General features: G+C 40.8%; 1 protein-coding gene and 1 long non-coding RNA gene across 11 annotated transcripts; both read right to left on the reverse strand.

Moving 5' to 3' along the window:
- Positions 1-10,047: 10,047 nt before the first annotated feature.
- On the reverse strand, positions 10,048-14,474 carry LOC137050612 (ecto-ADP-ribosyltransferase 5-like). Of its 5 annotated transcripts, XM_067428776.1 has the most exons (5): positions 14,019-14,474; positions 11,972-12,022; positions 11,387-11,444; positions 11,217-11,301; positions 10,048-11,140 (listed from the first exon to the last, which is right to left on the reverse strand). In XM_067428776.1, exons 4-5 carry the CDS (start codon positions 11,262-11,264, stop codon positions 10,388-10,390), a joined length of 801 nt encoding a protein of 266 aa, XP_067284877.1. In that variant the 5' UTR covers positions 11,265-11,301; positions 11,387-11,444; positions 11,972-12,022; positions 14,019-14,474; the 3' UTR covers positions 10,048-10,387. The 5 variants fall into 5 exon arrangements, with proteins under 5 accessions (XP_067284877.1, XP_067284874.1, XP_067284875.1 ...); XM_067428773.1 differs by lacking the exon at positions 11,387-11,444; XM_067428774.1 differs by lacking the exons at positions 11,387-11,444; positions 11,972-12,022 and having other exon boundaries at positions 14,226-14,474.
- Positions 14,475-29,904: 15,430 nt separating this feature from the next.
- Positions 29,905-34,110, reverse strand: LOC137050668 (uncharacterized). Of its 6 annotated transcripts, none has more exons than XR_010899903.1 (4): positions 31,892-34,110; positions 31,698-31,779; positions 31,474-31,604; positions 29,905-31,246 (listed from the first exon to the last, which is right to left on the reverse strand). It is a non-coding gene; the product is annotated as an uncharacterized lncRNA (long non-coding RNA). The 6 variants fall into 6 exon arrangements; XR_010899905.1 differs by lacking the exon at positions 29,905-31,246 and adding an exon at positions 31,308-31,323; XR_010899907.1 differs by lacking the exon at positions 29,905-31,246 and having other exon boundaries at positions 31,340-31,604; positions 31,892-33,746; positions 33,937-34,110.
- Positions 34,111-60,814: the final 26,704 nt, after the last annotated feature.

Genomic DNA, 60,814 nt, shown 5'->3' on the forward strand with positions numbered 1-60,814 from the left:
ATCCACTGGCACAGGGACCACCTGGCCCTGTGCCTTTCCCAAGCATGCAGGACTGCAATCATGAAGCATCCCATCACAGCCCTGCAGGCCGTGACTGAAAACATTTGAAATAGTTTGACTCTTGGCTGTTTATGATAGTTTGTGGTCTTTGTAACAGTGTTTTACGAAAACACATAATTTGTTGCTAAGAAAGTCAGAAACAAAGATGATTCTGCGATTTTTATCGCGTCAGGGGTTATTCTTTTGCCGTAAGTCAACTTGTGAAGACCCTCTGCTGGAAGGTAGTTATTTTAGTTTTTAAAGTTTTAAATATGGATATTTTTCTCACACAAACGCATCGCTTTGCTTCAGAAGGCCTTTATAACCCACTGGATATATTTTATGATGGATAGATGTACTTTTACAGACTTAAAACATATCAGCCATTCACTGCCATTATAAAGCTTGGAAGAACCAGGACATTTTTAATATGACTCCGATTTGTCTGAAAGAAGAATGTCATCTACACTTAGGGTACACTTAGGGCTAATTTTCATTTTTGGGTGAACTATCCCTTTAAGTTTAGATCTTAGTTAAATTAGGACATTTAAGTAGCTTATAAATATGCATTTGAAAAAAAAAAAAAATAAAAAAATAATAATAATAATAATATATATATATATATATATATATATATATATATATATATATATATATATATATATATATGTTGTACATTGAGACAAACAAATATCAGTCAGTGAAAGTTGCTTTTAGTTAAAAAGAAAAAGGAAAAATCAAACATGGATTTTAGTCTGGGACCATTTTAATTCTTGTCTGTGAAACAGGGGAAAGTTTACCAGTTTATTCTTGGTTTATTGGTATCATACGTTTAAAAACATCTGCTCTAAGAGGTTTAGCATTGAAAGAGACAAAAGAAACAGCAGACAAAATGCATATGTTTAGAACATCTTTATTGAAATTCAAATGTGTTACGATGGAGCAAGTATTTATCTATCTATCTATTTATCTGTTTAGCTGCATGAAACAGTTCAGCTCAACTGATAATGCAGCACCTCTGAAGGGCTGGTGTATTTGTGGTTTCACAAAAACAAGCACAAATTCTTCCTGTTTGTCACTAAACAATTAAAGTCTGTGTAATAAGACAAGATCAAGTAGCCTACATAAGACAAGTATTTTTTTATTGAACTGCTAGCCTGTATTGGTGTATGTTAGCATGTTAAAAAATTAAACAGAATGTTAATGTATATAAAAATATATAAACCTGTGGCTTGTAGTATGAGGGCAGTTGAACAAACTTAGTGTGCATACCCCAGTGTGTCACGTCACAACATAAAAAAACTAAGGTGAAGACTCAGATGCGTAGTGATGGCCAAATGAGGCTTCCTGAACCACTGAGGCTTTCCAGCCCATTGCTTCACCAAAAGGTTCATTTACCTGAAGCCTCATGAAACAGTGTGCTCTCTAGTGACACCTGCTGTGCAAAGCAATGCATCGCACACAAATCTTTTTATCCTGAGCAACCAAATTATCATAGTGTGGGCACACCCTTTTTCTATTGCCTGTGTATTAATAAAGTATTTTACTCTGCTTGTATTAACCTATGTACACACAACTCACACAAACACACAACTTTGTGTTCAACTATTCAGTAGTTCTTTGGGTTAGTGATGACAGTGAATGCCCAGAATGATTGTAAATAAATTATTGTGAGTGCAGTGCTTATGGGACTGGAATTGTGGAACAGGGATGGGAAAAGCTTTCCCTAATACAGTCTAGTCTTATAATAATATTAATAATAATAACAGTAATAATAATAATAATAATAGCAATAATATATATATATATATAATAATAACACTAGGCCTACTACTAATATAGGCTATATATATATATATATATATATATATATATATATATATATATATATATATATATATATATATATATATATAAAATTACGTAGTATAGGTATTACAACTAGATATAGGCTAATTTACTCTAATAATCTACTGAACTGTGTATTATTTACTCTAATAATCTACTAAACTAAGTATAATGTAATATAATATATAATACAAGCTATGATATATAATGATATCGTTACTACATACAACCAACACCTGAACACCAATGCAAATGCCTACTGCAAACCCCACAAGAGCCGCGAGGTTTCGAACCACTTTTATCCGAAAGCGATCCTCAGAATGAAGCAATGACGTATTCAACAGAAAACGAGGCCTCGTTTGTCATCTTCACGTGATTTTCACGGAAACGATACAAGCCTCGAATCGGGGCTTCACCTGGAACGCCCCTTTTTGCTCGACACAAGGTCTGGATAGTGATGGGACATCTGAAGCGAGGACGTATTCAAGAACTACTGAATAGTTGAACACAAAGTTGTGTGTTTGTGTGAGTTGTGTGTACATAGGTTAATACAAGCAGAGTAAAATACTTTATTAATACACAGGCAATAGAAAAAGGGTGTGCACACACTATGATAATTTGGTTGCTCAGGATAAAAAGATTTGTGTGCGATGCATTGCTTTGCACAGCAGGTGTCACTAGAGAGCACACTGTTTCATGAGGCTTCAGGAAAATGAACCTTTTGGTGAACCAATGGGCTGGAAAGCCTCAGTGGTTCAGGAAGCCTCATTTGGCCATCACTAGCTCCGGAGCCTCGCTTCAGATGTCCCATCACTAGGGATGGCTGACGCGAACCTGACGTTTCGACACTGTGTCGAGATCCCAAAGCGCAAATGATTTGAAACGCTGCTCCGAACTGTGATTCGACACACCCATGTCACGTGACTGTGGCTAAACGAAGCACCGAGGTGTTTCATCAGGTGTGCCTGTCAAGACTGCTTTGATTAAAAGGGGAGGGAACAAACCACACAGTCACACATCTGAATGAACCTCATTCCCCACAGTTTAAAAGTGAAGTTAATCCATCCTCACCTCCTGGGTTTTTGTGAGAGATATTTTGTGATATAAGTGAGATTTATAGTGCACTTTGGTTAGTTATATTTAGGCTAGATTTAAACGAGATATATTGACTGATAGGTAGAGACAATGACACAGAGTTAGGATAGATATAGGCTAGTGACACATTCATATAGGCTACATTATAGATATAGAATATAGAAGATATTCATAGCTGATATAAATAGATATGGAGGCTCCACATAAGAGATGCGGTACATCTGGTGTGGGAGCATTTCCATTTGGAAACACCACATAAAGTGAGATGTGTGTATTGTGTATCGTACATGCCCAGAATGCATGATCAAATAACTTAATTTTCAGTAATTTTTCCTTATTTGTATGTACTTGCTAAAAACATATTTGTGCATGCTAGCAACAAGTGTCCCTTATGAGAGGATTTATTCAAAGGCTGTAAAAATGATATGTAAAATAACAAAAAAGAAGTCGACTAAGTCCTTCAACAGCAGAGCAATTCATATCTTGCATAAAATGTTATGTAACAAATGACACATTGTGGCTTTATTTCTTTTAATATTTAATTTTAATCTTACTTTTTCATGATTTTTTAAATAAAAATAGTTATTTACAATGAGGAGCCTAAAGGTTACAAGACCAAGTAGATGTCAGACAGATGTTAAAAACGTTTATTTTTTATTTGTACAAACAGTAGATCACTGTCAAGGTTATGTCAGATAAATACACGCTGGTGACCACTAGATGGCGTCGTGGAGACGGGTGTCGGGTGTTGTTTCGAAGCTTCGGCACATTTGCTTCAACTGTTTCAGTGCTTCACAAAGCCTCGGTCTGCCCATCACTAACCATCACTACAGATGCGCAAAGATGTGATTTATTATGAAAATAAACATAAATACAAAATAAAAACCCACGAGGGGGAAAAACACATAATCAGAACTGTAACATAACTCTAACATACCAACAGAGAAATCACGGGGAACCGGAAGACGCAGACATAACATACAAGGATCCAACACAGACTGACAAACACAAGGAGCTTATAAGGGGAAGAAATCAAGAGGGAACAGGTGGGAGAAATCAACACTAATCAGATAACAAGGGGGAGGGATCAGACAATGACAGGAGCACATGCAAGACATGACAAAACCCACATGTGCACACAAGACAGGACAGGCATGTGACACCAGTGGTGGGAAACTATGCCATACTGATGGAGAACCCGGGAATACTCCAAATAAAAGGACACAGGTATGTTTTACCAATTGAAGGCAAAGGAAATGGGTAGTGACATGGGATATTGTTACAATAATATATTTTATAAAAAAAGCATTAACAACTTTCTTGTTAGACATGTCCAACATTGTTCTCCAAAGCCAGGTTTCATGGGAACAAGGCAGGCCGGCTGCAACTCAGGAGGTAATTTAAACCCACCTCAAATTCACAACTCGGACACCACGCGTACACACATCATAAGGAAAAACACAGAATAAGCGGCTAGCCTCCGCCATTCCACACCAGCTCCTGGAGGGAAAAGGCACAAACATTAACAAGAGATTGCAACCAAAAATGTACACAAATTACACTAAATAATAAAAGAAAACCAAAAGAAGGTTTACAGACACTGTGCACCGTCTCTTTCATGAGTTCACACTCACATATAATTTATAGAGAGTAAATTTAAATGCGTATTTAGCGTGCTGTCCGGGGGGAGAGCTTCGAGCTCGGACTTCGACCCGAACCCAGAGTACCCCCCTGTATGTAAGTAGTGATTTGGAACTAAACAGAGCAAAAAGTGGAGAAGGGGTGATGGAGGGATGCTGATAAACTGTCAACAAAATGGAGGTAAGAAAGCTGTGTATATATACACCTCTTTTGTTAATTAGCTGAGTACTCTCCACCTGTGTCAATTATCTGAACGAGCTCCTCCTGAACCTTGTTAAATAAAAACATCATTTGGCGACATACAGCGAAAGCAGCGGGCAGCACCTAAAAGGCACCAGAAGAACAGGACAATGAGTGAATTTTAGGAAAAATTACACACCTGGTATTACCACACAGTATAATACTGTACACTGCAAACAGAATCAAAATAAAAAGAAAGAAACAAATACATTTATGGACAGTCAAATTTGAGAGTAATGAATAGCCCATGAGCCATGTCTCATTCTGTCTGTGTTGTGTGGTGTTGTTGGAGGCATGGTCTCTGATTATTCATCACCGATCACGCTCACCTGCTGCACCTCATTGTACATTTTTGGGTACATTTTTGGACCGTTCTATGGCCACTCAACTCCAGATTCCTGTTCACCCCCTCAGAACTCCCATCGCTGTGCACGCCCTCAATGGACAAACACTTCCCACCATTACACACACCACGGACACTGTCACACTCACTGTCACGGGCAATCACAAAGAAAGCATATCCCTTTTCATCACTGACACACCCCTCATGCCCGTCATCCTCGGTCATCCCTGGTTGGTTAGGCATAATCCCAGGGTTGACTGGGGATGCAGTTTGGTTTCTGCTTGGAGTAATCAGTGCTATGCCTCTTGTCTAGTGTCTGCTTGTTCGTCTGTGTCTAGTTCTGTGCTCCAGGAGGAGACGGTAAATTTGTCTAACGTGCCCAAGGAGTACCTCGACCTGAAGGAAGTGTTTAGTAAGTCCAGGGCTGCTTCTCTTCCTCCTCATCATTCCTATGACTGTGCAATAGATCTTATGCCAGGTACGTCTCCGCCTAAGGGCAAGTTATACTCACTTTCTATTCCAGAAAGGGAGGCCATGGAGAAATACATTTCTGATTCGCTAGACTCCAAGTTCATCCGCCCCTCTTCTTCTCCAGTGGGGCGGGGTTCTTTTTTGTGGGTAAAAAGGATGGGTCCCTGTGACCTTGCATTGATTACCGAGGGCTGAACAACATCACGGTAAAGAATACCTATCCTTTGCCGTTGATGTCTTCAGCCTTTGAGAGGTTGCAGGGAGCATCAATATTCACAAAACTGGATTTACGTAATGCATATCATTTGGTTCACATAAGAGAGGGAGATGAGTGGAAGACTGCATTTAATCCCCGCAGGGGGCACTTTGAATACCTGGTCATGCCCTTCGGGCTGTCCAACTCCCCGGCAGTCGCTATTGGATCCTCCTGTTCTTTTCTCCTAGCACTCACGACCATAATCAGGAGGGATAAGCCAACAGTGCTCAACAAGGCCATAAACAACAGGATACACAAATCATAAAATGTAATAATGGTTGACCCTAAGCAAAACTGCAGCGGCGTCTACAGCGAGCAGTAAGGATTAGATATATTGAAGTTCAATTCCCCTTGATTTGGGTTGATTAAACACCAGACACAAAGCTGTATGGTTACTCACAACAGGTACCGTAAATCAGTCTATAGGCCAGCATTTAACACGTGCTATTGGCGCTATACTGAGCGATCTTCGCCACAAACTTGCCACAGCGCAGACACCACCAATGCTGCTGTAAACTGTACAGGAACAGGGCGAGGAAAGAGGGGAGGAAGTGCCAGTGGAAAAAGTGAACCCAGAATCAAACAGGTCTGTATGAACCCATCAAAATAAAGGTCCTTAAACACTACAGCCGCTTGCACCTCATTGGTTTACCAATCATACTCAGGCAGGCCAATAAGAGAAGTCACTTCCCCTGCCACATTAGGGTTATGGGATTAGTTTTGAGTTAACCAACCTAAACCAATCCATTTAGGCTTTGATGTTAGGCACGTCCATCAAAACAGAGTGTTCATAACCTATTACTTATTCATTATGATGTTTTTGAATGTAAAAACCACGCAAACGTCATAAGTTGACCTCAGACAACAGTATAAAAAAAAGAGCCATTTAAAGTAAGAAATAAATTAAAGGTTAAATAAATGTTCTCTAATATCTTACAAAGATTTTTTTTTCTCTCTCTATATAGTGTTGATATGGCAAATAGTTTCGTCATCCTGGCATGTTTGGAAAGTTTTAAATCATGGGTGTTACAACTAACCCAGTGTTAGGCTGTGCCCTGTGCTCCCCTAGTGTCAATGTGGGCAAAGCAGCTTCACAGTGTTAACAGGAAAATAATGCAGCAGAATTTGATTCGGCTGTACAGTCTCTCTGGTGAAAATGGTGATGTCGTCCAGGGTTACGTTTCCCAACTTTGTTGATAGCAACAGGTTAACAGGTTAGCAACTATGATTTTGGGAAATGCACCCCTGCTCAGTTCAGTTCTCATATAGTGACAATGAGGGCAGACCAGTAATATGGTAATATTTAGAATATTTAGTGTCCCCAACTAAGCAAGACAAAACCTTGGGAGAAACCAGGCTCAGTTGGGGTGCCAGTGGAGTATAACTTACAACAATCAGTTTATTTTTTTTAAACATGGCAGTTTTTGCAAATTAACTCTTCGCATCTGCCTTTTAATATCCTACAATCATGTGTGTTCCATTCCATGACAGCTGAGCTAAAAAATAAAGATGGTGTCTGAAAGTTGCGGTTGGTTGTCAGTTTGTGTGTAAATGTTTGTTTTTGACCAATGTTTTCCACTTTTGATGTCATCTCTAGCAAGAAATTACTACTGTAGTAATAAAATGTTTGCTTAGCTTTCAGCAAAGCCTTATTGCTGTAAATCATATGTTGTTTCCTAGTTTTCCCATATTGTCTGACAAGCTATTTAGACTGTCGTCTCATTAGTCAGCTCGTTAGTCCCATATTTACATTCTCAGTTCTGGCTTAGTCTTTGTCTGTTCTCGTCGATGTTATACACATAATGTGTGTTAAGATTTACCTGAGTTTTTGTTATTAAAGATCCTGTTTCCTATTCATCCTCTTCTCTTAGAGCTTTATTTGGCTTTCCGAGCTCAGTTTTGTTAGGTGCTTTCTTGAAGCAACAAGTCAGCTAAAAGTTTTTGGATGCAGCCATGGTTATTATTTAGGCTGGTTACAACCTGTTTTTAACAAAAAAAAAAAAAAAAAAAAAAAAAAAAAAAAAACAGGTTATGAATTTTGTCTATTGAATCTTGTTGCTTATTTGATGTTTATAATGTTAACCCTTTAAAACCGAACGTGTCGTCGACGACACAGCCAACCAAGCTGTATTGAAGTTACCGTAACTCTTCAACCTTTTGCACTATCATAATAATTTAAATTGCTCCTGAAAGTAGACAGCCTGCGGTTTCCGCCTATATACGGCTTATTACGGTAATGTCATGTTTTCCATCGGCAAATCACCGCGGCTTTCGGGGGGGAGCGGGAAGGGGCGAATAGAACGGAGATACGGAGCGCGGCAGAGTTTTAGAGGATTTTTAGATTCCAAAACACAATTAAAAAAGGACAAAAACATGGCGAAGACGGTGTATACAAGATAGGAGGCTATTGAGTTTATCTTTGACACTTGGAAAGCGGCTGAGAGGGACTCTTCAGACCCAGAGACTGCATATTCAGATGTTGAGGAGGCATTTGTTGCTACCCTTGATCTAGACATGGATTGGTAAGTGAAGCTTGTCTTTTCTATGCTGAAACTGTGAGAAATGTCGGTGAAATAGGCATAGATTCAATGTTTTAGTTCAAAATATCCCTGTTTCATGCATCATAGTGTGTGTGAACACGCGCGTATGCGTTGCATGTGTCGTTCATGTGTTTACATCCACTACATTCATGTGTTTGCGTGTGTTCAAATGTGTTTGCATGCATGTCGTTCATGTGTTCATGTGTTTGCATGCATGGCATTCATGTGTTTGTCTGTGTTCATGTGTTTACATGCATGTGTATGTGTTTACATGTGTGTGATGTGTACATGTGTGTGTTGGCATGTGTGTAAGTAATTATTTTGTATAATTACGTCATTGTTATTTGGTTGCATTTATAAGTGTTTATTTTGTTTTTTTACAATTTTGCTTTAATGTATTATTTTATAATGGAAAATACATTTATACATATATTGTGAGTTTGTAATACAAGCTTGTTTTGTTTTTCCCCAGTGTGGCTTGTACAAAAGCAAACGGGCCCTCCACAACACCACCTCAGAGGGGCCGTGGGGTAAAGAAAAAGGCTCCTGAGTGAAAACTCTGCAACCCAGTGTCACAAAAAGACTTGTATATATGTATTATAGTTTATTCTTCAAGTTTAAAGTGTTAGATTCTTTCGTTCAGTGGGTTTCTGATTTTTTCTCAATAAAAAGCAGTAAAATGTATTCCCGTTTTTGCAGTTTTTGCCTATTTAAATTCTATTTTCAAACTTACCATATACAGTGAGGGTAAATAACTGTAATTTATTGAAAGCCAGTTGTCTTCTGAAAAAAATAACACCTTGCACTTGAGGATAGCACATTGTGTTATAATTCTACAGTCAAAAAAACAAAATATGTGAAAACGCCCCTTTTTAGCTTTAGGTTCTAAAGGGTTAAATGATAAAATCACAATTTTACGTTGTAAACAGTTTTAGTCATCATTGAATGTGGTGCAGAGTTGCAGACCTGAAGACAAATGAATAGGAAATAAAATCAGCTCATATAGCCTAATATTAAATTTAACCCTTCGAGGTTAAAGGAACTTCGAGGAACATTTTGCGAATTGCCTTTCTCCTTTTTAAAATCATAAGCTTGAGGATAGCAGGTCTTCCAACTCTTACAAATTCAGCTTGGGACTCACTCAACTGACACTTCTCACACCACATGTCCATTTTCTCACACAGCGAAATAAACACTGCAGAGCAAAGAGGACAATACGCCGGCAGACAAGAGAGAGCAGGTGACTTTTAATGAACAATGAAGAGTTTCTCTACGTTTTATGAAGAAATTCAATCAATAAATAAAAACTCAGAAAGAGTGAGAATTATTCCTGCGAGCGGTGGGTGATTGAGTTTTGTTTGAAGAGCAAAACAAAAAGACAAAACTCAATCTTGCATCACAAGAACTGTATTGTGATTGTCAAAACATTTGGCAGCAGAATTTCAATATTTTATTGACAACATGTTTCAATGTTTACATGGTGCAATGACTGGTAGGCCTATTGTGTTTTTAGGAGATCTGTCCATTGACAAAAGTTTCACAATTCGATTTTATTTTGATTCATAAATTTGCGATTTATTTACATATATATCAAGTACAGTACATGTTAATTTAAAAATTTGAACTAATGCTGTACTCAACTAAAACTATACAGAGAATCCTGACAGCTGGTACATTATTATTAACATGCAATTAAAATAGACAATTAACAAGCTTTTGCCTATTCACTTTCCCCTTACACATCATACAGTACATGTAAAAACTGTGAAACTAGATCAAAAGATAACAAAGCAGAAGAATCCATTGTTGATTTACTTAAAACTTGTAAAGATGATTATCATTAGGAACTAATAAAGCCATCAAACATTATAATGGAAGCAACTTTTGACTTGAAGAGACACAATGAGTGAAGATTTAAAGTTTGACCCTGTCCTGTACCAGTTTTGCATCAGCACCACAGTTCAGGTAACTTATTTTCCTAGAACTTTTTAACTTGAACACAGTGTCACACCAGGCACCATTCTGACCTTTTGTCTTGACCTCAGTGACCATAAATGTCTCATATGGAGGAATCAGCACCTCTTGCTGGTCAGGATACTTGGAGTATTTGATCACATTAGCACCTTCACAAGTTTCGATTTCAAAACAAGACTTCGGTCCAAAACCATTTGCTACTGTACGATCAAGAGAGGAGGATGTAAATGAACCGAAACGAACCTCTTTGTTCTCGACATCCTTATCAAACTCTACTGTAGTGCCACGATAAGTTACATAGCATTTGTTTTGTGTTTTCTTCAGAATCTGAGTCGCTTCTGTTAATAGAATGTGAAGTGAATACCATTTGAATGTCTTGTCTTTGTATTTGTGTTTCTCACTACGAACAGCATTATTGAAATTACGATATACAATTGAATTGTTGTTAGTGTACACATAAATGGCAACTGAATGAATCTGTTTTAAATTATCCTGTGGTTCCTTGGCTTTATTTTCACCATCGTGCCAAGTATCGTTAAATTCACGAGAGTTTCTGATTTCCTCATTCAGATATTTAGTCTTCACCAGGTCTGTCATGTTATCTCTGCAGCCGTCATATTGGTCATCAACAGATTTCTCTGCCATATCCAATGGAAATATCCTTACTCCAACAGCAGCAGCAACTCGGTGATCCTGCAGCAACAGGAATCATAATGATCACATCATAAGTATTCATGTCTGTAATTTTCATACTAGAAAACAAGCTTACCTGTCCTAGAGCAGCTAAAATGAGAAGAGCTTCAATTATCAGCAGCATCTTGATTCAGTCAAATCCCTCAGATGATCTAGTAGATCTAGAGAAAAGAGAACCAGAGACACAACTTTGTCTCACAAATACTTAATCAATAACAATATATGCCTCACAGTTAAACTACTGACCATTACTTTACTCCAGAATTTTCCTGTGAATATTCTTGTATTGATATCTCTTTTTTTTCTTTTTCAGGAGCACAATGACGAGAGGAGAAGATCAGAAAATGTCACTCATTCATAGCCAGGTGACAATGATGTTTGAAACTATGAGATGAGGAAGGTGGCTGTTTTATATCACTGATAATGTGCGTGTTGTGGGATATAACAGCTCAAGTATGATCGTGATGTGTGAACTTGTTGAGGTCCTCATAATGCGGCAATGTGAAAGTCTATATGTGGTTTCACACTGGGCAAACTGAGTTCCTGGCTAGACATGCAAACAAAGCTTGATCACTTTGAGCACTTCTAACTCTATGAAAGTTACAGAGGCAGTGCAGATTTTGAAGTAAACAAAATAAATATCAATGAAATTCAAAAGACATTGATGTCAAGAGGAGATCAGAAAGATCTCTGGTGTGACACCATGTTCACTTCAAAATCTATGGAAGTAGAAGTGACCTAAATTGTGCAGTCCATAAACAAAATGGCTTGGACATCTGATCTTGTGATATATGTCTATTAGTGTCAGTGTCATGCTGGTCGTGTCATTACCAGCAGCAAACTGGTTTGACACCATGATGAGCAGATTCTGGTCATGGAAATCTACAAAATTAACAAATTAACAAATAACAAATTATCTATACTGAAATTAATTTTTAATTAAGGGGCAATTATCCATGTAGTTACAGGGTAAGAGTGAATCTACAGGCTGTGAAGTTGGCCAAATTGAAATTCAAATTGATGTAATTCAATGCAAATTCAATTTGAGCCATTTGGCTCTCGTAGTTACAGAGGAAGTACGGGCTGTAAATTAAAGTGGTGTTTTTCCCCTCTTAGATAACTACATGGATAATTAACCCTTAGTTCAAGTTTCAAGTTCAAGTTTCACTTTATTTATCCTTAGAAAGGAAATTTAGTGTGCAGCAGGATATCTAAAAAAAAGAGAAACAGGATAAGAGCACTACCAGATGCCAACAACAGTATAACACAACACGGGACACACATCAACACAACAATGGAGACACTCCTTCACCAGAACCGATGACAGAAACCAATACAATACACGGTCAGTATGTCATAAAAAACAATGACAGGAATATTAAAAATTTACTTACAGTTTAAGTAATTTGTTAATTGTTGATAGATACCCCTTTATCCCCCAAATATTACATATTGTTCCCATTTAATTACACATACTTACTTTATAGTTACACTATAATTACTGAAAGTTACATTGTACATTTGTTTTAAATATGCAGTACTTTCCGGGCTGTAATCCAAAGCATTACCAAAAAGTTTGACCAATTATTATAAAACTACATACAGAATAGTGTGTTCTGTTTTAACAAGAGTTCACTCAACATCGTTTCATTTAGCTGGTGCTATGGTGAAGCATTGAGTTCGAGTTCTCATTGACTACGTTTACATGGACAGCAGTAATCTAATTATTGACCTTATTCTAAATAAGACAATATTCTGATTAAGGTGTTTACATGAGTTGCTTTTAGAGTACTCCGTTCATGTTCCCGTTTTACATGTGATAGAACATAGATCGATTATGGCACGTCATTACGTCCCCATGCCACGCTATGTTCTCCAACATCCAATCATAGCGCGACTTTGGCAGGTGTGTTAATTTTATGGGCTCAGTAAACCCGCTAACTTCACCTGCGGGTGTCGCTGTTGGACAGTGTTACTTTACATTAAGAAGTATAACAAAACATGCGCTTTTATAATGTTTTATATCTACATTTACGTTGATTTATTTTTGTAATATGTATTGCCTCTTTTTTTTTTTTTTTTGAAGAGACACTGCCCCTCTTTCCTCCTTATTGACAGCCTACATTTAGAATAATAGCTTTGATGAATGATGAAAAAGGTTTAAAAATCATGACTCTTTGGATTGTTTTTCCTGCCGTCGAGCCACAGGCGTTCACTGAATGACCCATCTGGTTTGCGATTACAGATACAAACTTATTGTATTTTACTTTTACAATGAGCATAATAATTACAACAAAAATAAAAATAGAGAGAGAGGACGCAGCTAGTGTTCACAATGAACAGTCAAGTAAAACACACACCGCCCATAGCAACGACGTTTATGGCAACGACTTTTCAGACTGAGATCCGTAAAAGATAAACGCGACTTTTCCACTATTTGTTACTGTTTTGTACACGTTGTTATATTAAGTATAATTCCAATTATGTTTTATTGGCCACAATATTATCGATGATTGTTGAAAGGGGCACTTTTGATTCATTTTCAAAAAGGGCAGAGGCTCCAACCCACAAAGTCTCCCCTCTGCACTTCCCTGGTGTGCGTAACGTGTCCTGTCACAAAATGCGGTGAAATCTCCGACATGACATTAATAGTTAGATTAAGGTGTGTACATGTCTCCGATAATGCGACTAAAATAGGCATACTCCACATGTCTTAATCCGATTTATGTTTAGTTAGATTATGACTTTAATCAGATTAAGGTAATTAGAAATCGCTGTCTACATGGTAGCCTCTTAATCAGAGTATTGTCTTAATCAGATTAATATCGGAGTATTGTTGTCCATGTAAACGTAGTCATTATGAGAACTCGAGTCTCACCTTGATGGGCTCGCAGATTGCATTCTTTAAAGCAAGCAATCAGGCTCTTCGTTCCCCTCTGTAACATAATCCACTGAAGGTGAGGTTTTGAACACAAGTGGAGCTTCTTTAATAATCCAAAACACAAAACCAAGACTTGGCAAAAACAAACAAAAGACTTAACTTGACATAAACAAAAGACTTAACTTGACATAAATAAACACTCACCAACGCTGTTGGTTCCACCTTCAGTATCAGACAAAGACTATGGCAACATGAGGTCTTAAATACACAAAAGCTGAGAAATAGATAAGACACACCTGTGAACAATGATTAACCAATAAACCGATGACAACAGAACACGTGGCAGGAACACATGAGGGCATAGTCACATGACAATAGAACACATGACAAAACCAGGAAGTGCATGACAAAACATGACAGTGAACATGAAAAACAATGTCCCCCCGCTATGGGGGGCCCCTGATGCCCTTACATAATCACAACAGTCTTGCTGGGCAGTCTTGCGGGACGGACTTGGGGGAGGGATGGTGGGCCAGGCCCGTGCCAAGGCACCCGATATAGACCCTGACATGGCTGGGACGGGCCTAAAGCATGGGCGGACCTAAACCCTGTGGCGTGGGCAGACCTGGGCCCAGTAGCGTGGTCGGAATTGGGCCATGAGGCGTAGGCGGACCTGGACCCCGAGGAGTAGGTGGACCTGGACCCCGAGGAGTAGGCGGACCTGGACCTCGAGGTGTAGGCGGACCTGGACCACGAGGCGTAGGCGGACCTGGACCCCGAGGCGTAGGCGGACCTGGACCCCGAGGCGTAGGCGGACATGAACACTAACCCAACACCAAAACACCCTGTGACAGATTCCCCCCTCTATGGGGGGCCCCTGATGCCCATACATAATCACAACAGTCTTGCGGGATGGACTTGGGGGAGGGATGGTGGGCCAGGCCCGTGCCAAGGCACCGATATAGACCCTGACATGGCTGGGACGGGCCTGGAAGCGTGGGCGGACCTAAACCCTGTGGCGTGGGCAGACCTGGGCCCCGTGGCGTGGTCGGAACTGGGCCACGAGGCTTAGGCGGACCTGGACCCTGAGGAGTAGGCGGACCTGGACCCCGAGGAATAGGCGAACCTGGACCCCGAGGCGTAGGCGGACCTGGACCCCGAGGCGTAGGCGGCCCTGGACCCCGAGGCGTAGGCGGACCTGGACCCGAGTCGTAGGCGGACCTGGACCCCGAGGCGTAGGCGGACCTGGACCCCGAGGCGTAGACGGACCTGGACCCTGATGCATGGACAGACCTGGACCCTCAGATATGGACAGACCTGGACCCTGTGGGCGGTAAAGGCCGTTCAGGTGGCCATGGCGGTAATGGCAGTTCGAGGAAAAGAGGAATCAGGTGAGGAAGGGAATGCGACGGCTAATAGTAAAAGAGAAACAGCTAAGGGGAATAAAGATTAAATGAGAGGGTGTGTGCATCAATAAGGAAATAACAGTAATGAGTGAGAGAGAAACAGGATCATGACACAAATGGTGGTTTAACCCTTAAAGACCGAGACAGCCGCCCGCGGCTAAAAATAACTATCGTTTTAAAATGTTTAATAACTTTTAAACCGCAAATCCAATCTGCATGCTGTAAACTGAACCATAAAGAGGAGAATCTCCGCTTTCCATAGGTATAATATGTTTCGCGATTGATCATTCAGAGGCTCCGTAGTCAGCATCGATGCGTCATCAAAATATGCAGCATTGACTAAAAATAACTATCATTCTAAAATGTTTAATAACTTTTTAACCTCTAATCCAATCTGTATGCTGTAAACTGCACCATAAAGAGGAGAATCTCCGCTTTCCATAGGTATATTATCCAGGTATATTATCTCGCGATTGATCATTCAGAGGCTCCGTAGTCAGCGTGGATGCGTCATCAAAATATGCAGCATTGATTTGTCCAGGAAACACACGTGGGTTGTTCCCCTGAGCCAAACAGAAATATTTTTTTTTTATTAGTCCCATCCCCTGTGTCCAGATTCGTTGAAACTTTCATCAACTCAACCAATAAACACAGTGTTTGGTCTTTTGAACCACGAATCACGTTTCTCTGAAAAATGAACGTGGGTGTGAATTTGCATGCATCATGAAACCAAACAGAAATAAACGCGTGCAAAGCGCTCTCTGTCAGAGCACAGCCAGTATATTTCTCTATTTGTATGTAGTTTGTGTTTTTACACATTTTCACTATTATATTTTCCTCAATTTGTGTTTGAGAAGATTATGTGCGGAGAGGTTGAAATGTCTGTTTATGAAAATAGCCGCCCACATAGCCTCAGTATATTTTATTTCACGGTTTGTTGTCACAACTTGATGTATTGTTTGCGTTTGTTTTTCATGCTCAAATTATAATATATTTCTCTGAAGAAAAATGTTTGTTTCAGTGTTGTTATAATATAACAATCTTTCTATTTACTTTATTACTTGAACTTTTTAGGACACATCAGTAACGTTAAATAAAATACACCTTTTCACTCAAAAACCTAGAAACGCCTAGAATAATGTTATAATAAATGGCTATAACTTGCTGAGGGATTGTTACATGTAGACAAAATTTAATCTGGAAGTGTAAAACAACCAAGTCTAACTTTCTAAAGGAAAAAATCCAAACTTCAAGAAGTTCTGTTCGAGTTCACAGTAAAAACATCACATTTTTGCTGCCATTTTTCTTGAAATTATATAAATGTAATCCATTCTCAGAATAAATAAATGTAAAATTGGGACATCAAATGAGCTAGATGGAAACTTCAGGTTCTCCTGTTTAAAATGATATATAGCACTTGATGCTAACTGCTATAATGGGGGAGAAAAACAAAGAAAAGTAGAGGCACATCAGGCGCCTCAAAAATGTTCTAGGTCTTTAAGGGTTAATGACAATACATAGGGGAGGACAGAGCTGACCGTCACAATCTTCTCTCCCTGAGTAAGATTAGTGGTCTCCGCAAATGGCTTTAGCACATCGCAAAGCTCCTTCATCAGATTCCACTCCCTAATTGAGACGACCAGCTCACTGTGGCCTGTGTCCTGAACAACACTGCACAGTTCTTGGTTACTGAATGAGAACACTGCCTTGACCTGGCGGAGAGTTGAATTCCACCGTGTATTCACAGTAGCGGGTATCCCTTGCTGCCCAAACTTATATCAAATGCATCTTTAAAGGTGCTGGATGTATGCAGGAGAGAACTCAGTTTGGAGCATTTTGCAAAGGTACAGCTTATGATCCGTGCATCCTTGAGACCATCAGCAGTTAACTGCAGCATATGGGCAAAGCATTGCTGACATCTAGGACTTCCTCTGTTGATCATGTGGTCCACATTCTCCATTTCACCTCTGGAGAGGTCTTCCCACAACTCTGCATCATCCAGATTTTCATCATTAGTTACTTCACCATCTTGCTCTTTTTGAAAACACACTGTAAATGCTCACTTCATATTGGCGGCATTGTCACAAATAACAAAGTCAAGTTTTTGTCTGATGTGATATTCATCACATATGGAATCTAAGGCTTCTTATATCTATTCTCCTGTGTGAGTTCCTTTGAATATGTCGCAGGCAAGCAAGTATAATTTCCGCAGAACTCCCTCAGATGTTGCCAAAACATGGCCAGTGACTCCCAAAAAGCCACGCATTCTCCCGTCTGACCAAATATCCACTGTAGCTGATACATGGTCTGCACTAGCAAGAAGATTTTTAATTTTATCTTTAGTCTCTGCAACAAGGGATTCTATCTTTAAAGTTATTGTCCTACAACAGGCAGGCCTGGTACTTGGAGTCAGCCATAGACATGAAGTATCGGAAATGCTGTAGCCGGCATGCTACATCCTATCACCAGGCCTCTTAGAATGGCATTTGTTATGGCCTTCTATCTTGGAAGATTAGCTGAATAGGCTTCCTGAGGATGAGACTGGAGGAACTGGGAAATTGCAGGCTGTGTGGTATCAGTGCAGGCATTTCTTTCCCTTTCATACTCTGCATTAGCCTGGATCAGGGGCGTTTCTAGGATTTTCATTTTAGGGGGGCTCATCCCCCAGTGAGAGTAGGCCTGTAGAAAAAATGGTAACACTATTTAGTTTAGGGTCCAAATTGCTCTATTAACTAATAGCTTACAAACATGCATACCCAGAAGATATTGGCTGTTTATCGTTACTTATGAAGCAAATATTAACACCTTACTGCATGGCCATACTGTACATACCCAATAATGTAGGCAGATTTATGGATCCCAAATGTTAGAGTATTTTGAGGGCATGCTCCCCTGAGAAATGGCCCTAACGCTAATCCGGGTCCCTGATGTGCCACAAGCCACCCCTGATCAAGCTGGCCTGTAACAGATACCAGTGAGTATCAAGGGGGGTACGTATCAGGCTTTGGTGGATTCAGGTTGCAACCAGACCTCGATACATCAAACCGTATCCATCCTAGGGCATTGGGTAATAGCCGCATGGTTGAGGGTGGGGTGTGTGCACAGGGAAGTGGTGAACTATCCGTTGTTGCCCGTGGCTATTCAATTTCGGGGACAAACGCATAGTGTGGAGGTGGCAGTTAACCCACACCTCCGGCATCAGATAATTTTGGGAACTAATTGGCCTGCATTTAATAAATTATAGGGACACTTGTGTACGAATGCCTCTTGGGTGAAGAGGGGAGGAGGGAAAGTGACGGCGGTGCAGGTGGGGGAGGTGGATTCGGGACCTCCGGGAAACATTCAGGGGGAACAGAGGGGTCTGAGTGGTCCCATGTTTGTGTGTTTGTGTTTACCCGTTGTGTTTGAGAAATAAAGTGTTACTAGTCCCAGTCATCCCGACCCCGCATTCTTCCTTCCCCACAAGAAAGTTAAAAGCCATGAACCTGACTACAGTCATACTTTGCTTAAATGTTCTTACAGGTGCTTAAGAGTATTTTTGCACAGTTTATGTTATGTAATATTTGGTTAATATTCTTGAACACTTTGTAGCACTTTTGTATGTGCAATTTATTAGCAAAACTCAGTCTCGCATAGGGCAACCAAAGAGCTAGAGCCGGCCCTGAGTGACTGTATAAGACAGAGGCCCAGTCCTTTTCTGAACTGTTCCTGGAATCCAGTTAGGACTGAAGTTTCTCGTAAACACATGATCACCTGTACTTAAATGCCTCTCTTTAGCATGCTGGTCATGGTACCATTTGTGCTTCACTGGCTTGTCCTCCACTTGACTTCTGAAGTCAGGGTGAATGAGATCTAGGGTAGACCTCAGTTTCCGTCCGAGATTTTCTCGTAGTCGTCTGTGGTGTAATCCAATAGCTCTTGCTAGCCTGGCTTCAAGGGAATATCCTGTGCTCTTTTCATCAGACCTTTAAACATTTGTACAGCCCTTTCAGACAGTCCATTAGAAGCTGCATGGTATGGTGCCGTGGTTATGTGCTTGATGCCGTTATGTTTCATGAATACTTGAAACTCCTTACTTGTGAAACAACTGCCATTGTCTGACACCACTATTTCTGGCAACCCATGCTGGCTTTGTCTCATGCACTGGATGGTAGTCGCAGATGTAGAGCTATTTAGCAGGTAAGCATCTATCCATTTAGAGTATGCATCCACCAGGATCAGGAACATTTTACCTAACCATTGTCCCGCATAAGCAATACGAATCCTTCTCCAGGGCAGCTTTGGGATTTCCCCAGGGATGTAAAGATGTCCCGCATAAGCAATACGAATCCTTCTCCATGGCAGCTTTGGTATTTCCCAGGGATGTAAAGGTGCACACGGAGGGGGATTCCTGTTCTCTTGTGCTGTTCTCTTGACATCTGACACAAGCTTTTACCAGTCCTTCCACAGCAGCATCCATCTGAGGCCACCACATGTAGCCCCGTGCCAAACCCTTAATTCTGGTTATGCCAGATTTCTTAGAGATTCCTCTTAACTGGCCCCTGTGACTAATATGTCTTCCAGGTAAACTGACGTGTTTTGCAGGATTCAGGTTTTTGCAGGATTCCCTCCATGGTGCATTGGAAAATGGCTGGACTCAATGCATCTCCAAAAGGCCTACAGGAAGTGTACAGTCTCTTGCGTGTGTCACATATTTTCTGGCACTCTCATCCAGCATGATTTGCTGATACACATGGCTCATGTAAAGTTTGGAGAAATGTTGTCCTCCAGCTAATTGAGGAAAAAAAAATTCAACTTTCGGAATAGGATATTGTTCCCCACTGGATGCTCTGTTTACTCTGAGTTTGTAATCTCCACAAATACGGATTGAGCCATCTGGTTTCTTTAGAGGCACTATGGGAGCTGCCTACTCTGTGAATTGCATTACTTCAAGGACCTTCTCCTCCACCAATCTCTAGAGCTCGGCCTCCAACAAGGGCTTAACAGCAAATGGAATACGGCTAAAAGAATCGTGTTGGGTCTCGGGGTTGACATGAATCTTAGCCGTGGTGCCTCTAAGCTGCCCCAACTCTTCTTTAAACACCTCTGTGTGACAGTAGACAGTCTTGCACGCCTGCTAACTTCAGTGCTTGCACTGTCATTACTTAAAATGATTTTATTTAATATTTCCAAAATTATTAAATAAATTAAAAAATTACTCAAAAAATGAAATGCCTAGTCTCAAATAAATGAGGCCTATGATTATTCAGATGCAAATCAAAATATAAAACCAGTCCTAATTGAAAGAGAACATGTTGACAAAAATATTAAATCCAAGATTGGGTGATAGTATGGTATAATGATTGATTTATAAGCTATTTTTTATGGGCCGGTCATTTTTGACCGGGAACACCTGAGGTGTTATAGGGTTTTGAACACCGCATGAGGGTTAAACCATTGTTATGGTTTCTGTAGAGTTTATGAATCTAAAACCCTAACATTGTATGGTGTGCACATAACTAATTCTTTATAAAGTAAACATAATAATCCATCAATACTTAAAATAAATGTTTATTTTCACTCTTGGCCCAAACAGCAGTTAATAAGCTATAACTACAACTGATCTCTACCTTTATAGTTTCACTAAACAGAAATTAACAGATCAAATTGCACATACCTCTGCTTAGCCATGATGAACTGTGGTTGGAAGCTGATGATCAGGTGGGCCCGCCCTAACGCAATTATGATGATTGGCCGATTGATAAGCCTAAATCTGATTGGCTAAAGAATACGACTGATCCACTGCCAAGAGAGTCTCAAAATACACACACACAAATCCAAGGCGATTCACACGTGAATGACGATTTGCACATTCACATTCAAGGACAAACTTGTAAATTTTAAACATTCACAAGTTTCTGTGCACAGTTGTATATCTATGAATTGTGTTTTGCATTTGTGAAATGTATTTTATGAATATATCATTTTATTTTGCGCACGTGAATAGTTTTTTGTGCGGCTACACGTGTGCATCCTGTTTTTTGCGTGAATTATTAATGAGTCTAATCTGTCTCCATAGAAGAACGCTTTTGGTGCCGGTGTCTGATTTGGCAGGATACCGCCATCTAGTGGTAGCATGTTTTCTTCGACAAGCAGTGTGTGTGGATCATGCAAGGCCAAACCGGCGAAATTAAATGCTGCGTCCCAATTCGCCTACTTATACTACGTCCTAAAAGTATGTACTCTTTTTGTGAAGACAAGGTATATACATTTGATTGTGTAGCAGAAAAGTATGCAAGCTTCGGGACATACTACTTCGCCATCTTTAACGGACTCTGTTGCTTAGTTACGTGCATCCCATCACCGTTTATCTGCCGTCTGTAGCTGCTGTTCATAACATTAAGCAAAGATAATCATATGTATCTGATCTGATATAACTGAACTACAAGGTCATGAGGTGCATCATGTGAATGCTTGGCTGAACAGATGCGACTAGATTTAAACTGATGCCCTGAAAATTATCAGGAAGGCTAATCCAGATTTTAGGAGCCAAATATTAGGTTAGGTGAACTTCATTATCCCCAAGGGGCGATGTGTTTCACAGCCAGAAGTAATCTATACAATTAACAAAGACAACACACAAGAACATGACAAATGTATAAACGCTTTCCCTCCTTTGTTGAACTTAAATATCAGGTACTACCAGAAACCCTGAATTTTGTGACCTTAAAGAGTGTGATGTTTTGTAGGGCAATAGAAGACTGTTTATATACACATGAGCTAAACAATTTAGGGCATTATAAGTCAGTAGCAATACTTTATAACTGATACTGAACTCAAAAGGGAACCAGTGTACACAGTAAAATCGCCAGTGTTAAAGGGGTGATGAATTGAGAAATCAACTTTTCCTTGACATTTACATTACATTTAATCATTTAGCAGACGCTTTTATCCAAAGCGACTTACAAAAAAGGGGAGAGCAATAGAAGCAACGAAACAAACAAGGCCAACAACCTGTAAGAGCTGTAAGAAGTCTCAATTAATTAGCACAGTATAATCTACAATAGCCATCTACAACAAAAACTCACGTACACAAAATACAGAACACTGGATATTGATAGCCATGATAACAACCCATTAGGACTAAGGCTGTTGCCCCAACTGTTGTCGTTAATGAAGATTCAGTGGCCCAACTGTTTTTGTATGGCATTCTAGCTAAACGCGCAGCAATAGCCATCTACAACTAAAACTCACGTACGCAAAATACAGTACACCGGATTATGATACCTATGATAACTATGTAACACACCCACCTGAAGGCACAAATCCGGATGAGAGGCGTAGATATGATTCGGGAGTGTGCGCTTTTTGGTCGTTGCTGTGGTGATCAGTAAGTGCTATTCTGTATTGGTCAGGTGCAATTGGAAAAGATGTGTCTTAAGATGTTTTTTAAAAATGGCTACAGACACGGCAGCACAAATTGAGGTCGACAGGTCATTCCACCAGGTGGGAACGGTCCAGGAAAATGTCTGTGAGAGCGATTTCATGCCTCTTTGGGATGGAACCACGAGGTGTGTAAGTCTGAACAAGTGAGTTTAGGTATATTGGTGCAGAGCCAGTGGTTGTTTTGTAGGCAAGAACTAGTGCCTTGAATTTGATGCGAGCAGCCAGTGGCAACCAGTGCAGTCTGATGAAGAGAGGCGTAACATGCGCTCTCTTCGGCTCATTAAAGACCACCCTCGACGCTGCATTCTGGATCAGCTGCAAGGGTTTGATATTGCATGCTGGAAGCCCAGCCAGGAGAACATTACAATAGTCCAGTCTGGAGAGAACAAGAGCTTGAACCAGGAGTTGTGCAGCCTGTTCTGATAGGAAGGGTCTAATGTCTAATGTTCTAATGTTGTATAAAGCAAATCTGCAGGACCGGGCTGTTGCAGTAATGTGGTCAGTGAAGTTTAACTGGTCATCAATCACAACTCCAAGGTTCCTGGCTGTCCTTGATGGAGTTATGGTCGATGAACCAAGCTGAATGGAGAAATTTTGATGAAGGGCTGGGTTAGTTGAGAAAACAAGTAATTCTGTCTTTGCAAGATTGAGTTTAAGGTGATGCTCCTTCATCTAGTCAGAAATGTCTGTCAGACAGGCAGCGATAACAACACTGACTGTAGGATCATCTGGTTGAAATGAGAAGTAGAGTTAAGTGTCATCAGCATAGCAGTGATATGAGAAGCCATGTTTCTGAATGACAGAACCTAATGGTGACATGTAGATGGAGAAGAGAAGTGGTCCAAGCACTGAGCCCTGGGGAACCCCAGTAGCTAGATGATGTGACTTAGACACTACACCTCCCCATGACACCCTGTAGGACCTCCAGAGAGGTAAGACCTGAACCACTGGAGAGCAGTTCCTGAGATCCCAGTCTTCCTAAGTGTTGACAGGAGGATCTGGTGGTTAACTGTGTCAAAAGCAGTAGACAGATCCAGCAGAATGAGCACTGAGGGTTTGGAAGTTGCTTTTGGCAGTCTCAGTGCCTCAGTTACCGAGAGCAAGGCAGTCTCAGTCGAATGGCCGCTTTTGAAGCCGGATTGGTTGTTGTTTAGGAGGTTGTCCTGTTCAAGAAACATAGAGAGTTGATTGAACACAACTCGCTCAAGGGTCTTTGCAATGAAAGGCAGAAGGGATACCGGTCGGTAGTTTTCTAAAAGTGCTGGATTCAGAGAGGGTTTCTTAAGCAGTGGGGTTACCTGAGCCTGCTTAAATACTGTGGGAAAGGTTCCTGTGTGAAGAGAAGTGTTGACAATGTGAGTGAGTGCAGGAGTGATTGAAGAAGAAATGGCCTGAAGGAGGTGAGTGGGTATAGGATCAAGTGGACAGGTAGTAGGGTGATTAGAAAGGATGAGTTTAGAAATATCTGCCTCGGAGAGCGGAGAGAAGGATGGAAGCGTGTCCGTGTTAGTTGTTGAGATGTGCGTGTCAGTTTGTGGTGAGGAGAACTGGTTGCTGATGAGAGATATTTTGTTTGTGAAAAATTATGCAAAGTCATCAGCTGTAAGAGTTGATGAAGGAGGGGGAGGAGGAGGACAAAGGAGAGAGGAGAATGTTTTAAAGAGTTTACGAGAGTCAGAGCAATTGTTGATTTTGTTGTGGTAGTATGTTGTTTTAGCAGTGGAGACATTTGTAGAGAAAGAAGAGAGAAGAGACTGATACAAGGTAAGGTCAGTATAGTTTTTAGATTTCCGCCATTTCCTCTCTGCCGCCCTGAGTCCAGAGCGATGTTCACAGAGAACATCAGACAGCCAGGGGGCGGATGGGGTGGGGCAAGCTGGTCTGGATGAAAGGGGGCAAAAACTGTCTAAGGAGGATGCTAGAGTGGAGCAAAGAGTGTCAGTAGCACTGTTAGCATCCAGTGCTGAGAACTGAGCAGGTGGAGGGAGTGAAGATGAAACCATAGTGGATAGGCGAGAGGGAGAGAGTGAGCGTAGATTACGCCGAAAGGTAATCTGTGTAGGAGTACGTGTTGTATCAGGAGTCAGTATGAGGTTAAGATTGATGAGAAAGTGGTCTGAGGTGTGTAATGGAGTAACTAAAGTGTTGTCCGTGGAGCAGTTGGGTGTGTAGACGAGGTCTAATTGGTTACCTGATCTGTGAGTAGCCGTAGTAGATACTAACTTAAGGTCAAATGAAGTCAGTAGAGTGCTGAAGTCTGTGGCTAGGTGTTTATCAAGATGGATGTTGAAGTCATCAAGCAGAATCAGTGGAGTGCCATCCTCAGGGAAGCTAGAAAGTAACACATCCAACTCCTCCACAAAGTTACCGAGGTGACCTGGAGGACGATAGACCACTACCACATGGATTTTAACAGGGTGAGTAATAGTGATTGAGTGCGATTCAAATGAACTGGCCGGTAGAGATGGTAATGGATCAAATTTCCAATCATTTGAGATAAGCAAACCAGTACCCCCACCCCTCCCAATAGGCCGAGGAGTGTGTGAAAAAGTTAAATTGGTTGAGATGCCTGCAGGAGTGGCAGTGTCCTCTGGTTTGATCCAGATCTCAGTCAGGGCCATGAGGCTGAGCTGAGAATGAGTCCCAATTGATGAAATAAAGTCTGCTTTGTTTACAGCAGACTGGCAATTCCTTGAGCTTTTGATATATAAAAGGTCATAGTAATATAATATTATCCTGTAAGTTACAGAGCTGAAAATGCCCTTGTTAGTCAAAGAAAAGCTTTTATAGACACCAGGCCCAGAAAACGATTGTGTGCTTCATACTGACACAAAACACAGCCTCTACAGAATAATAAGCATGTGAAGTGCAGTAGCCCCGCCCACCAACTCATCAGATCACGCTAGCCAGCAGCAATAAACAAGCTGAAGAAGATAGCAAGACATTGCGCTATTCCTGGTTGTGGAAGAACACAGTCACTGCATCCTTCGGATCCTAATATTAGGAATGTGTGGTTGAACTTTATTTTAATGAAGTTCCAGTCATGTGGGGAAGACAGTGTTCACTTAATTTTACAGCGGGATTGTTTGTAAACAAATCTCACAGTCACAATGCTATTCTTCTATATTGGATCCGACAGGAGGAATGGTGCAACACACTTATGTGAGTAAAACATGATTTTTTATATGTAATAGTAATTGCATTGTTATAGATCATTTTGCTAGATCATTAGCTTTTGCTAATAAATTTACATGTCTAACAGAGCATACCTTTAGCACGCTGGACTCGCAAAGCCCTACGTCCCAGCTAGGGCTGTGTGTTTTTCTGATAGGCTACCAAAACGGAAGCCTGCCGGCAGGCTGATGAATCTCGTAATATTCTTTTCTTATTCTGCTATTCCCTCTCTCTTGACGTGACATTTGAAGGGCCTACTCACGCACGTGTATGTGTGTGCGCGCGGTTCGCGCCTATATTGGTAATAAAGGTAATACTTGAACCGACACTTCTATAATACATAAAAAAAGAATAAAGAAGAGCGAAAAAGCAGATCCAGGATGTTCCTTATTTTTTATTTAATTTACCTTATTTTAACATCCAACAACCCTGTTAACAAACAGAGGACTTTCATAAGCATAAGAAATCCAGGGTTCCCTTTCAGTCGGTTACGTTCGACGTACGTCGGACTAGACTGACAAATTGGGATCACTTCTGGGAGCCCCTATCAGCTTCGAGATATAGAAAATGGGCCAATGAACATTGGCGTGCGTGCTTTGCATATCGCACCCCGCCCCACTGGTATAAAGTGGAAGCGATCGCCACGCACTGTTGTCATTCACTTTGGAGCCGAAACCTGCAGCAGCCTCCACCCGGGCGTAGGCGTGAAGCCGGCCGTGGGAAGGACGCCCAGCCCGCTCAGGCCGCTGCCAAGCAAGGTGGCAAGCGCCGTTGTAAGAGACCCTGAGACGGGCCACCCAGAGATGGAGGATCCTGCTCGAACAGGAAGTGGCAGCAACACCACTTCCTCCCCCCGGAGGAGGGCCGGGTGGCTCCCCTGTGACAATTATATTCTCAGGTGCATCTGTCCCCAAAATTGGTCTGCAGCGATCGACCTGAAGGACACATACTTTCATGTCTCGATTCTGCCGCGACACAGACCAGTTCTACGCTTGAGTGGACGAGCATATCAGTACGAGGTCCCACCCTTCGGGCTTATGGTGCTTGAGCACCTCAGCCAGTTGGGGCTTCGGGTCAACTGGGAGAAGAGCAAACTCTGCCCGACACAGAGGTTCTCTTTTCTCAGTTTGGAGCTGGATTCGGTCGCCCTGACAGCGCAACTCACCGAGGAGCGCGTCCAGTCAGTGTTGAACTGCTTGAGTTCATTCAAACACAGGACGGCGGTCCCACTGAAACAATGTCAGAGCCTCCTGGGGCATATGGCTTCCGTGGTGGCGGTCACGCCACTCGGGGTACTCCATATGAGACCGCTTCAACGCTGGCTACACAACTGAGTCCTGAGGTGGGCATGGCACAGCGGATCCCTCTGTGTCTTAGTTACACCGAGGTGCCACCAAACCTTCAGCCTGTGGTCGGACCCTGTGTTTCTACGGGCGGGGGTGCCCCTAGAACAGGTATCCACGCATCCGATTGTCTCGACGGATGCCTCATCCACCGGCTGGGGTGCCACTTACAAAGAGCTTGCGGTTTCAGGTCTGCGGACAGGGCCTCAACTGCAATGGCACATCAATTGCCTAGAGTTGTCAGCAGTTTGTCTTACCCTGAGCCGCGTCAAGATGCCGCCCCAGGGCTAGCACATTTTGGTCCGTACGGAAAGGACTGCGGTTGTAGCGTACATCAACAAACAGGGTGGTCTATGCACCCGTTGCATGTCACAACTCGCCCACCAACTCCTGTTATGGAGTCTGAAGTATCTGAGGTCACTTCATGCCACTCACATTCCGGGCCGGCTCAATCGTGTGGCCGACGAGCCCTCACGGCAGCCAGTGCTTCCGGGAGTGTGGAGACTCCATCCCCTGGTGGTCCAGCTGATTTGGGATTGCTTCGGGGCCACACAGGTAGACCTGGTTGCCGCCCCGGACACGGCCCATTGCCAGTTGTTTTATTTCCTGACCGAGGGGACCCTCGGCACGGATGTGCTGGCACACAGCTGGCTCCGGGGCCTACGCAAATATGCGTTTCCCCCAGTGAGCCTTCTTGCACAGACACTGTGCAAGGTCAGGGAGGACGAGGAGCAGATCCTGTTGGTGGCGCCATACTGGCCCAACTCGGAACTAGTGCTCCTTGCGACAGCACCTCCTTTGCCCATTCCTTTGAGGAAGGACAACCTGACTCAGAGACAGGGCACCCTCTGGCACCCGTGTCCAGACCTCTGGAAACTCCATGTCTGGTCCCTGGACGGGACGAGGAGGTTCTAGGTGGCCTGCCACGGACTGTGGTAGACACCATCACTTCCACTAGAGCTCCCTCTATGAGGCACCTCTATGCGTTGAAGTGGAACCTGTTCGTTGACTGGTGCTCTTCTCACTGAGAAGACCCCTGAAGATGTTCGGTCGGGCCGTGCTTTCCTTTCTACAAGATGGGTTGGAGACAGTGTGGAACTTGTTTTAGGCTGGGTTCCATATGTAGTGGCCCCCACGGCGGTCCCATATGTGTATTTTCCACGGTACAGCTCTCTATGGCGAGCCCGTGTATTTCCCTTGGCAGAGTCCGCACTGCCGTCTCAGTGCGGTGACTGTCCCCCACCCAACAGGGTCGGGGCCACCCCTGGGACTCCCGTATGTAGCACTGCCTACGGCCAGTCCATGCGTGTAATTTCCACATGGTTTCCCCTTTCGGGGTAGTGTGGCTTACGCAGCGGCCTCCAGGGGCACGCTTTCCCAACGTTATCCAATGGTCCACTGTTTAGGTCTTGTGGGATGGCAGTGTGACTCTCCCTGCAGGAAATTCCCTTCCGCTGAGACGGGGTCCGAGGGAGTCCGGCAGGACGCTGGAAGTGGTAGTAAGTGTGGCGTTTTCCATAGGGATCCCAATTCGTCGGTCTAGTCCGATGTACATCAAACGTGACCGACTGAAAGGGAACGTCTCGGTTACGCATGGTAACCCTCAGTCCCTGAAGGAGGGAACAGAGACGTACGTCCCGTCGCCACAGTTGCTATACCATCACTGCAGTTCGAGCCACGGGTTCAGCTCCTCAGTGAAAAACAACAGTGCGTGGCAAAGCATGCACGCCAATGTTCATTGGCCCGTTTTCTAGCTGATAGGGGCTCCCAGATATGATCCCAATTTCTCGGTCTAGTCCGACGTACGTCTCCGTTCCCCCCTTGGGGAGTTCCCATAGGTAACCGAGACATTCTCTACAAAGGTGAGTGGCAGGTCACTCATTGCGATCATTTGTGCTATATTGGCTGTAATGTCCTGTGCTTTTGCACTGACACGGGGCATTGTGTTTGTTTGATAAAGACGTACTTGAATCAATCCGGTTGACGCTTTGAAATAATCCCTCCCTCATGTAAACTGAACTGAAAGGGGGATAGACAGGGACGTACTGGGACTGAAATTCAGCCCGGGACTTTAAGACGGAGAGGCCTTTTATGCGAGTGCCCTTGGTGCACGAGCAGGATTTTTTGCAGTTATTTTCATTCTAATAGTGTATTTTTATGGTATAAAGACAATCAAATTTCGCTGAAGACCTTCAAGAAACACCTCCCTCCTCGGGTTGTATAAGATAGTCACCATTGCACTAGACAAAACAACTAGGTCAGCAAAACCTAATCTCAAACACATAAGTCACACAGTATTAGGGATGGGTATCGTTAAGATTTTAATGGTATTACTACTCTTACCGATACTGCTTATCGGTCCGGTACTTTAACGGTATTCTTATCGGTACTTTTTGAGATATATATATATATATATATATATATATATATATATATATATATATATATATATATATGTGTGTAGGCTATGTATATACATACACACACACACACACACACAATTAACCCTTTGACACGTACGATCAAACCCGTATGATCATTCTGTGCTGGTCCCTGGTGCGTACGATCATACCGGTGCGATTAGAACGCTCAGTGATCAACTGCCGAATTCAAAATTTAAAATCTGTTTTAGCGCGCTGACTGGCGCTGAGCCAAAGACTGAGTGAATGAAAGACTGACTTAGCTCGGTGTCTTTTAATGTTTATTTTAGGTTTCATACACTTCAACTTATATTACACAACCACAAAAATATCAGCAAACACTAAATATAGTTTGTAACTGCATACTAATATATATAACAGCAAGATATCAGTGTTATAAATGGCCCGTGATAACATTACCGATCAAATAACAATCATTTTCTACCCTTTGACGTGAACGATCAGTCTAGGCTGTTCCCTTACGTAATGTCACATATATCAAGAGAAGTGGGTGATCTTGTGCCCCCCTGGCACTGTTGTAAACACATAATCGCGGCACAAATGTCCATAACGTTAGCCCGCTATAACATTACATATCAACTAACACAATCATTTACTACCATTTCATGTGTATGATCAGTCTAGGGCTGTTCCCTCATGTAATGTTGCATAATCAGGAGAAGTGGGTGATCTTGTGTCGCAAATCCAGCTGACTGCCTCCCTGGTACTGTTGTAAACACATGACGGCGCCACACCCACAGCTAGTGATAAATTACAGAACATCTATTCTAACATATATATTTTTAATAAGTACATAAACCATAAGGAGTTAACTTGCATCCATTTAAATTTAGTTAACAAGTTTGAAAATATTTTAATGAAAAATAATAAAATAAAACCTTTCCTGTAGCTCAAACAGTAGAGCACAGTGCTAGCAACGCCAAGGTCATGGGTTCGATTCCCAGGGAAAGCAAAAACTGAAAAAATGTAAAATGTGTACCTTAAAATGCAATGTAAGTCGCTTTGGATAAAAGCGTCTGCCAAATGCATAAATGTAAATGTAAAACATGCATTGCAAGCATTTTTTCCCGCTGACAAATTATGTCACTGTTACCTCACGCTCGAGTTGGTACCCACTGCAGACACAATTTTAATACAATTTACCAGTTTTTAACTACTTCAGAGAAAATGGCAGACAATTTTTTCAAAAGAAGACAACTGACAAGTGAGGAAATAGAGGAGTTTTTTTTTATTCTGATGAGGAGAATTTTGACAGTGAGGCAGAGAGTGACAGTGATGAAGACCTTCCCCCGAACCTTGAAGCTCAGGATTACTGGAGCACAGACCCCATGCTCTTGACACCATTTTTCGGGTCTTTGTTTTCACAGGACCGATTCCTTCTGCTCCTCTGCCGTCTTCACTGTTCAAACAATGCAACAGCAGTTTTAAATGACCCTCTGAAAAAAATCAGAAATATTTTTACTGCTCTCACCTCCTCCTTTCATCGCATTTTTGTGCCGTCAGTTCATTCCATCTAAATGGCACAGATTTGGGGTCAAGTTTTTTGTTTTGTGTGATGTGCCCACTGGTTATGTGCAGGACATGATCATTTACTCCAGATCTACCAGTGCCATAAGGACTTGGGATTTCTGGGTCTGTTGTAATGACACTACTAGGACCTTACCTCAGAAAGGGTCATGTCCTTTATGTGGATAACTGGTACAGTAGTCCCACACTTTTCCAGAACCTCTTGTCTCTTGGCACTGGAGCTTGTGGGACTGTGTGTGCAAACCGCAAAGGGATGCCAACATTCACCTGTAGAATGACAAAGGGTAATGTGGAATTCAAGGAAAATGGATCACAGTTGGCAGTCAAATAGCATGATAAGAGAGATGTCCATGTCCTTACCATTGTCCACCCAACTGGTATGGCAGCCACAGGGAAGCTGGATCACATCACTGGGCAAGCCAAGATGAAGCCAGTCTGTGTGCTGGAGTACAACAAAAAGATGGGAGCAGTTGACAAAGCGGACATGATGACTGGTTTTCTTGAATGCACCAGAAAGTCTACCAAGTGGTACAAAAATATCTTCTTTCACCTACTTGACACAGTTTTACTGAACAGCCACATTGTCTACCGGCAAATTACTGGTAAGATATTTCTATAAATCAAAGAATATAAACAAGACAAAAAAATTGATCACATTTTCAATTAATGTAAACAAAAGTGTTATAAAGGGTATGCATGGATGTCACTTTCCTGAGTGAGTGGCAAAAGAGCTGCTGCGTGACTGGATTTAATAGGGGAACCGGTGTAAACAACGAGTAAACAAGTTTCAGTTTAAACTAAAGCTTAGACTTGATATAGTGGTGCTTAAAACTTACCAAAGATCCAGTGATCCATGGATATTGACAAGAACATTTCCTGGCATTTTTACATGCCTGATTTTGACACCAGTAAAATACATAAATCAAATTTGCCTGTGAATGCTTTAAATAAATACAATATACTAAGGGTGTAATGGTAAACAAAACTGACGGTTTGGTATGCACCTCGGTTCTGAAGTCACGGTTCGGTACAGCAGGGGAGAGAAAACTAAATATAAAATCTTTTTTTTTTTTAAACAGTGGTTTACTGAACAGATTGTGTCAGTCCATAAATTAATTTAATTATAACTAAAATATTTTAATTCAATTATAACTAAATAAAGCATTAATTCAATTATAACAGGGTTTTTTTAAATCTCTCTTCTAATAGTTTTTATTATTTGCTAATAAGTTATACCACACTCATATAGGCATACATTATGCATGTTACTGGCCATTGTTTAAATCTGCTAGCAATTCAAAATACATCTTTATGGCTGTACAAGATATTATTCAGCACCCTGATGAACATCGCAATGCCGGGTTGGCCTACGTTGTCGTCACGTTCTCTCCATCTGGATGAAGATAAGGAGCAGAGACTGCACAGCGGGTTGTGTTGACAGTGTTTAGTGATTTGGAGAAGAGAAAACTTCAGAATAATGTCACAGAGTTCATTCATGAAGTTGTGTGAACAACGCACAGCATCCGTATATGTCCACGCACATGCACTTTGGTCAGAGAGGCAATATTGCGATTAAGGTATAAGATATAAGGTGTTTGATATAAAGTGTTCCAGCTGACGGTGAGGTCACATGCATACCCTCTATAAACAAATGTACAATAATAAACAGATCACACTGTCACATACTATTCTATTCTATCCTCTTCCTTTCGCCCTATCCATTTGTTCTACTGTGAGTAGGAAAGGAAATCACCTCCCTGCAATTCAAGACGAACCTGATGAGAGGGCTGCTGGAGAACAGTATATTTATTGTTTTGTTTATAATACTATTTTGATTGTTGTTCATTGCAATTATATTTATAATTTGTTTTGTAATTTTATTAGAAAGTGTATATATGTATAATAGTCTAAACAAAAAAACATTTAGCTTAAATTGAGGAGATTTAATAAAACATGAATGAAATGTGTACATTTTGCAATTTCTTTTTAAGAAATGACATACGTTTGAAGTATGCTAAACTAATACAACACATTCTAACTAGCAAAGCAGAGAAAAGGTCATCATGTATGCATTTGACATCATGTAACTTAAACTATATGCAAGCTAATAGTCAGTGAGGCGTGACCATATAGCTTTTCTCTGCTTTGCTAGTGAAATATGAAACTCAGTAACAATATAAACACTAAAACAAATAATATATTCATGTTACGTATCAAGTCAACTGAACCCTAATAACTTTACCGAATGCACGGAGCATATTTGCAAGGTGCAAAACGACAAACATGACATTTGAACGTCCACATTTTTGAGTACTGTTCGTTTTACAAGAGAATTTTTTAAATATCTTTATTCATATTTATTGCATGTTTGTAAATAATTATATGTGCTCCAAAATAGGAGGAAAAAAACTAAAATATACTCACCATTTGACACGCGGATGTTGTGAGGGAGATGCAAAATGCCGTGTGCAAGCGAAATTCAAAGCAGTGGGGAAAAAATAGCAACATAAACATGTCAACCATAGTGTGTACACGCTAACAAATAATGTGAAAGGTTTTGAATTAAAAAAATAAAGCAAAACATTCATAGAGCGCTCACCTGCACGCGGTCATCCACCACAAGCGCCATTGTGACTGCGTCACTGCAAAAACTCACGTGTCAAGGTTGATGTGTGTTACCATGGAAATTAGAACGCATGTCATTGCATAATAACGGTCGCAATAAAAAAACTCACGCCAGGCTGCCAGTCTTATTTTTAAGAACGTACGTGCGAAAGGGTTAACAAAGATACACATTATTTAGGCCTACACAATGCTTTCATTTCAGCAAGAATTCTAGTAATCAAATGTAAAATAACAATGCATAGTTTATCATAAATACCCCAAAAAAATGCTTATTAAAGCTGGTTATTCATTCAAGAGCTGTGAGTGATTTTCTCTTTGCATTTGGTTGTTTAATTCGCAGTAATTCGTCATCATGTTTATTTACACTGCTGCCTCTTTAAGACAGATGTGCAGATCTATAGGCGACTGATAATAGGCAGATGCACTACACTTTCTCCCGACTATATCCATAATAACTATGTCCATTTTAGACACAAACTGTGCTCCAAGCCGGTCATTTTGACATAGATGTTTGTGTTTATTTGATCGTTTAGACGCGAGTGTGAAACCGAAAGTGTAATTTGCTCGTCTCGTTGCGGCTGTTTCGGAGCGTGCGCCGACTTGGGAACAATCTTTTGCGGACATTTTTGTGCTTTTAATCGTTCTTTTTATTATTAAACGCGTCCCAAACCTAACCAAGTAAACTCATTTGAGCGAATCGGATGTCAGGAAATACGAGGATCAGTCCATGTTGGGAGGGGCCGCTCGTATCCCTCCTCAAGATTGGAAGTATTGGTTTGGCCCGGTCTGAAACACACACACACACACACACACACGGACACGGACACACACACTGACACACAGCTGCGGTCCGCCGATTTTATGATGTAAAAACCACACAAACGTCATTAGCTGACCTAACAGTATAAAATAAAATAAAAAAGCCAGTTCATGACACCTTTAAATCAACTCTGCTCAGAGCACAGAGCACTCTAATAGTTAATGAGATAATTAAATGATTAATAAAGTGATGTTTGATTGATTAATGGTGACACCTGATGATAATGAGCAGAATCACTGAAGGAAAGAAGTAGAACAACACCAGAAAAAAAGAGAAACACAAGAACTACAACTGACTTCAGCCACAGACTTAGATAAAATCAACTGAAGATAAAATAAGAAATTAAATCTCTGAAGATCTCAGCAGCGGAGAATTAAACAAATTCACAAACAGCATTACCAGCTTCACTTATTACTGAACAGATAGAAACTATTGACTATCCAGAAACTAAGCATTTCTGTTATATGTCTACAGAAGTTCTTATTGAGAATTAACAGAGGTTTAGATGTTGATGATGTATTGGAAATGTGTGGTCACCATTATGGTGATCAGTGTTTCCTTTAGTTGGGCAGTTTGACTCTTGGCTGTTTATGTTAGTTTGTGGTTTTTGTAACAGTGTTTACTAAAGCACATAATTTATTGCAAAGAAAGTCAGAAACAAAGATGATCAGGTGATTTTGTTGCATCAGGAGTTAGAATAGCCTTATCGAAATTCAAATGTGTTACGATGGAGTAAGTGTGAAGTGTGATGTCTATGTATCCAGCTCATGTTTAACTGCATGAAAACGTTCAGCTTATATGGTAATGCAACTCCTCTGAAGTGCATCATCAGAGGTGTTTGTGGTTTCACAAACACAAGCACAAATTCTTCCTGTCTGTCAGTATAGTCTGTCAGTAAACAAATAAAGTCAATGAGACAAGAACAAGTACATAAAAAAAGTTTTTTTTTGTGAACTACTTGCCTGAATTGGTGTATGTTAGCATGCTAAAAATATTAAACAAAATGTTAATGTATTAGATGAAAGTATGAACCTGGGGCTCGTAGTGTGATGGTAGGTGAACAAACTTAGGGTTAGTTGGATTAGTTTTGCATTGGCCAACCCAAACCAATCCAGTCAGGCTTTGATTTTAGGCATGAAGCTAAACCATTATTATGGTGCCTAAAACCCAGGGTTGGCACAAACTAAACTGAAATACACCTGGCTAGCCACTGGCTTCATGATATAGGCCGGGGTGTGATTGCTTGTTCTGAATAAGCATGTTTCTGCTGCAACTTAGTACAATACAATCATGTGACGCAACAAGAATATGTGTGACTAGGATGTGATGTGTGAAATACATTTGGGAGACATAAAATCACTGTTAAGTAGCTTAATATGATCAAACTTTGGTCCATTAATGAAATTAACTGCTGATTATGTTTTCTGACATATTATTGTTTTAAACAAAAAAATAAAATAAACAATTGTAACACTTTACAATAAGGTTGTATTAGATAATATTAGTTAATGCATTAATTAACATGAACTAACGTCTGTTCAGCATTAGTTAGGGTTAGCATTATCTTTGTTAACGTAAAAAAATAAAAAATAAAAATAAAACAGTTTTACAAATACTAAATATCACTTCAATAGTGCATAGATTAAATAAATATATTGTTCTGTTTTTGGCAAATTCTATGTGAGTTTTGTTGTTTTCAGGAGTTAAGGAGCAACAATGAAAAAATAAGACTAGAAAAGACTTCAACAACTCTTCAAACATACATACGAGGAGGTTAAAGCTTCCTTTTAAATCTCCAATAATGTGTGTGTTGTCTGAGGTATAACAGCAGAAATGTGATCTTGTTCAGCTCAACTAAACTGTTGAGCACATCGTGATGCAACACTTGTGAAAGTCTGTGTGTGGTTTCACACTGGACAAACGGAGTTCCTGTCTAAAAAGACTTACAAAGACTTAAAAAGACTCTAAAAAAGTTACAAATGCAATCTCAGCAAACACAATATGTTCTCACAAACATTTAGCTAACGTTCCCATTTAGTTATGGAAATGGTTGTTATGGGAACATTCCATTTTGATCATTTTGCAAATAAAATGAGAACGTTTGTGCTTTTGAATGTTCTCTGAATGTTCTGAAACAAGTAACATTTATAAAATGTTAGACATATGTCCAAATTAAATGTTTCAAAAATAAAATGTTCATACATGATCATGAAAAAAAAAATCTAAGTGTCCTAAGGTCATAAGTCAAGAGATGTCCAAAGTCGTTCCAGGGGGACCACTATCCTGCAGTAAAAGTAGCCCATTAATGAGCAATATTAAACCTTATATAGATGACAGAATTCAGTTATTCAGAATTTATAACAATACATCACAATGTACACAATTCACAAAAGTGTGCATATTTTTAGTGTGCATATTTTGCCATTATGACTTCTTGATTTTGTGATTCTCAATTTAATCAGCCAGCATAACGGAACTTTTATTTATATGTTATTTATTTATTTTTTTACACTATTTAGACTCATTTTAACTTATAACCCAACCCCTATCCCTACCCATTTGTGTATTATATGATATAAAACACAGGACAAAACAGGCAGATAAGATCACAAGGCAGAGTTTATTCAAAAAGTACAAATATTACAATTGTTATGAGGCCAAACGATTGATTTGTGTTTAGAAAATCCCCAAAAGCGATCAGCGTCTCCTTCCGCAGATGATCATGCACACAATCAAAAGTTGCCGCCCTAAGAAACGTTACATCAGCTTTGATAGTGAAGTTGCATTGGCTCTCATGTGTCTCATGACCAACCGCATCAATACTTCAGCTTTCATTGTAAAACATCATTGGCTCTTGTGTGTCTCCTGACCGACTGCATCATGCTTAAGAGTTGTGTGAAAACAATGGTATAATTTTACCCTAAGGACCAATTGTGTACGTTTAAAGGTACAGTTATATGTTTTGTTCCTCAAGGAACAAAATTGTACATCCACTGTACCTTTTGTTCGGAGAGTGTAAGTGTGAATCTGTAGCTGTAAATTAAAGAAGTGTTTGTTCCCCTCTTGTTTCATGTAGTTACTAAGCAAGTATGAATCTGCGGGCTGTAAATTAAGGTAGTGCTTGTTCCCCTCAAAGATTCCCACCTGGTCTCAATGGTCAAACGTACCTGTGGCTTATTGAAATCTGCATATTTGTGATATTTTTACCATTTTAAAGGGCATTTTTAACCCTAATATTACTTTATATTCTTATAATTGATCTATATGTTCAATTAAAATAATACACTAGGCTATAGGGCTGTTACCAATCAAATTAAACAATTTACACTGAAAAATTACACACTGTAAAAAATTTCAAGTGCTTTCAACTAATTATTATTTAGTAACTAGTTCCACAGATATTTTACGTTCACTCAATTTCGTTCTTGAAATTGTTACCTGAATTAATATTTTTTAATTGGCTCAAACTTGACTTAAATGTACGTTTGCTCAATTATTTTTAAAGTTAATTGAATTAATAATTTTTAGTTGGCTCAAACTTGACTTCAACTTTAAAATGTACGTTTACTCAACCTGTTTTTATAATTAATTCAACTAAAACGTTTAATTAGGGGTTTCATTTTTAAATGGTTTTAATTGTTACTAGAAATTGCAGTGGTGGAACTAGTTACAGCATGTTATAGTGAGGATAAAAAAAAATTAAAGCACATTGTATCATCTGCATTTATAACATTTGGCATACAAAAAAATACATTTTCATAAGAATTAATTTCAAATTTCTTTAAATAATAAAAAAAGACCAAAGCCCTTGTCACTTTTCTATAATGTCTTTAATGCACCTTCAGTTTTGAAACTACACACACAGTCAAAGTAGATACAGTGGAGCATTCTTGCTACTTGTCAGTGTTTCAGCTGGAAAAGGGATAGTTCACCAAAAATGAAAATTCTTTCCTCATTTACTCGCCCTCATGTTGTTTAAATCCTGTATAATGTTCTTTGTTCTGCTGAACACAAAATAAGATATTTGGAAGAATGTTTGTAACAAAGCAGATGGAGCAACCATTTACTACCATAGTATCCCCCCCCCCCCCCCCCCCCACACACACACACACACTATGGTAGTGAATGGTTGCTCCATCTGCTTGGTTACAAACATCTTCCAAATATCTTATTTTGTGTTCAGCAGAACAAAGAAACTCATACAGGTTTGGAACAACATGAGGGTAAATGACAGAATTTTCATTTTTGGTTAACTATCCCTTTAAGAAGAACTGACTGGCTTGGATGAGAAACTTTGCAACGACAAAGCATCAATGGATATCTTGGTCACAACCTGTTGGAGAAAGAAAGAGAAAAATTAATAATAATAATAAAAAATTATATTCTTTATACATTTTATCAATATTAAGAATTTACTTCCATGTGTGACTAAACTAAAGTTTAGAATTCGTCCCACTTGTGAGGACGATGAAATGAGCGTCATTTTATCATAGTATTCATGGTTATGTTGTTCCCTTAACTTTACGGGACAATTTCAAAAGTTGGAACGTGAAAAAAAATCACGTTCAACACAACCACGTAACTCTAAATAGCGTACATTATTTGGCCTACATTAAGTTACACGTTTGACATATTTCAGGAAATTTGCACATATAAAAATCACCACAGCACCTTGGCCTATATCTAATGAGAGAACGTTTGTCTGGCACAAAAATAGCACACAACACGCTGAGATTAAATCTAAAATACATATATTATAGTTTAAAACAAAATTATGTATTATTACTTAAACATGGTTAAAGACCACATTAACGTAACGTTAAATAATTTATTCGATGACGAGTGAACTTGACGTAGACATCCCTTAGGCCTAAATAATCCCTATTTCCCTTGGATATATTTACTTCTAATTTACTTCTTACTTCACGTCTAACGTTAAATATCCACACAAGCCTAATATGTTCGACATATTTGTCTGCAGTTTAATCATTAACACTTACCTGATGCGTGAACTGCAACCTCAAAATTGCTGCTGCTGCCTCTCTGGTGAACCTCGCAAAGTCCTTTGATCTGTATCCTTCCGCGGATCAAAGTACTCCAGAGATGCTTCAGCGAAATCAAACTAGCAATACACTCTAAAAAATGCTGGGTTAAAAATAACCCAAGTTGGGTTGAAAATGCACCGACCCAACAATTGAGTTGTTTTAACCCAATGGTTGAGTTGTTTTAACCCAGTGGTTGAGTTGTTTTAACCCAGTGGTTGGGTTAAATGTTGCTTAAGACAACCCAATTGCTGGGTAAGAACAACTCAACCATTGGGTTAAAACAACCCAATTGTTGGGTCGGTGCATTTTCAACCCAACTTGGGTTGTTTTTAACCCAGCATTTTTTAGAGTGTACAGATCCTTTCGCGTAGTCAAACAAGCTCTTGTACGTATTCATTAAAATTAGGCAGATTAAATGCCACAATTAACTACATATGTTCATTAATTATATATGTATATTAAATATGTAAGTGTTGTAGGATCCATCTTCTCATTATAATGCAGATAGGGCCTACCATCATAAACAAAACATCGAAAATACATCTAATTTCACAAATATTGTTCTGATATAGGCCTAGGCTATTTTATCAAATGTTTCTAACAGCCCATTTCAACAACACAAACAAAAATCTATTTACCATAGTAAAATATTGTGTTGGCCATATAGCCTACTTTTATAAAATGTTGACTGCATTCGCGTTTTTTAGTCCAGTCAACATTTGCAATTCTAAATGTTAACTGAATTTGAAAATATCAATTAATTTAATGTTTTTCAAATATATTTCTGGAGACTTAATATAATCATTCTTCTTAACTAAGCACAAGTAAGAAAATTAGTTAAACATATATTTTTTTGCTCTTCCAACATTTTATTAATTGGAGTTTTTAGAGTTGCAACTGCATTAAATAATGTTATGAGATTTTTATATTTAGATGAATAAGACATTTTAGAAAGTATGTTTAAACATGAAACTAAACCTCCGGTAAGGTGGCAGCAGGTGAGTCTTATGAGTGAGTCATTGAGTCATGCATTCAACCGATTCATTCAAACACTGAATCATTCAGTAATGCACACTGTTGCTGTGAGACACGTTATGGTTCTGCTGTTTGGAACTATGTTCACTGCTGAAATAAAACAAAAACACACCTGCATCTAAAATGTAAGTGACTTAATGTTAATTTTTTTTATGGAACTGTCATATGAAAGTGTCATTTTCAGTCATGATGGTATTCAGGAAAGCACACTTGTTGAGTGATGTTGTTTAATTTTATCATATGTTAGTATAATATTAAGTTTAAGATTAAGTTTAAGATTAAGTATAAAAACAACATTCTGAATGTTTACCGCTGTTTCTCTGTGTGAGCGACGTTCATGTGTTGTGATTTATCCCCAAGAGGCTGCGCGAGCATCGACAGCATGACCTTGTTATCGTCAGTTTAATAGATATGTGATTTTGTCTATATCGCGAATATAAGACGACCCCCCATTTTTCAACCTATTTTTAGGACACAAAACCTCATCTTATATTCGGGTATATACGCTATTGCATATTGTTCCCTTATAACTACACATACTAAGGCCCTGTCCACACGAACACGGGAATTTTCAAAACCGCAGCTTTTTCTACGCGGTTTGGCTGTTCGTCCACACGCAAACGCTGTATCCGGTTACTGAAACCGCACTTTTTTGAAAACTCCGGCCAGGGTGAAGATTTTTATAAACTCCGGTTACAGCGTTGTCGTGTAGATGGTGAAACCGGAGATTTCTGCTTTTTAAGTCGAAGTGCGCGCCGTTCTCTCATATGTTTGACATCAGATTTTCCACATTATCTCCTTTTAATTTACGTGTGTCGAGTCTATGCGGTGGATTCTAACAACGCTTATCACATGTAGCTATAGCCTACAGATACAGTTATTTCATTGTATTGCAGAAAAAAGTCGCCAGAATGCAATAATACAAAATAGTACACAAAAGCAAGTGTGTGAAGCTATTAAAGTCCACTTCGGCCCTGCACCTGTGTACAGTTACCTGTCACTTAGTCCAAAGTAAAGGAACTTGTAGAAGGGTTTCACTTCCCTCAGTCAGTGCAATGTGCATCGGTGCCGTGGATGGGACCCATGTGGAAATCAGGCAGCCAATCATAGCGTAGTTTTGCGTTCTCATGTGGACAGATTTTTTTTAAAACCGTGCTCGTGTGGACGCAATTGTATTTTAAAATGGAGGAGGAAAAACTCCGGTAATAAAAATACCCGTGTACATGTGGACTAGGCCTAACTTTATAGTTACACTATAATTACCGTAAGTTATGCTGTAAATTTGCTTTAACCATGCAGTACTCTCCGGGCTGTAATCTAAAGTGTTACCATAAAGTTTGACCATTTATTATAAAACTGCATACAGAATTTTGTGTTCCGTTTTAACAAGAGTTCACTCAACATTGTATCATTTAGCTGGCGCTATGGTGAAACCACGCTCACCGAGACAGACCACTCTCATTCTTAGAACTTAAGTCTCAGATTACTCTAAATTTGACTGTAGACGCATGCTTTTTCTGTATAGCTGCTTTAAAACAATATGTATTGTGAAAAGTGCTTTACAAATACAAATGAATTGAATTGAAGTGACTAATGATATTATAAAGTCATTATTCATTCCTTGCAGATAACACCTTTCTGCATCTTTAAACTGACCCACACACCCTTTTCCGCTTTAATTCTGACAAAGCTCCACACAGTTCTTACAAAAACCCCAATTTAAGTGTCATTATCAAAGTACACAAAGAAACAAAACCACAAAAGTTTAATTAGCAGACTATCAAAACCTACTTGAAGTGTTGTGTCTTTTCTTCTAAGCATGCAATTATGATAAACTTTTTTGAGCAGTAATATACAAGGATGTAATTATTTCTGCAGCACAAATGAATCACTCTTAGTTCTCTACCCTGTTCCCCGCAGGTTTTTTTTTTAAAGCTGTGCAAAATATCAAGGCATTTTACAATGTTTCTGTTCTCATTCAGTACTATTAATAACACTCACAATTATTATTATCCTAATTATTTAAAACAGGAGGTGTATGCCTGTCTCTTACTGCAACTGCACTGTGAAAAAAAGGCAAATTTTGAACAATTGCAGTACAATCGACTTAGATTTTTAAGTTATTTCAACTTAAATTATACTGACTTTAAAAAATGAGTATAACAAATACAAACAGTTTAACATTTCTTAACTTATTTTGATGAGTTAAAACAATGTAAAAACATGTGTTACGGGTTGTGTAGATGCCAAGACGAAGAGTACAAGACTTCCAAAACTCAAGAGATCTTTATTTACAAACACTGGATTTCCCAAGAACATCAAACACATACTGAGACATAGACTGTCAGGGTGGTAACGTTAAGACCGGACAAGAAAGGACTGAGCATGATGGAACTAAATAGACAGGGCTAACGAGGGGACAGGTGGCATAGATGATTATACGCAGATGACAATACTAAACTAATGAGGGAACAGAAAAGTGGCGGGAAACATAACAAAGGAACATGTGACTGAAACGAAACCAGGAAGAACAGGGGTAAAACACAACAGACAAAGACCAGACGTGACAATATGTTGTCATAACTTATTGAACATATTTTTTTACAGTGTGTACTTGCTCTTCAGGGGCCGTATTCACAAAACATTTTATCTTAGCACTAAACATTCTCTTAAATGGTTCAGTTCTTATCTAAGAGATTACTCTTAAAGCCTATTCACAAAGCTGCCGAGAGCAACTTTTACTAAGGAATAGAGAGAAGTCTTAAGCTAAGGGAAGGGGCAGGGTTGACCTCGTTGCTATGGGCGATGCCATCATGCTTACTAACTATACACAGTGATATGCAATCCCATTGGAAAATCCCAAATTCAGTATATAATGAAATTAAAATATTACTTAAGACTAATACAAATAAAGGATTTTTTGGGAAAATGAAATGTATAAACATGTAAAATATGGGCATGTACAACACTCAATACTTAGTTGGGGCTCCTTTTGCCTGAATTACTGCAGCAATGCGGCGTGGCATGGAGTCGATCAGTCTGTGGCACTGCTCAGGTGTTATGAGAGCCCAGGTTGCTCTGATGGCCTCCAGTTCTTCTGCATTGTTGGGTCTGACATATCGCATCTTCCTTTACACAACACCCCATAGATTTTCTATGGGGTTAAGGTCAGGTAAATTTGCTGGCCAATTATGAACATAGATACCATGGTCCTTAAACCAGGTACTGGTTGCTTTTTTGCACTGTGTACAGGTGCCAAGTCCTGTTGGAAAATAAAATCTGCATCTCCATAAAATTGGTAAGCACCAGGAAGCATGAAGTGTTCTAAAACCTCCTGGTATACAGCTGTGTTGATCTTTGACCTCAGAAAACACAGTGGACACACACCAGCAGATGGCATGGCACCCCAAACCATCACTGACTGTGGAGACTTTACACTGGACCTCAAGCAACGTGGATTGTTTGCCTCTCCTCTCTTCCTCCAGACTCTGGGAACCTGATTTCAAAAAGGAAATGCAAAAATTACTTTCATCTGAGAACATTACTTTAGACCACACAACATTTGTCCAGTCCTTTTTGCCTTTATCCCAGGTGAGATGCTTCTGACGCTGTCTGTTGTTCAAGGGTGGCTTGACACAAGGAATGTGACAGCTGAAACCCATGTTTTGCATACGTCTGTGCGTAGTGGTTCTTGAACCATCAGGCTTGTTTCGACTTCATACAGCGATGTGCAAACCGATCGGCGGCTGACTTGAAGCAGTGCATGCCGGTTAGAAATTTTGTCCGACTTGAGGCAGCACCGACGGCACGTGACTGTGACATATGTCAACAAAGTACAGCGAGAGCGATTCGAGAGCAGCCGGCTGATGCCGGTGCAGATTCTCAAAAGCGGCTGCACGAACTCTGATGACGACACAGCTGCTCTACGATTCCAGCCGGATTCACCGCATGACAGCAATCACGTGTGTTTCGTGTTTATTCTAAAACCTTCTGTTCCACTAATGCTCATGTGGCATTCACAAAGAGCTGGCAGAAAAAGGGTTTTCAAAAGAACAACCCCAAATAAACAATCCCTTAAAAGGTGTAAAAAACTTCGACTACGCCACCCTGGGAATTTCACCCAGAGAATATTACCAACGCACAGGTTCCCTACTAATGACAAGGAAAATGGAGACACAGGTATTCAATACAAAAAAATACAAAGTTTATTACAATTCTTTAAAATAGAATCTCAGGCACAAGAAAAGGGAAAAGTCCCAATCATTCTGATATTTTTAAAAGAACAGAAGCTGCGGCCTCTCCCAAGAAATGCTTAGGCAAAAGGTAACCGTTCCCCCTCACACTCACTGCACACTCACAGCACACAGGCCCCAGTGAAGTGATCAGTCACGGCACATGGTGTAAACACCACCACCACAGAAGAGAAGGGAAGCGTCAATTTCCCCACACAGGAAGGCCGCAGCTCCTAAAGACAAACACTCCACACACACACACAAAAAAGAAATGAATCAATTGCATGAACAGGCAAGTGAGCGTCAATTGTTCATCCACCGCCAGCCCTTAGTAAGGGAGACCTTACTGGCCGAGTTTGTTTTTCACAAAACAAAAATAATAAACAACCAAATTTCAATTAAACCAAAAAAAGGAAGTTGTATATGGGAATACAAAACAGTTTCAATTAAACAACTTTGCTGACGGTCCCTTATTCGTCCTTGCCGTCGCTCGTTTTGAGGAAAATTGGGCTGTAGCTCGTTTTCTACGTTCAAGAGGTGTCAATAGTGTTTTAACAACGTTTAGAACATGAGTTATTGTTTCGGGAAGTTTGAATCTGAATATATTGGCAATTTTACCGAACTCGTTGAACTAAGCTGAATGTATTTCTATCCTAGCTATTAAGTCCAAGTTCAAAATAAAACACTAACCGCTCCATTGTTAACATACTGAGCTGTTTGAAACGTCTATCTATCTATCTATCTATCTATCTATCTATCTATCTATCTATCTATCTATCTATCTATCTATCTATCTATCTATCTATCTATCTATCTATCTATCTTCCACCACCATGTCCCGTTGGGGGCGGGGCTCCGTACAAACGAGCTCTTCTGATTGGCCGAGAGTCTCTGCTCTCTGCCCTACAGATACACAAATCACTTTTGCTCCACATTTCTCGGTGTATTTGCTGCAAAAGTGAGAGCGCGCGGAACTTGTAATTTGAAGGCGTAAAAACGGCGCGTGAGACTCATAGCAGCAGATTCAAGCAGTTGTAGTGATTGGACTTGTGATTGTGTTAGAAAAATATCCTAGAAAATGAATGCATTTGTGACCAAATATTCTACAAGTGTTCAACTCTCATTGCATGGATTCAAGTGTTAATTCGCGGATGTGCAAAATTTGTCCGTGACTTCACATTTTTGATACGAGTGTGTGACTGCCTTTTGCACCATTTGCACTGTAGCAATAGAAGCAAAAATGTGAGTGTATGAGTTTCTGCATGTGTGATTCGTAGAATAGGATTTGTGCACCTGCAATGAAGAATGTGTGAAGGTGTAACTGCTGTGTTGTGTTTGTAAGAGAGAAAAAAAAGCTACAAGTTTACAACTCCTAAAATATTTTTCTCTGTGACTTCAAATTTATTGATACACATGTGCAGATATGCTCTACAGATACAAATTTCACTCTCACAGGTGTTCAGGTGTTTTGCACCAAAAATACCTTCATACATATCCCTGCATTAGGTCTTAAAGGGGCAGTAACCTTTACTGCTGTCTGTTTAATGTCAAACTAAAGATAAGGACATCACTCACTGGTCTTGATTGAATAGCTTGTGTAAATGTAATAGGGATTAGGCTTTTATTTAAATAGTGAAATATGCAATTATTTACAATCTATTACAATCCGCAAGTTAACTGCTTAGCAGGTAAACACAAAATAATAATGGCAAAATTAGTAAACCATTAAAGTAAGCAGCATGGTTTCCACTGTTAAGCAAAACACAGTTCAGGTCACTTGTTTTTCCAGTGCTATTCAACACAAACACAGTCTCACACCAGAGATCTGGCTGATATTTTCTGTTTTTGACAGCAGTGACTTTAAATGTCTCATATGGAGGAATCAGCACCTCTTTCTCATCAGGATACTTTGAATATTTTGTCAAATTTGCACCTTCACAAGTGTAGATTTCAAAACAAGATTTATTTCCAAAACCCTGTATTACTTTACGATCAAGCGATGAGGATGAAAATGAGCTCAGACGGACCTCTGTGTTCTGGACATCAAACTTAACATTTGTACCACGGTAAGTTACATAGCATTTGTTTTGTGTTTTCTTCAGAATCTGCAATGCCTCTGTTAACAGAAAGTGAAGTGAATACCATTTGAATGTCTTGTCTTTGTACTTTTCTTAGTCAATACGAGTAGCACTAATGAAATTACTGTACACTTTAGAGTCTTTGTTAGTGTACACATGAATGGTGACTGAATGAATCTGCTGTAAGTTATCCTCTGGTTCCTTTGCATTCTCTTCAGCTTCTTGCCAAGTCTTTTTAAATTCAGCTGAGGCAGATTTTTCCTTCTCTAGATATTTTGTCTTCACCAGGTCTGCCATGTAATCTCTACAGCCGTCATATTGATTATCAACAGATTTCTCTGCCATATCCAATGGAAATATCCTTACTCCAACAGCAGCAGCAGCAGCAGCTCTGTGATCCTGCAGCAACAGGAATCATAATGATCACATCATCAGTATTCATGTCTGTAATATTCATACTACAACACAAGCTTACCTGTCCCAGAGCAGCTAAAATGAGAAGAAGAGCTTCAATGATCGGCAGCATCTTGATTCAGTCAAAAACTCAGATGATCTAGTAGATCTAGTGAAGAAAAGATGCTGAAAGACATTTACAAACACACCAGTTTCACACAAATGCATGGATGTGGCAGAACTGCTTTAAATAATCATAAAGCTGTGATGTTTATGACATTTTGACCTTTTACTTTAAAAAAAAAATGTTACTCTCTTTTTGTCATGCTCTGCTTTTTTCAGGAGTAACGATGAGAAGTGAACATCAGAAAAGTAATTTGCTCACATTCAGACAATAACGATAATTCATACAAACAGACAAGGAAAGGGCCATTTTTATATTGCAAAAAATCTGTCATCATATAATGTGTTTCGTTTAGCTTATCTGATCTCTGCCAAACTCCAAGAAATCTTGAAAAGTTCAGGAAATCTGCCAAGAAAGTAATTTGCTAGATAGCAATCTCCTATGGAACTGTGCAGGAATGTGATGCAAAAACACAACATACATCAGTGTCTATACAAGTGTAGATTTCAGAGCAAGATACAATTCCAAATAACTATGCAATAGAACCTAAACCAACCTCTTTGTTCAAAATGTTCTCATCAAATTCAAGCTTAGTATCACAATAAGTCAACCAGCATTCATATCATTTCTGTTAACAAAAAGTAAGATAAATACAAGTCGTATTAAATTTTTGTGTTTTTTTAAATCACCAGTATTATTGAATAAATAAAAAAGTTACTGAGTCAGTCACATAACTCATATCCTGGCATTATTGTAACCTGCAAGTTATTTTAACCTGCAACCATGACAAGTTGCGACATGTTGATGACCAATGACTAGCATAAAAAATAAAATAAAAATAAAATAAAAAATTCAGTTGCTCAGAGACAAACGTGTGTGTGTGTGTGTGTGTGTGTGTGTGTGTGTGTGTGTGTGTGTGTGTGTGTGTGTGTGTGTGTGTGTTCCTTGTTTGGCAATACTTGTGAGGACACAAATGTCCTCACTTATATAGTAAAACATGAAAATGACCCACTAGTGAGGACGTTGGACTGGTCCTCACTAGTTAAAAAGGCTTATAAATCTGCCAAAACATGTTTTTATTTAAATCTGTTGATCTGCACATGTTTCTGTGATGGGTAGGTTTAGGGATAGGGGTTGGGTTAGGGGATAGAAAATATCATTGACCTGATATAAAATCAATGGAAGTCTATGTAATGTTCTCACTAATATAGTGAAACAAACCTGTGTGTGTGTGTGCGTGTGTGTGTGTGTGTGTGTGTGTGTGTGTGTGTATGTGTGTGTGTGTGTGTGTGTGTGTGTGTGTGTGTGTGTGTGTGGACCGGAAATGTATTATTTTATTATTTTATTCATAATTGGATGTATAATGTATTTGTGAAGTTCAAGTGCATGAGAGACTTATGTATATGCTGCATAAACACACATTGGTTTCATATAGCAGACACATGGAGGGACAATTTTGTCCATACATGTAACAGGTGGCACACAGTGGGCTATAGTTCTGTGATGTATTCTCGACTAATGGAAGTATTCTTTATAAGGAAAATGGATTGTGAAACACATAGGTATGCATTAAGTATATTCTATTGCAGCCATAGGATGCACCTTTTAAGGAATTTCAAATCCTTTTGTCAGTGGTATATAATGCTCACTGTAAATGCACTGCCTCAGAGAAACACATACAGCTGGCACAAAGACAACACGTTTCTCTCCTATGCCTGATACATATGACAAAGAGTTATTTGACAAGGCAACTGGTATCCGGTCCTGTTATTCAATCATAACGGGGACAGAGTTGTAATTTCAGATGAACATTTGGCGTCACAAACAGGATTCCATCCATTTGTCTCAGTCGATCAAGTGAGATTTTTCTTTTTCACTCTCCTTTCTAAGAGTCTGCCTGATGATTAGAGACATTGACTGAGACTGCGGAAAAGAACTTTGTTATTATAGATACCAGTTGTGTTGCCAATAGAGATGTGTAGGACATAGTAAAACATTAAAATAATAATTTAATTTAATTTGGCTTATTTAAGTTGTTCAGATCAGTGGACCTTCAACATTTTTTTTGAATGAAGCTGGGTAAAAGTCGATCTTTTGGTAAAGAAGACCATTTAGTTGTGAATAAGCCATAAGGTAGCCTTACAACCCAGACCCACATCAAGATGTTTGGTCTGGAAACTCTGTCAACCATTGACAGAGCTCAATCCGAGGGGCGGGATAAACGGTTGTCTTTCAAATTCCCTCTGCACACGATAGGATAGCGCTACAACCAACCAGAGCAACGAAGGTGAAACAGAGCATGTTGATAGATAAAACATTCGCCGTATCCGGTCGGCAAAACTCCAAACACATCTTCCCTTCTTAAGAATGACTTCAGTGCCGTTCTTTGTTCTTTTCTCAGAGAAAAGCTTAACTCCAAGTCTTCCAGAGTCGCGGTCAAAACTGATTCGAAAGACCGCCATTCGCCAGTTTCGGTGTTTACTAGAAGCACGCAAACGCAACTCGGCCGTCGTCATTATGGCCCCGCCCACCGACTCTATACACGATGTGATTGGCCCGGCAAGAGTTTGGCGATTATAGCTCAGAAGGGTATTGAGAGTTGCTAGACGACACTTGCGGGCAGATTAGATTTGCTGCCGCTAGGGTGGGTCTATATTTCTAGGCTAGCCATAAGGCGATTTAGCAATTAGCTTGACATGACTGCAAGGTGGTGAAATGTGGTGGCTCTGTGCTGGTAGTAGACTCTAAAATATTTCACACATTAAAGATCTGTGCTGTTACAGACAGAAGGGAAAGGTGCCATGCTATGTTTGAAATAAAGTGGTTAAAGTAGTGGATCTGGATTCTAATGAAAGTCCTGTAAATAAGATTTCTGATTTCAATATGTTTTCAATATTTGTGAAGGAGAACTGAAGAGAGTTCAACTGACTAAAGAAAATAAAATAAAAATAAAAAAAGAAAGAAATGTACCCAAGTTAAACTAAAAGGGAAAGCCAACTGAAAATATAAAAAAAACATATTTTCATTTCCCCCTCTTTTCTTTTGTTCTTTGAGTGATTAGGAGCGATAGGGAGAGAGCAAGGTAGCCCCTCCCTTCAGAATTCACCCTATACACACACATGTACTCCACACACGTACATACTTATAAAGTCCTTTTGAGACACACGCCACCCACACACACATAGTATACATAGCTTAGAGAAGGGAAAGAAAGAGAGAGAGAGGGGCAAAGTAGCCCCCTCCCCTTGGAAATCAACGCATATAGACATAATTGTCCTGTTGCTTAGCTCCATCTCAGCCACATACCTAAATTTTATTCATTAGGCAGGTCTTTTGTTCTCTTTCACAATCCAGAGAAAACTTCAAGATTTGTCTGGGAAGACTCACCTGCTCTCTCACTTTCAGATGCAAGGTAAGCCCTTGGTGAGCTCTAATTTTCCGGGGTCGGCCTCCTCCCCTCCAGCGCCCAGGATTGTTGCGACCTCTTAGGAGCTGCTCCAAGGCTGGCCAGTCTCGTCCGAGCAAGACCAGTACCGGCAGGTCCTTCAACACCCCGACCTCAACCATCCAGGTTACTGGGGAGGCAGAGGAATGATTGGAAGGAATGACCTGCCCGGTTTTGTGGATCCCAGCGATTGAGGTTGAATGAGGCTGACACTGCTGCCTGTATCCAACATGGCTCGGACTCGTTGGCCGTTCACCCGGACCTCCTCCTCTACGGCCCCGTCGGGGACGTTATGATGCATAATACATCCCGCCATCCAGGCCCTGGCCTCCGGCGGATTTGGGTCAGTCGGCATAGGCTCATCCTGTTCAGGTGCTCGAGAGGGGCCCACTAGGCTCCCCGACTTGTGGGGGCTGTTCATGCCTCGCCGTTCTCCAGTGCCTCTACGGGGAAAGAAGCCGGCTCTCTCTCCCGACTCCCTTGCCGTTGCAGCCTCAGACAGCTCCACAGCTTCCACCAACTCAGGTACTGTGTGTGGATTTTGGAGCCTGACAGTGTGCCGGTGGAGACGGGGTAGTGCACTTTGCAGTCTATCCACGGTGACCTTTTCGATCACATCCGTCATGGTGGCCCCGTCTACTTCTAACCACAGATTAACTCATGTCTGAGGTAAATCATTAAACGCCATCACCGCTTACAGTACATGTGTTTTATTGAACTAAATACATTAAATCGGCTAAAATGAATACGCAGGTTAATTTTCTGAACAAGATTGCTCCCGAGTCCCTGTTACTCACACTGTTCGCGTGAATCGCGGCACAGTTCGGTGCACAGACACACACACACACACACACATACCAGCAGTTCAATGGGGAAACGCACAGCTCTTAAAGGGGCCACGCTATATTCCTACTCGTGGAATATGGACCTCCTCCAAGTATGTTGTGGTGCTGGTGCTCTCACAGGTCCACATTATCATTATAATTCAGTGACAGACAAGGGGGTACTTTTTCTTCAGAACCTACATTTTTGGTCTGTACTGTATAGGCTACTGTGCATTTATACTAAGGCAAAATGCAGATATTATCTTAAAGGTAAAGCATTCTTGGTGTTTTTGTCATGTTGCAATACCCTGTTTACAGTTATATAACAAAATCAAAGCTGATACGGTATGTTAATAGAGATAGGTGTCAAAATAGCATTTCATGCTTTGAATTCCTATAGCTTTGCAGTGTTCTACACAGCCTGGATGGGTCACCGTATGTGATGCAACACTTAAGAGACTTATTATAATAAAGAGACTTGAGACTTGACTTGGACTCGAGCCCAGAGACTTAAGACTTGACTCTAGCTCAGAAACTCAGAAATTGAGCATCTCTGCATAAACCCAATCGTGGACCTTCTGAGCCGCGCAGACTGGAGAAAGGCCTATCTGAGCCAGGATTTGTTTTTTTCAAAAAACCATAATCATTCAGGTGAGATAGGGGAAGAGAAAAATAAACTTGTTGGGGTTCCCCTGTGAGGAGGGGGGCTAATTTCGTTATCCATTCTCCTTCTTCCCAACCTTCTCTCCTTGCAGCCAGCTCAAACGTGTGCAAAAAAACCTCTGGGTCATCCTGTTTTGTCATCTTTGAAAGGGACATGGATGGCCCGGGAGGTCGGACATCCACCAAGAGATTCCTGGTATAATCTGCACGAAGCCGCAACAGTTTCTCTGCTACCTGGTTTTGTCCTGCCACCACCTGTTCTGACAACTGTTGTTGACGGACTGACACTTCAGCCAGATGCCGGATTACCTTTCCTACCGTAGGCAGAGAAGTGGCCTCACCAGGATCCTCGTGTCTGGTGTCTCCTGCCCGCATTCTCCACCAATTTTGCCCTTGACTACGAGAAGAGAGGAGAACAGACACAGAAATTCTAAATCAGTGTCAATGTCTGTGCAAACAAACTCAGTCTCTGTGGTTTAGTGCCAGTGAAGTACTTTGTAGTGTGGGGGCAGTTCCTTCTTGCCCCGTGAAGAGAGGGGAGCTTTCGTTGGCTTGGCTGGGTAATCCACACTCCCTTGTAACAAACTCGCTCTCTAGGCAAAAAGAACCCAGATAGCAAGCATGTTTGGGCCACATGTGGTTATTAACTGGCACATATGGCCCAGATATGGCATGGCTGAACAGATATGGGCCAGAATGTGACCATATTTGTTTTGCCATAACTTTAAAATCAGCGGGAAATGTTGTCTTGGTTCACAACTCATTTTGAGGTAAATGGCCCAGATAACAATTTACACATACAGGCCATATGAGAAAGGCTGACTTGTGGTAAACCTTTGGATTATATATGGAAAAACACAGGACACCTGACATCAAGTGCAGCTGACATCCAAGGTTTCACTCCTCAGGTGGTTGCATCTCATTAGTGGAATGAATCTGATTGATACTATGGCACCATTTTCTCATCTGCTCTCGTGAGTTTTCCGTCACGCATATCTTCAGGTAAGTGAGGTTTTGGCATTTCAAAGTCTTTTTAAAGTTATTTTGTGCAGCATTGTAGCGACTCAGGCGAATCAAACACACAATCGCCAGTTACATTTAACAAATATGTTTTGAAAGTTGTGCTCACTAGCAGACCTTCCCCCAACACAGCAGAGGGAGATTCTTCAGTCACCCTGGAAACCATCTGATAAGGTGTTTTATGGCCCCCAAAGGGTCTTAAACTCTCTTATACACAAAGAGTTTAAGACACAGAGCTTTTGCCTCAAATTATAGACAAACCATCTATAAATGAACATGCACCCCAGGACATTATATGTAAACACATAACTGTCTTGTAAAATGTTTATTCTGTATGGTATTCTGCATCTTTTTATCTTTGTCTTAACAAATTACTAGTTCAGATAACCTCATATATGTCATGTCTCCTATCAAATTAATGCTCACTTCACGACTTACACTTCCATGTATATCACTTATTCAGAAAATGCAGTGTGTGTTTGTTGCATTAATTATAGTATGAAGACTCAGAGACCCACTGAGTCGAACTTTCAAACAAAGGGCAATAAAATCTGCTGAGGAATTTCCCGCCGGGAAATCCCAACACTCTCATTGGTTAAGTCTAACCCTGGAGGGTGGGACTATTTCCAGACCTTAAAAGACCAGTGAAGACAGCCTCTCCTTCTCTTCTCTTCTCCGAAACTCTCTGGCTTTTACTTCTTCAACTCTCTCCTGTGGGAGCCAACACCCACGGGGGGGGGGGGGGGGGGGGGGCTGGCACTTAAGCCATGCCACCAATGCAGGCCCTCCAAGCAGGCCTCATCTCTTCCAAAAATCTTCTCTTCTACAATCCGATCTTCAAGAACACGAAGCATCGCTAAAGCAAACAGCCGCTTCCCTCCCAACCTCGGAAAGGACCGCCGGACACGCAGAGACACGCAGAGACACGCAGAGACACATACGCACACAAGCGAGAAGCCAAAACGAAACCAAAAAGAATGCAAGTATTCTTATTCTTACTGCTGTAAAGAGGATGTGTTATTCTCCCGTTGGGATAAATTAACTCCGTGAAGGTCGTATTTGGTGAATTGAAGGAAAGTTGTTTCTTACCCTCCCCCACTCTCTTTGTCTCTCTCTCCCTCTCACTCTCTTTGTCTCTCTCTCTCTCTTTTATCTCTCTCTAACTTCAGTCTAGTCATTATTCTCTTTTATGTATTCTTTCGTTAATATCTATACTTCTACTCTCTTGATGCATATTTAGTATGTACTTTCTGTGTGAATTGTAGTGTTATTTTTAGTCTGTGTTTATTAAACCTTCAAAGGACATTTAATGAGTTGAATCTGTTATTCTGCCACATACACGAAGTCAATGAAACTTGCGATCTAAACGTTACCTAACTGCTTATGCTACTATGTTAGTAAAGTAAACTGTATGACCATTTGAAATATTGAACTTATCCTGATCAGTAAAGTTAATGTTTCTTATGCGCTCGTAAAGCAGTAATCCCTTTATTGAGAATTGATTTGAAAAGTCTATAACTAATTTGCAGGACAAACTTAGTAGGATAATTTCAAGCAATTTCATAAAGGGTTACTTGTATTTAATTAAACAATTTTCCCTATTGGAAAATTTTAATACGTAATGAACAACTGGCAAATCATATTCATAAATTCATGAATATTGAATATTAAATCCCTTTTGAGTTAATTATTCCCCGAGACATTAAACTCATGAGTCGTTGTTGTTACATGTATTTGGTGGAGAAAAATGCGAGCAAGTTTCAAACGTTTGTGTATGTGTGAATGATATTCATATTCTATTCATTGTGTATTTTTGGAGTATTAATAACCTGCACGCGCGTTTTTGTTTCGTTTTGTTTTGGTGTTGTTTTGTGAATTGAACGGTACGCGCAAGGCGAACCCAAGCATAAACAGATGCTGAGAAATGTTGAAGTAGCCGGATTATATTAATAAAAATATGAACGGTACGAAAATCCGCGTGATCTCCGAAAAACTCTGCAGGCCGTAGGCGCAATAGAGTTTATCCGCGTGATTTCCTAACAAATGTATTGTAGGAAACCCATACATTTGACTCGAGCAATATATTATGTGTTCCATCAAAATAATGAGATTTTGATGATGTCTGTAGACACGTACGTTGCGTTATCCCGCTTGATCTGAACTACGGAAAGTTTCTATCATTGCGGAAGATTGGGACAGGGCGAGACTCTCCTGTACAATATAAGGGGCCTCAGAATAATTATTATATCGTTAAGATAAACGATAACTCCTGGTTTAAGTCTGGCTTAGCTAACCAAAGACTTGAGACCTAAAACATTTGAATCAGAGATGCTGAAAACCGTCAGCCATATTGATAAATGTCTATTGGAGTCCATGTAAAATGCGTGAATAGGCAGACGGAAAATTCCTGCGTTCACCCGTTTTGTTAGACGTGCATCTAGAGCACCAGTCATTTGTAAGTGATCTGCAAAAGCCAGTAAAGTGCAGAACGCGAGGGCGACTCAGGAATTGCAACGCCGCTTGCAGAACGCGAGGGCGACTCAGAAATTGCAACGCCGCTTGCAAACCGCCAGAGGGCGACTCAAGAATTGCAACACCGCTTGCAAACCGCCAGAGGGCGACTCAAGAATTGCAACGCCGCTTGCAAACCGCCAGAGGGCGACTCAAGAATTGCAACGCCGCTTGCAACCCGCCAGAGGGCGACTCTAGAACCAGACAAAGCCATCTGGTGAGCATTTCCGCCTAACTAACTCTAGTCTAGGGCGGGCGCAACAGCGCCATCGTGTGGATAAATTCGGATAGTTTCACTCTCCGTCATTTGATTCTGCCTTAACAAAATAAGTTTGAGCCTATAAATTGTTTATTGCTTACTGTTGTACACAGTTTCATTTATACAATTTTTCTAGCAACAACCAAGTCTCCTTTCTCGCTGATTAAACACCCTTATTCGAATTTGAAGTTTAAAAAGAAACATAACTTCCTCTAACTCAAAGTGAAATTAGGTTTAAGTCACACAGTCCAATTGGAAGGAAGGACGCCACCGTGTGGTTATACCCTGTTAAGTCAGCGCAACACTAAATCACTACTCCCTTTCTGATTAATTCTTTTATTTGGATAACTCCCACTTAGAGATTAATCGTTATAGGATAAGATTTTTGATTGGCTTTCTTTTATTTGATTTTCCTTACAGGCTTATTTAAATTTCATTTAAACTTGCTTTGAATTTAATTTGAATTAAGTTGAGCTTCTAATTCTTTTATTTTATTTTATTTATAATTTTATTTTTAATTTTTAATTTTAATTTTTAATTTTAATTAATTTTTTTTTTTATTAAATTTTTATTTTTATTTTTATTTTTATTTTTCTCTGCAAAAGTTTTTCTGTTCCCCTCCCATTGGGAATAAAGCTCAGTCTGGTAATTACAAACGGTATCAAAAGTGCTTTTTGTTTTATCATTACTTGACAGAAACTTTTGCCTTTTTCTAAATTGCTCTTGATATTTAATCTTCCACGTAAGCGACCTCAATTCACCCCGGATGAGCTAAATGGGATAACCCATAGTACAAGCCGAATTTTAGTATATCTTGAGCATTAAGCCTATTAATTTTCCCTAACACTCCCGGCGCGCACGCTGACATTCCTTTCATTACAGACCAATTCATCTTGTGTTTGTTTCCACTGTGCTCTTTCCTATCCTCACTGTTGGACTATCACGATTGTGTTTCTTTCAGTTCACCAAGAGACCCCAAGGAGAATTAGATAGTCCCGGGACAACCGAACAGCAGTTCACCAAGTGACCCCCCAGGGCTACCGCCCACCTAATTGTCTGAATTGTCTAATTATCTAACTGTCTACATCAGTTAGCCAAAATTCCCAGCTATCCGTACGATAGCTCGTTAGCTTAGAACAAGCTTGCATTGGCTCTCTCTCTCTGTGTGTGTGTGTGTGCTGTGTTTCTCTCGTTCGCAGTAATGTCCCGTGCCCCCAGCCTTGCCGTCCCGTGGGACCGCCTAACGACATGGCTGGAAGCGCTAACGGCCACCAGTCAAGGAAGTCTGGAGCAGCCGAGCCAGGAGCAACTGGACACCGAGCTAGACCAGCTGATGACACACGACCCCACGCACAGCTACTCCAACAAGGAAGTGGCCAAGATCCTCGGAAGCCTCGCCCACGTCCTCATCGCACAGGCACGTCTACGCGAAGGGAGCTACGACAACCTGGAACAGGAGGCAGCAACGCTAAAGCTTCAAGCCAAGGAGGCCCGGAGAGACCAAGCCCTCACCCAGCTTCGTCTAGATCAGCTTCTAGACACAGAGAAAGACGACGAAACAGACAAAGAACAAAGAAAAGAAATAGAAAGACTTCAAAAGACCCTGAAGGAGCTCCGTCGTGACACCGACCGACGAGTACAGTCAGAGAAAGACGCCAGGAAACAACTCGACGAAAAGCTTCGGCGTGGCGAATCCCTCCTGGAGAGAGCCACTGATGAACTTAAAGACAGAGACATTAAAGCTAAAGTCTATGCAAAACATTTGCAGTCGGCACAAGCCGAGATCGACGAGCTCATCCAGCAAAGACACGAGCTCAAAGATGAACTTGACATGGTGCAAAGAGAACTGAGACAATCATATATAGTGCAACGTTACCGGAAGGGGGAAACACACAACACACAGTTTCCCCTGACCAGTTACTCCGCACATTTTAGCCACGAAGCAAGAGCTACGAAGGGGAACGACAGCCCCCTGTTTAAAAGATCACCCGCCAGTCTCCACGAATCCCCGTCAGCAGCAAAGGAAAGGACGCCCTTCCAGGAAGTCAAGGTCAACAGCCACGAAGCTTCAAAGAACCTTGACAAGCTGGCCAGAAATATTCCTACCTTCAGCCCAGACCCGGCAGGAGGACACGACGTCCACGCATACTTAAAAGACATAGACTTTTATTTGCAAACTGTCGCTCACGCGAACAACTGGGACAGACTGTACCTGCTCAGGGCCACGTCTAATCGTGACGTACGCAGCTTTCTGGATCGACAACCAGAGGCCATCAAAGCGGACTACTGGCATCTACGACAAGCTCTAATTCGTGAGTACTCCGACCCCGAGTCAGACCAGGGGTTCATCACTGCCATGGACCTCAAGCAAGCTCGACGTGAGACCTCACAGAACTTTTATAACAGACTGCGACGTGCCTACTTCGGGACACGTAACGACCCAGGCATGGAAGAGGACATCAACTTCAAAACTCTTTTCCTCCGAAACCTGCACCCTACCATCAGTTACCACCTGGGGGTGCTGGCGTGCCCGCGCAGCATGGGCACGCAACAGTTAAGAGACTTGGCTCACAAAGCTTACGTCAAACAGAAAACCATTTCTGAAAAGACTGTAAAACAGCCCACCATCTGCCCTGTCTCTGTGCACCACCCAGAGCTAACCCTAGAGGGCGCCAAACAGAACCACAGTTACCGACCCGTCAACAGAGAGTCCAAACCACTCCAAGCCAGCAGGGGGCAGCGTGGTCATAATGGCAACCGTCCACGGTACCAGAGCGATCGCTCTGAAGGATCCTGGGACCCGCCTCGCCCAAAAAGCCAGCGAAGAGGCCACTCTCGACGGGACAATGGTAGGCCCAGACCTGAACCCACGTCTGGCAAAGAAAGTGTAGCTGCTTCTGAAGTTACAGAGCTCATAAAGATCCTGAAAGAGCTCCTCCGACAGAAACCTCACAAGGAAGACAAGAAGGACGGACCAGGTACAGCACGACTAGACATGATACCTGATATCAACCTTCCCGCCCTTCCTGCAACTGAATCATCCACCCTGAACACTGTTCCCCAACCACGGACTAGTGTACTAACTGTTGCACCCCCACACGTCAGCAGCACACACTTACGACAGCTGACAGCAACAGCCTCTAATCAAGACAGTAACATGGGGCAGCCCAGCGTACCAAAAAGCGCTGTTTTGATTGTTTGCACGCATAATGAGACACTTGACACATATCCAGACGGCTTATCAAGCAACACACAGGTCCCCACACCAAGACTCCTGGGAAACCTAATCGAGAAGGGGATGGCTCGAAAACTCTATCTGACTATCACTATGGAAAGGGCATTTAAGCTCGAAGCCCTAGTTGACACTGGCTCTGACCTCACGCTTATATCCGCCCAACTGTTTGAAAGACTCAGATTTGAAGCACAGAGGAAAAATCGCACCCTTAACCTTCACACTTGTAAGCTAAATGTGCAGTCGTATAGCCAAAACGACATCCAGCTCAAGCACGTAGCTTCCATCCACCTGACAATTGGACCTATGAGGCTGATACACCCAGTCTATATCTCCCCTATGAACACTTATCCGTTTCTCATCGGAAAAGACCTGCTGGACCGATTCGAACCCGTACTGGACTTCAAACAGCTGAAAGTCTGGGCTCAAGTGCGTGACCCTCTGCCCCTTCAGACACACACATCGTCTGAGCAAGACTGTCAAGTCACAGAGGTCACGGGAACTCCCACAGAGCCAGACTGCCATGTCACAAAGGCCACGGGACCCCCTGCAGCACACTGTGACAACACAGCCTCAGCCCCAAAACCAAGTTCAAGTCCGCTACTTTGCACATTTCAGCTATCCAAAGACTCTGATGCCTTCTGCCCCCAGGTCATGAATGACCTACAGCTGAATGACATTGTCACAACGAACAGTATCCCTGCACTGTGGGCAGACAACTCAACAAAAAGTCTACCACTGTGCAATACAATCAGTAAAAACACACCACACGGCGACATGTGGGCACCCCCGCACCCCACATCCAGCCCCATTGTTGCAGTGCTAACTAACAGCAAGCGATCGACACCGGCTACAATGCCGGCCTTGCAGCTGCTATCGCTAACTCCGCAAATTTCCAACAACGATATTGCGGATATGCAAACCTCTGACACTGCAATAAAGACAATTCTTGACCACCTCTCAGACCCCTCCAACCACCCTATCACTGACTCTGAGCTCATTGATGACTCTAGCCACACGCATCTACATAACTCCAGACACATGATGCGTATTATGAACAACATTCTCTGGTGTGCACCCGATGGCAACACAGCGCCACAGCTTGTAGTGCCACGGTCGCAAAGGGGGGTGATGCTAATGTACGCCCACAACACACCATGTGCTGGACACC

This window comes from Pseudorasbora parva, chromosome 2 (genome assembly GCF_024679245.1).
Source record: "Pseudorasbora parva isolate DD20220531a chromosome 2, ASM2467924v1, whole genome shotgun sequence".
In the NCBI taxonomy this organism is placed as follows: domain Eukaryota; kingdom Metazoa; phylum Chordata; class Actinopteri; order Cypriniformes; family Gobionidae; genus Pseudorasbora; species Pseudorasbora parva.

What these genes read in the sequence shown, in the direction of transcription:
- LOC137050612 (XM_067428774.1), bottom strand. Translation starts at nt 11,264, where the DNA reads ATGCTGCTGATAATTGAAGCTCTTCTCATTTTAGCTGCTCTAGGACAG. An exon ending in TTTTAGCTGCTCTAGGACAG is followed by an intron (nt 11,141 to 11,216) that starts GTAAGCTTGTTT and finishes CTGTTGCTGCAG; the next exon opens with GATCACCGAGTTGCTGCTGC.